Source organism: Coffea eugenioides, chromosome 10, assembly GCF_003713205.1.
Source record: "Coffea eugenioides isolate CCC68of chromosome 10, Ceug_1.0, whole genome shotgun sequence".
In the NCBI taxonomy this organism is placed as follows: domain Eukaryota; kingdom Viridiplantae; phylum Streptophyta; class Magnoliopsida; order Gentianales; family Rubiaceae; genus Coffea; species Coffea eugenioides.
The window spans coordinates 34,792,740-34,864,828 of NC_040044.1; the positions used below are offsets into that span (position 1 = coordinate 34,792,740).

Sequence of the window (72,089 nt, forward strand, 5' to 3'; positions counted from 1 at the left end):
ACTTCAACTTATTATAAAAATTATAGAAAAAATTTTTGATGTGGGTAAATTTTTGAATATTTTGAAATACATAGTTTAAAATTTTTTAAAATTTTTTTGATGTTACAATAGATAAAGTTATTAAAAAACTTGTAACAGATAAATTTGACGAAAAACTTATTTGCCAAACAGGCTCCTAATTTGTCTTATGTAAGCTGGCTATCAAAAGGAATTTAAAATCCCTCCTGTGGGTAAAATCGTGGATCGTGCATTCAAAAAGAAATTCAAAGAGTGTGTTTAAACACCTATTTGATGATAGATCTCTAATACAAAATTCAAATAGCGCGTCCAAACACTTCTTTGATCTAGATGAGTCTCTAAAGTGGCGCAGCTCAATAATGAGTTATATGTCAAGATATAGAAATGAAGCCCCAAAACATGAAACACTAGCGTTTTGATACAATTATGTATCCTGTATATAAACATTGAGTAAGGAGTTTGGAGTTAACATTGGGATTAACATCTATCTCACTTTATGAACTTTCTATTTTGTCCTTATAAAAATTACTTTTATTTTAGAGAAAATGACCTGTTTCATTCATCACATTTCGTAAAAATATTCTTTTCATCCCTCACATTTAAAATGAAGTAAATTGGTCCTTCACATTTAAAAACCCAAACTTTTACATCATAGAAATAAACTCTCAGTTGTGAATCAAACCATCTAACAACCCGGTTACAAATTTTGGGGGTAGAATTGGTAGATCACTCGCATTGTGAATCAAACCATCTAACAATCTGGTTACAAATTTTGGAGGTAAAATTGGTAGATCAGTCGCAAAAATATATTTCCAACAAATAAATTAAAGCAATTAAAAAATCTTAATTAAAACCCATTTGTTTCTTCAAAAGAACGAAATAGTGCTAAAGCTCTCAAGCACTAAACCCTTAGACGTCTAAGGGTTTAGTGCTTGAGAGCTTTAGCACTATTTCGTTCTTTTGAAGAAGCAAATGAGTTTTAGTTAAGATTTTTTAATTGTTTTAATTTATTTGTTGGAAATATGTTTTTGCGAGTGATCTATCAATTCTATCCCCAAAATTTGTAACCGGGTTGTTAGATGGTTTGATTCACAACTGAGAGTTTATTTCTATGATGTAAAAGCTTGGATTTTTAAATGTGAAGGACCAATTTGCCTCTTTTTAAATGTGAGGGATGAAAAGAATATTTTTACGAAATATGAGGGATAAAATATGTCATTTTCTCTTTATTTTAACTGCTTATAACTATCCATGACTACTTTTACTTTTAAATATATGTTTTCAATGTAACTACCTCTAAACATTATAACTATCAATATAAAATTTGCTTTGAAAAATATTTAAAAGATTAAAGTTTGCTTTAGTAATAAAAATTTTATTTAAAATATATGACCATAAACATTATGTATTTTTTGATTGCACGCACATATAGAGTGTGCATTGAGCACTAGTCCAAATAGACCAGTAGAATGAGTTGTATAAGTGGGACGGTGTCGTTTGATGGATGAATTAACAAAATCAGTTGCAATTAGTTGTTAGTCAGTTATTCATTCTATATGTAAGAATGCCATTGGCAGGAAGGGAATTTAACGAATAACAAGAATCGTTCTCTCTTTTCTCATCTCTTTTTCCATCTTTTCTTTCTTTCTCTTCTCCTGCTTCCCTCGTCCTGCCAATTCTGAATCTCCCAATCTGAAGTAATTCTTTCTTCAATCTGAAAATATAATCTGGAGTAATTTTTTTTTTAACGACATGATAGATTCTGTGTTACAACTACTTTTACTTTAGGTATCTGTTGGCAAAACATTATTAGAAAAACTTGGATATTAGAATATAGATCAAGAGATTCCCAAGTAGAACTTTAAATCTTTTCTTGACGGGCAATTACTCTTGCTACTCTAGGAGTAATTGGTTTTATAGTTGTGGTGATTGACATCTTCCAAACTATACAGTGGTTTGTTGCGCTGTAAAAGGAAAAAAAAAAAAAAAGAAAGAAAGAACTCTTGCATGAGTGGAGTCAAAAAAAAAAAAAAAAAAACTCTTGCATGTATGGAATCACTGGTTAAATCTAAGAACCATCGTACTTTGCTTTTGGTTCAATAGAGTTTCACACACTTATGGTTCTCGTGATCATTATGCGGTATAGATGTTGCTGATAGAGTAAAAAGAAATTTATGTTGTTTGGGGGTTTTGTAAGAGAAAAAAAAATCCATATGCATTAATTTTTTTTTTCTAAATTGGCACTATGGATTTTTTTAAATCAACAAACTTTAGATGGATGTTACATGCGTAGGAAGAGAATTTAAAGTATAAAATAAAGTTTTTGTGTCTTGATAAAAAAAAATCCACGGGTTGAATGCTGAACATGAAGAAAATCATGTCAATTATGTATGACATAGCCAACAAGTATTTTGACTGAGCTGGCTTCAATAATCAATTATGTATGGCATAGCCAAGTTTTTGTTTCGATTGTGATTTTTTGGAATTTTTTTTTTATGTTTTCTGTGAATATTCTTTTTATATCTTATCACGTTTTTACTTTACATGCATCATATTTTAAAAAATCGCTACAATAATTTTTCCTCCAAAACTCTTCAAAAAATACAATCCAATCAGGAGTTTTTTTAAAATTTTCAAAAGAATGAAATTTAGTGTGAATTAGATGCTGGAGCTGGACTCTGCTCAATTGCCCCATTAATAAATTCCGGCAATAAAACAGTTGCTCCAAGACTACTGGTGAGTAAACCAGCACTAAGTATATTGCGAAACTGCGCTGCAATACCATTGTTAATTGAAGTGCTTGCATATTAACCTGTGCATTATCCATAATACAACTTGTTATGCCAATAAGCAAAATTTAGATCATTAATCTCATATTAGGCTCTATTAAGAACTGCTTCATTTACATAAAACTTGAGTTTCTGCGATTCACATCGTATTACACACACAATCTCACAGCTGGTGTTAGATTTCCTAGCCCCCAGAGCTATGGATGACTCAAAATTAGACAGCACAGTATACTATACTCATATGACTAAACTTGGTAATGCATAACCATATCTATTGTACACAGATGGTGATGGCACCTGATAAGAGGGAAACTACTGTTGTTTTTTATGCTGGTTTCCATGCTGTAAGCACTTCCTGAAACATCTCTACCATTAATTCTCTATCTGCCTGCCTGAAGAAGTTACTTATCTCATCTTTGATGTCGTAAATTTTGCCAAAATCAAACAGGTACATTAAACACCCTTTCTTCAACTTGTTGAGTTGGTAAAGCCAAGCCTCTTGCAACCTCTCGAGAACGTTACCGGTATTGATATCTTCTAAGAGACTTTCCTCGCAAGCATCTTTTAGGTCAGCAATGTCATACTTGTTTGCCGTGCCAAGCAATGCCAACCTGTGCTTCCAAAAATCCTCTTGTTTTATGGTCCCATACAAGTAACTAAGAAGGGCTGTGCAAGATTCTGTAGACATGTCTTCTATGTCAATTGTAGAGGACTCTTTCTCCCTCAGATTATGAAGGAACATACTATGGAAAACAGGAGAACTTGCAGAAAGAATTGCCTTATGAGAACGAACAGTTCCATCAGCAGTGTTGATGATGACATCAGCATGGATACCCTCAAAAAGCATGCGAGAAAGGCATCGGAGGGTGCTTTGGGTTGCCAAAGACTGCATGACACCATCACTAGGCCATATAGGATTGGCTTCTCCACCCTAAGATTTAATTGGAGTGTTAAAGAAAAAAGCAAATTCTGATGCAAAGAATACTGTACGATTGAAAGCCACTTAAGAAAGATTAAGTTAAAAAATGGATTTGAAAGATCCTTTTCAGCACTTGCACTACTTGTATGAACTCTAAAATACAGTGCAAGATTAAATAGTTTATGAAAAACACCGGTAAGTAAGGTGTTTCCAGCAGAATTTTTTCATGTTTTAACACAAACTTTTTGCCCTTCCTGATACCATCACATTGCCTACAATAACTCACATTTAAGGGGTATATTTTCAGGTCCAGAAACTCAACATCAATGACGAACCGACCCTGAAACGTAGTATCAATAGGCCAGACAAAATCATCACTTGTCCGAAGCAGTCGCTCATGAACTGGCATGTAACAACCAAGTTAGTTGAAATTCATACAATTTAAAAAGGCAGACAAATTGTCATCAAACTGTATTCAGTTTTTCAACTCAAACAACAGCATTTTAGAATGCAGATGCTTTGGGAAGAGAGTTGTCAGATAAACCAAAAAAGTTAATAAAAAAAAGAAGCAACAGACTAGGAATGGCAACCAAGTGGGGGGCCTTTCCCCTGCCCCCTGCACCGTTGCCCAAACATCCCCCCGCCCCCTGTCACCCGCACCCCCCACTTAGCTTCCCCCATGGGTGCCCACGAGAGCTAATAGAATAAATGTATAATTAGTAAAAAGAGTAATTAGTAATTTAATATAAATGTATTAGTATAACTAATCAGTAATTTGTATTAGCATAAATGCCTAATTATTAGTATAATTAATAATATTAATTATATTACATATACATAATCTGATACTTATAACTAATAATATAATTATTATAACTAATAATATTAAATATATTACATATATATTTACAATATATATTTATTTTTTTAGGCGGGTGACGGGGCGGGAGTATACTCCCCCGTCCCCTGCCCCGTCAATCCCCGGTAGGCCAGGTGCCTGCCATCCTTACAACAAACAACTGGCAGATCCATGGCGCCCCTAATTACTCAAAATATAAAGTATTTTGCTTCAAATGGATCTTAATCTGTCATTGAGAAAAGGTGGCTTTGTAGCAGATCAACAGTCCAAACAAGAGGTGATACGAGCAACTCTACAGTCCAAAAGGGATGATGAGAATTTTCCTTTTAAGGGGGGATCAGAAACAAAGCATCTGTTTCGTTGTTAAACAAATCATTGGGCCAATAAATCACTCAAGTGATAAAAAAAACTGCAGAGCCCAGCATTTGAACCTTGGTATGAGCAAAACCTTATTGCTATCTTCATACAGTTTAAATTTGGAGGAAATAAATCCTTCAGCATGATGCTTGGATCAGCAATACTATAGGGCATAACACCATCTCAAAAAAATTGAAATTATGGTTATGTTTATACTTCTAAGCTTTTATCTTCTTATTTCATTAATCCTCTAAGGAACTTCCAAGTCAAAATAACATGGAAAAAAAATTCTGTCTCTGTCGGTTGAACAGCTTTATCATTCTTTATAATTTTCCAATGCATTGCTCAATTCTTATAATGCTTTCATGATATCAAATTGTTATAGATCTTTCTACAACTACGAATATTAGTCAAGAGTAACTGGTACAAGATAAAAACTTCAGTGACTGAAACATCGACGATTTGGAAACATTTTAAGGCTAAAGAAGCTACACTCCCGCAAGGGACATATGCATCCAAGTTTATCTTGCATCTAATAATTCATCTTTGCATCAATATGTGCAGCTACAGTGTAACCCAAGCCATGTGTTACGGTGATGCACCACATGTTCTCAAGGACAATGAAATGTATAATGAGCCATTGGACTCAATAAACCAAAAAGAACACAAGGGTAAGTGAGCCCAAACTCAATAGGAACTCAAACATGTCAATGGACACTAAAAGACAAAGTGGACATGTTTACTGGGGGAAGAAGAATGGCAATACAGAAGTCAAGATTCATCTTCTTTAAGGCACAACACAAACATAACTATGTAGAAGTTACAATGAAAGCATGCAGCAACATATGCCCAGTGGGTTTGCTCACACGCATACACATGGGGGGGAGAGAGAGAGAGAAACTCTAGCTTCAAGCTGAAATAGTCTAAAAAAGAAAAGGAAATGAAAGAAAAGAACTTTTCAAATTCGGCCATTTCATTTGTCCGGGGAAAAAAAGGACCACGAAATCAGAGTATAGTGTAAATCAGTATTAATTGTAGCAAAACAACTTTCTGAATGTTAGTTATAACATTGACCACAGGTAATATGATGATTTTGACATAGAATGTTTACCTAATTATTAGGAAATCTCCATAGATGGGACAGTGCAAATTGTGTTTCCACGTCAACTAAAAACACATATAATGAAACTTTTCCTAGATTGATTTATGAAAAAGCACATTTCACCAACTACTAATAAACCAAGTATAAAGGTAGATGTAAGTTGTCAATACTTGAATGGTTATGCCTCAAACTAGAGCATCCAATTGAACAGCTCTAAATTCATCTAACAGAATACAACATTCCTAAGTTGTGATTAAATTTGATTGCAATCATCCTTTTAGCAGATCAAATTCTTTCCCCACTTACGCAAATTGTTCAAACTCTAACCACAAATAAACGCTTGATCTGTGATATTTTTTGCATATAAAACTCAAATCCCCTGATTTCAGCCCACAAGAGTATCTTCCCCCTTTCAACCATGGTCACGTAAACACCTTAATACCTTATAACCTCACCTTTTAGCAATGTCTCAGATCACCCTTGACAAGTATATTGATTAACCAAAGAGAGAAGTTGGTTTTTTGCAAGCTTACTTGAGACTTAACTACCAAATTTCACCTCACAATTTTAAGACAATATACAGTTGCCATTGATACCCAACCATCGAAGATTCTTCCCTCAAGCTCTCTATAATTCAACACGAAATTACTCAATTGACATCTCTAGAATGCCCAAAATTCAAGTGAAATCGGAAAAGGCAAACAAATTAAATAAGGGAAACAAGCATAAAAACATAAATACAGTGGTACTGAAAACGTACTTGGAGAAATATATGGCTTGCGATTTGTGCCTGTAGTCGTGACCCGTAAAACAAATCGGGCTTCCGGAGGCTGCTCCTTAGACACCCGAGACAGCTCCGGGAATAAACGAAAATACATGTAACGACTCTTCTCAATGGATAAAATCCTACGATCAGCTCAAAATTAGTCACAAGCTCACAGAAAGTAAATATAAACAAATAATTCAGAAGCCAAAAGTTCGGAATTTCTGATTTTTGGGCCGAAAAGAGGCGGTTATATGAGTAGAAATTACCAGTTCCAGATACCCATTTTAAAAGGGTCTGAGCGTTTGTAGGTGGAGGGTCCGAAAGTGTCGATTCTCCATTGAGCAAGCCTGGAGATGGTCTCTACTTTGGAGTCCATGAGAGCTGTCTAATCAGCTTAAGACTTCTGAGTGAAGTTAAAGAAAGAGAAACAGAAAGTCACTACTTATAAAGACGGGAGGGAAATGGCAATTGAGTAGTTTCCACTTTTCAGTCTGACTCATTTCAGGTTTTCCGCAATATTGGAGTGGAGTACACTACAAAGTGGAAGTAAAAGCAGGGATGGCAATCGGATCCAAATCGAATTGGCGGGTCGAGTTGAGATCTGAGTATAACAAAAACCTGTTGATTCGAACCTGATTCGTCAATCCGAAACAGGTCAGGATATCTGACCCGAATCCAAAAATTTCGAGTTAATGGATTGGTGGGTCGACCTGAAATGACCTGATATTTAATTTTAATTTATTAATTTATCACTGTAATTTCTAATAAAACCAATTTCACAAGACTAATTACATAATCAAGTAATAAAATTTTAAATAAATAATCCCAAACCAAATTTAAAATAAATTAAAACATCGTAAAAGTGTTTTATCCCAAACCAAATTTAAAATAAATTAAAACATCGTAAAAGTGTTTTATCCCAAACCAAATTTAAAATAAATTAAAACAGTATAAAAGTAAAAAATAATATAATACATTATTTATCCAAATATAATAATTTCAACTTCACATAAGTTAAATAAATTCATTTAGGATTAAGTGACTAATGCCTTTGGAAAAAAAGAATAATTGTTAGTTTAGTTAGATAAAATAATTTTTATGTTTATCGGATCACCCACGGGTTGACTCGAATTCGACCCGTTTCCTTTTCGGGTTCATCGGGTTCGACCAGATTCTGAACCGAACCCGCGAAACCTTAATCCAAACCCATTAATTACGTGTTAGGTTCATGTGTGTTTTCAGATCTTGTCGAAAATTGTCATTCTAAATAAAAGACAACACTGAAATATCTAAACTAATTGTTTAAGGGTCAACAATTTTTTTTATAGCAACTATATATTAACATAGTTTTATAAATTTATACATATAAACATGAAAATGCAATAAAATTTCAACTACACTTTTAGTTTTATAACTTTGAAATATATTCGTACTATTTATATCCAAAATTTTGCTGAATTCATACTTGATATTGAATTTTCAACCATCCTTTTTGCCAAAAAAAATCATATAATATACAAACTTTTAATATTCTGTATTATACCCGTTCCATTGTACTATTGCCTTTTGTCTGAATAATCTAAAGATGAGCTAGGAAATTGGAAAAAATTTACAACAAGATACTAGATATTACTTTTTTTTTTCAAGATATCTTACTCTAAGTAACCTAATCAATGACGAAATTAAATTGATTTGAGTTTTACAAGTAATTTCACAATATGAGAGGAACTAAAATTCAAAAACAATTTTACAACCAAATATACAATAAATAGAGCAAACGATGAACTACACTAACAAATAGAGGGAGTAGCGAAATAGAACGCAAACACAATTTGATCTATAGCGGTTCAGCAGCCTACCCCCAATGTTTACTGCTAAAGATCTCGCAAGTTTGGTGTTTCTCCGCTAAGGATCCCTTCCAATGGTGAGGTAACAACATGCAAAATAAGGATCGCCTTCTCTAATGGTACTAGCTATATAAATTCAAGAAAAGCCTCACAATACTCCATAAATTGTTTGAGTATTACGAATGAAACAACAATATTGAATTGTAGATGATACAAGTGATGATTCATATATACCCTCAATGGTATACATACAAATATGAAGCCCTGAGTAATTCAATGAATGAGATTATGACTTGATGAAACTCAAATTCAAAGTAGCTAGATCTAAATCCAAGAAAGCCTCACAATACTCACAAATTATTTTGAGTTTTACAAAAGAAAAAAAAAACAATTTTCGAAGTGTAAATGATAAAATGATAGCTCTTATACACCCTCAATAGTGTAAATACAAACTTTGAAACCCCAAGTTACTCAATGAATGAGATTATGACTTGATGACACTCAAATAGTGAGAATTCTGAAGGCTTTTTATGTTTAAAATTGATGGCTCATTTAATATTTTCATATGAGAGATTTTAGAGCATTTATAGAGGAGAAAAATAAGTAGGGATGGCAATTGGAATGGGTGCCGGCAGGATATTTTTTAATGATATTATTATCTCAATAAATTTAAAAAAAATTTAGTGATATTATTATCTCAATAAGTAGTGCTAAAAAAAAAAGTCGGTTGCCCTTACGGGTCAAACCCATCAGACCAATCAACCAAAGAGCCAAGTAGGTTACTGATTTGCTGGCCAGGTTGATATCGAAAACATATTTTACAACAACTGTGATATCCTATTTTAAATGCTAAGAAATAAGTTGTATCTATACACATATATAAGAAGCAATTGGAGTTTACTCTTTGGCGCAGTTTTCGCCTTGCACTTTCATCTGCTTTGTTGGTGAGAAAAAATTGAGAATGTAGGGATAAGTTTTGTCTGCTTTCTTGGTGAGAAAAAATTGAAAATAGTTTCATTTGTTTTGTTATGCGCAGGGAAGCATCATTTGTTACTCTGCTCTAGGAAATTCACGTGGACAGACGGTGGTATCATACCATAATCCACTAATACTTGTTTGACAGCATTACAGCAATGCAGCAATGGTTTAATGTCATAAGCCATTAACATTCTTCTTCATAAGCCATTAACATTCTTCTTTTACCGGATTACAGCCACATGGTTGGAGTTTGTGCAATCAAAGGTTCATCTGCTTTGTTGGTGAGAAAAAATTTAAAATGGAGGCACATGTCTGTTAGCATGCAGAGGGAAGCATCATTTGTTCCTTTGTTCTAGAAAATTCATCATCTCATATGGATAGGCGGTGGTTTCGTGTCATAAGACATTAATATTCTTCCTTTACCGGCTTATAGACCATGCTCTTTGTACATCTGATATCTTTAAAATTGCATTTGTGTCGCCGCATTGTTTTTGTGCGTTCCAGGTGGAGTTTTAGTTTTGTGCCATCTGGCTTTTCTTTGTGTGAAAGAAGATAACCCATTGAAATCCTTATTTGACCGGCCTACAACAATACAGCAATCACAGTATTTAATGACTCTATTGTCCTTCGAGAGCTATAGTTCTTCGAGGTTCTACTGAAACACTATAAACGTTATTTGTGGTTTCTTTGTTCTCCATCTTGCATGTTCTTTTCATCATCTTCCATTTTCTTCTTTGCAGCTTTTAAACAATTTGCAGCTCTTAAACAATATGCTCTTTCTTTCTTTTGTCGACTTCTAGCTTCGTTTGCTGAGCTTCTCCTTTCCTGCTTCTTATATCTGCAACTTCATTAGCTGCTTGTTATCGGTGCAAGTTTCCTCACCAGTTACAGGTTCGATTTTATGTGCATGTTTATTTTCGTTATTCTGCTGTTTATTGAATGTCTTATTGGTTTTGAATTGCTACATGTTGCACTTTTGTTTATTGGCTATTTGATTCTTGTTGTCCAATAAAATGAGCTTCTCCAAGTTTGTTGTTGATTCTGCTGATTCAATAACTACAAAAAAGAACCAACGTAATAAAAAACTAAGAGAACAATACGCTGCACTCTCTCCTCAAGAAAAGGAAATTCGCTTGGCCAAACAAAGAGAGGCATATCAGAGAAGAAAATTAAATAATTTTTTAGCACTTCCTGCTCATGAACAATTAAAACGAGCTGAAAAATTGATTATTGGGGAAACCTTTCGCATTCACTGTGACCAAACAAAAGTTGAAGAGGAACAGGATCGTCTGGCAAAAAAAAAGGAAATCCGTCGACAGAAGCAGAGAGAGGCTTATCATAGGAAAAAGTTGCGCTTATCTTTTGGTGCTCATACATCAGAACATACTGAAGAAATTGTCCATGCTGCTCCTGCTACTGCGTTAACTACTACTATGATTACCAATTGCCTGTCGAGTGAAGATCCAGAAAATCTTTAAAAAAATCCCTTGACGCCCGAGCATCGTGCAGGGACCGCACGTAGTTTATATATATAGGAATGTAAAAATCATATGCAATAACAATTCCAATAATAAGTTTCTTCAACAAAAAGTTAAAATTTTTAATTATGTATAAGAGCATGAAAGTTCAAGTCATTATTGACTTAATTTTTTTGGATTGAAAATTAAAAAGAACTACATAAGTGGTCTACATTTACCCACTGTAAGATTTAGAACCCAAACTATCAAAACAAATCTCTTAGGGTTTGTTTGATAACATTAAAAAGTACTAAATCTGAATTTTTTCAGACATTCAGATGTTTTGAATGTTTGATAAATGAAAATATATTTGCTGAACTTGTTAAACAGTGCTGAACCTGTGTGTATTTTTTTCAACACAAGAATCCTAACTGAATGCTTAATTCTGATAAGAATCAATAAAATTACTTCAACTACCTTATCTTATCTACCAAATCTACCCTTATTTGTTAATTATGTTCAAAATTCTTATCTAATTAAACAACATAATATTTTCTATCTAACGATTTTTAGTTTCTCTTTTCTTCCTTTTTAATGACTTTCACATCTTCTCTATACTCCTTATATAATATATTTCATCTTTTATATTAATTTGATTTAAAAATAAATATTGTCATTTTTATACCTAATAATTTTAAACTAATTAAATCATAGATTCTATTTCTTTTTTGAATGAAAGGATATAAGGGGAAAATTGTCAAATTAAACTTATTAAGCATTCAGCTATAAATATTTATCAAATAATATAAATAGGTTTAGCATTAAAATTCAGACATTCATATATTTTTTTCAGTGCTTAAAATTCAGCAAATTAATTATTTCAGAATTCAGACTTCAGAATTCAGATTCAGTTTTATCAAACGGAACCTTAGTTATGATATATAGATGCAAATCAAATATCCTATTAGTTCAACTATTTACAAACAATTGCGATCCTTGTAGAATTCGGCCCTAATACTAACAAATGTTATTCTGATAGCAAGATTGTACAATCCAGATTCCAACTATATAGGCATAATAACAATATAATGTATTCAAATAACTGTAAATAGAATTAAACCTATCTCATTAACCAACTATATAACACTAAAGCACTAACAAGTTGAAAGAAATATATGCTACCTATATGTCAAATATCAAGAAATATATGCTACCTCTTTGTTAAATATCAGTCTATCTAAGAATAATATGGGTGTGTTTAGAATTGGACATTGGACTAGGACTGTCAATGGGGTCGGATCAGCCCATACTCGACTCGTTTGGCCCTAAACAAAGTCCGATGAACCCAACCTTTCAGTGAGTCAGTATGAGTCTGTATCTAAAAATTAGGCCTGAATTAAATATGAGCGAAACTCGAGCCCCATTAGACTCAAATCGATATAGGCACGCCCCTTTAATTGCCTATATATAATGATATATATAATATTTATATTTTGATATTATATATAATTATATATCTAAATATATTATTACTAAATACTAAATATATACAAATTACAAAACACAAAAAGACATCTGAAAACTCTTTTATTAGTTTTCTTGAGAGTAAGTATTGGTAATGCATAACTGAAACTCTTACTTTTCTTATTGACTGAATAAATTTTTGTGTTGGCATAATATTGGTTGATTTATTTTGAGTGTAGAAACACAAATCATCGAGTATGTTTGGATTTAAGTCACAAGGTTATGAAGAAGTTCTAACCTTTGAAGATGTATTGACTTATAACCGCATGTTTATTACTGTTTTTCATGTACTTTGAACGAATTACATATAAATATTATTGAAAAATTCTTGGTTTATGTACTTTTTAAGAACTATTACTTATTTGTGTTTAGTTTTAATGTTGTAATCATGTAAATATTAAATTAGTTTTACAACTCAATAGTTATAGTAATTATATTAAGAAAATTGAAGAACAATAAGTGAGTTGGACTAAACCTGAATAAGGCTCAAAATCCGAATATTTTGTGAGTTGAATATGATCTTCACATTTATTAACCCGAAACTCATGGCCCGAAATTCAAAAATATTACAAATTAAATGAGTTGAATCTGAACTTATGAAAGCCCGACTCATATGACCTGATTGACAGGCCTACACTGGACTCGAATTCCACCGTCTGCTTAACATATTGGTTAATGATGTAGGAACTGTATCAGTAAATCTTTATGGTCCAACTATCCGGTGCCAAACCAATAACAACATACATAAAATTGTGAATGTCACAGTATGTAAGGATATATTCTTTTCATAAACTCTTAATTCCAAATATTAAAGTACAAAAGATCTTAGTTGTTTAGTTGATGAAAGAAAACCAAAGTTACTTTTTTCTTTTTTTCTTTTGTCAAGATTAAGTAAACTAAGCGGGGAATGTTGTCTCATAATGACTTCTCAAAGATCGACTGATTGTCAATATGAAATTGCTCTCAATGTGTAGATGACTTTTTCCCTAAACAAAACCCTCGATTTAAATAGCATTTCTCCCATAACTTTTCTCTCATCCAAAAACTTAGCTCTTTTATAATGGCATAGTACTAATTCACTAGAGATTTTACCCATCTTCTGATCAACCCCCATTTAAGGATCAAACCCTTTGAATTAACACTAACCCAACTTATTTTGTCTCTTTCCCCGTTCTACTTGAGAAAGGAAGCGTAGGGAAAGAGTGGCTATGTTCTAGATACCATTAGGCGTGACAAATTGATGTAAAACCAACTGCATAATTGCAAATCACACATTCTTTGTAATTATTTTAACTACAAATCTTGCCTTAACATTCTCGTGCCAAAAATGAATTTAGTCGGCATGATGTTGATAAAATTCATTATTTTGTACTAAAAACACTTGTCAACTTTTGGACAAAAGGAAAGACTTGATAAACATAAAAAAATTAATTAAGTTAAAATTTTGAGTTAATTATATTTACCTCCCCTGAGATTTGACCAAACTACCAAACAGGCCCTAAGGTTTGGTGAAATAACAAAGACCTCCTTTCAGTAACTTTCATCAAATAGTTTGTACCGAACTAGCGTAAAGACTAGATGCCCACAACTGGATTAGTTTATTTTTAAGTTCCAAAGGAAAGAATTTGGAAATACATAAACACCATATTTTAGTTTTAAAAATCGATTTTCCTCTTTCATTCTTTTTTTTATAAATATTTTCGTCTCCTTCTTCATAAATTCCTAAAAGCTTTTTAGAGCTGCTGCCATGTCTATGGAAGCAACACTTGCAACCTAGCCTTCCCTGCCATTCTCCGTCAACCGCTACCACCTCCGGCAATTGCCAAATATGCACGATTGATTTATTTTTCCAAGTACATCATGATTTCAGCCTCAGATTTGGCCAAAAAAAAGGGTAGAATAAAGAAAAGTCCCATGTGATTAAGTGAATATATAGAAAAAACCCATGTGGTTAATTAAATTTATAAAAATCATTTAAATTAATGAGTTTGTAATAACAGTGCTGTATGGCAAGTGCTTGACTTGAAAAAATAATTTTTTAAATCAAAATTTTAGCTAATATATCTATTAGACCCATTCGAGATCATAAAAAAAAAATCAAAAACCATCGTAAACTCCCAAATACAACTCACCATATTTTTATACACAAATAAATAAATAAATATTTTCAAATACAACTCACTTTATTTTTATACATAATATAAATAAATAAAAAATTTCAAATACAACTCATCTCATTTCTATATATAAAATAAATAATAAAAATTCTCAAGTACAACTCATCTCATTTCTATATACAAAATATATAAATAAAATACCACCATCCCTACCTCTTGCCACCACCATACTTTACTTTCCACCATCACCCTTTCCTCCATCACCACCCTTTTCCCTCTCCTTCCCTATCTTCATTTCCCCTCCTTCCCCTTCATCCCACTCTCTCTCATCTCCTCACAGCTACTTCCCCGTATACTCTCTTTTCAATCACCATAGTCGGTTGTGGAAGAGAGGAAAAGGGTGAGGAGAAGGAGTCATGATCACTATGGTGATTGAAAAGAGGAAAAGGGTGAGGGGAAGGAGTCGTGATCAGATCGTCCCTTCCCCGCATCCCTTCCCCTCCCTCCCGCGATAGATCTGGTCACAGAAAGGATGTGAGGAAGTACAGAAAAGGGGCTGCAAAGAGAACGAACGTAGGTGTAGAGCAGGGAAACGAGAAGAAAGAGGGAAGGGGAAGAGAGAGTAGGAAGAAGGAAAGGAATGAGGTTTAGATGGAGTGGAGGGTGATGGTAGAAGGTGAAAAATGATGGTGGCGTCAATAGGTAACCATAGGAGGCTTTTTTTGTAGATTGATTTAACCACAGAAAGTTTTTCCGTAAGTTTGTTTAATTAGAATGGTTGTTACGGTCTTTTTTACTTATATATATTAGGGTAATTGTACGATTTCATCTGCCTCCATTAATTTTGACGATTTTCATTGCTATTTCAAATTAGCTCAAATCACGAGTAGAGTTGGAAGATGAACCAAACTATTTGCTATTCAAATAGAACTTGACTTAGTAAGAGCTCAACGGAACTTGGTTCGCCAAGTAATCAAGTCAAGATTGGACAGTGTTGGATAACATTCAAACTCGATAAAAAAATTCGTTCAAATTCAATTAGGCAAATAAATAAGTCAAATTTGAATAAAATTTCAAGTTCGTTAAAATAATCAAACAAGTTTGAACATTAGAGTGTTTGGTTTGATTAAATTCATTTACACCTCTTACCACGAGAGATCGGAATGTATGATTTGAACTATAAGAGACTTTTTTGTAGATTAATTTAACTACAAGGGACTTTTTGTATTTTGCCCCAAAACAAAATTAGAAATCTATCAAACAACCTAAAACCAGCTGGCCTTTTCTCCTTCACCACTCACTCAATTGGAGATCAAAAGCCACTATACTTTACTGGAATAATCCTCATGAAAAATACAACAGAAACCAAGCACAGTACATTCCTTGAGTATGATATGGGATTGAAAATTTGCAATTGGAACCAATCAAAGTATCAGACCAATGACTCCGTATAAAATTTTCAATTTTGGAGATGCTTTTCAAAAACTTTATTGTAGTAGTATATGTAAAAAGCTTTTGACTATAGATGATTTGTTTGAATTAGGTGCTTTTGGAGATGTTATTTGGGTGTTTTTAAAATTTTAATTTTTATTGAGATATTTTTTAAAAATTTGTTATTTTTTACCATAATCACTAACCACCATCGGTCACAATCACCATCTCCTTCCTCCTTCCCCTTACTCCCTCTCCCTCTTCCTCTTTTCCTCTTCTCCCGTCCCATCTCTCGCAATCCCCTTTGTGCCGCAAGCAGGCTAGGGGGAAAGGAGGGGAGGGGGTAGTAGGGGAGGGAAGGGAGACGAGGAAGGAGGGGGAGGGAGGAGGAAGATGTGGATGGCAACAGGAAGGGTTTGGGACTATCCCCCACCCCCTACCCTGTTGTCAAAAGACTCCCCTACCCCATCTCCCTTCCTATTCCCTCCACCCGTGCTCTACTTTTGCAGTGGGTACCCGTGGGTGAGCATTTCTTTTTCTTTTTTTTTTTTGTATTGAAGAGGAAGATTTCAATTTTAAGTAAACCTACCTTTGCAATATATATAAATTAGTAGTCCAACAAAACCTTATATTCAAATTGTTTCTTCTCAAAAGTGAGATTTATTTATTGGTGGACAAGCAAGCATTAGACAAGTGTGCTAATAGATTGCAAAGAAAAGGTTAACAAAATAGTTTTAAATTCTTCCAACTGACACAATTTCGTCAATCTGAGAGTGAGTGGCCGCTAAAAAAGAAAAAGGTATGTGGCAAAGAAAGAACGAACTAGAGAAAGAAAAGTAGAAGAGGGTTAGGTTGAATGTTAGACTTGTTTGTTTCTCTAATATTTGATATTTTATGTCTAGGATATAAACAAAACTAAAACCATTTAAACTAACATACATATAATCTTATTAAGATTGTAAATATAGAGAATTCATCAAAATTTTATCTAATTATTAATTAAGACTAGTTTATAATAATTATATAATTATATATATATTCATTTATATTTATTAATTGAAATGGTGGAATGAAGGTAGGGAGGATTCATTTAAAGCGAGGGGAGAAAAATCTTTCTCGCCCCTACCCCTGCCCCTTCCCCTCTCCCCCCCCCCCCCAACCTCTGTCCCCATTACTTCTTCTGTGGGGTGGACAGAGGAGGGAGGAGAGGGGAGAGGCGGCAGTGGAGGTAGAGGAGGCAGGAGGGGAAAGGTGGTAGTGAGTGGTGGGTGAAAAAGATGGTAAGATTCATTATTTTTTTTAATTTTTTTATAAGTTATATTTGAAATTATGTGTTTTTGAAATTATTTTGGAGTTTATTACTGAAGATGCACAGACAAAAATAGTTTGTGAAAAAACTCCTAATCCAAACAGAGCAATCTTGCAAAATTGGTCACAACACAAGCTCCCACTAGGCATTGCCATATGCTCAACCAATGGGCCAAAAACCTTCGACAGAGAAGTTTATTTAGCCTCAGCATCTTCTCAACAGTTGCCTTCTTTTATATACTAGAAGAATGAACGAGAAGAAGTCACACATACTTCAACCTATTGTAGATAATTTTTTTAAAATAAATTTTCTATATACTGACAGTGTATATATTATTATCGTTGGATCGAATATGCAAAAGTTAAATTTTAAATTTAAATTGTTTATAGTTGTCATTCATCTAAAGGAAAATTAATCCTTTATTTTATTGACAAGTTCGTAGGAACATCAAAATAATGCTAATTGGAGAAAATCCGGCTAGTCATCAGAATGTGCTTGTCAAAATAATGCTAATTGGAAAGGAATTCCCCTAAAAGAGGTACTTTTAGTTGATCAAGTCATTTTTTAAGAAATTGGAGAGAAATTCCTTAAAAGAGGTACTTTTAGTTGACCAAGTCATTTTATTTAAATGACAAAGATTTTTTTGACCAAGTTAAATGACAAAAAGTGTTTGGTCATTATTGACCAGGTCAATTTTTGTGGAATTTGCAATAATGGACTAAACAGATTGATAGATATGTTAAGATTGGACTTTGTTCTTGTCATTGACCTTTATAATAAATGGTATACATAACATGGACTCTAAAAAGGGCAGTCCTCAATGAAGTTGAGATTAATGAACTCATGGAAGGGCAAGGACATCCAGGAAGGTGGATAGACGGTTCAAGTCAAGAAATTAATGAAAGTATGAACCAATAATCAAACCTATAGCTCAAACTCCAGTTCCAAAGCTAGAAATGCAACAAAATTTTGAATAAATTTATGAGAAAGGTGAAGTTGTTTGCAACATATATTCAAAGAATAAATGAAATCTATGCAAAAGTTCGTATTCCAAAAAGGATATATGAACTTTCTTTGCTTAAGTTCTTGTATTATATTCCTTGAGTTGGCCGAGATGGTAAAGCCGATATTATAGTTTCCCGTCAATCCGAATTCCAACCTCTCCTAAAACATTTGTCCGTCGCATAGGGTTTATTTAGTGCAGTTTACCCCTCCGTGTGGTTGACGGGCTATTGCATGGGACTAGATTTACTCAGTGCATACTTTCGAATAGCGACTGTGGATTCCCTTGTTAACAAAAAAAATCTTGTATTATAGATATTATTCAAGTCCCTAACAAAAATTAACAATTTGGGTGTGTGTGTGTATAAATATAATTTTTGGTTTTAAACCAAAATGTTTAGCAATTGGAACCTTATTGGATGTTTGGATTGCATTTTTTTGAACTTTTTATAGAAAAATTACTATAATGATTTGATAGATGTGAGGTAAAAGATGATTGGAAAATGTGTTCATGAAAAATATAGCAATTTTTCTTTGAAAACTCGCAATCCAAACGTACTCTTAGTCAGCGGAGAATACTCTACTGTTCTACTTTTCTGACTAGTATATTTCCAAGTCAACTGACTTGTATATTGATAGGAGACTTTTCTAATGACATAACGAATGTGTTCTTCTCAAAGTGAACTAAATCTTTAGCAGTGAAATTTACAATTGTCATTTTAAAAGAAATTTGCTCTGAAACTATAGTAGGTGCTGTGATTATTTGTTCTAAGCCAAATTTCGAATTAGGTTAACTACACATTCTTTTTTTTGTTCAATTTTTTAAATATCACTTGCTTTAAAAAGTATACCCCCTAAACTTTAATTACTTAGGCAATGTTATAAAAGCTTTCAAATTGTTTGGACTGTACTTTTAGTAGAAATTTTTTTTTTGGATTTTTAGTAGAAAATGTCTTGGGTTTTCGTGAAATTATTCTTTTTCACATGTTTCAAACTACTTTTTTTTACCTCATATATATATCACATCTCAAAAAAAATACTCTAGTAATTTTTCTACAAAAATTTTCCAAAATTGCAATTCAAATGGGTTCATGAAGTCAATTTTAGATGGTTGACTTGAACGACCCACTGCCACCAAAAACATTAAACCCAACATATAGTCAACTGCATTGCTATTCACAATTTCACACAACTAGTTTCAAGTGTCAACCGCACTGCAATTCACACAATTAGTCAACAATAGCTGACCACAACTGCAGCAATTGACAAAGCATGATATAGGAATGTCTATTAGTACAAGGTATTTTCGTAGCTTCAATGCCATTATTGGTAATGGTTAGAAACTCAAGATTTCTGCCTTTTGGGCACTAAACCTGTGTTTGGATAGAGTATTATTTGAAATAATTACTGTAGCACTTTTTTGTGATTTGATGTATGTGAGATAAAAAGTAGTTGAAAATATAAAAAGATAAATTGAAAAATGTGTTTATGATGTAAGCGAAATATTATTTAAAATAATTTAGCAATCCAACTACATTTGTGTTTGGATTGCTAAAAATGATCCTTTTTTTTGTAAGATAAAAATGATCATTTTTATGAGTAAATCTTATGTATACTGATAGTATATACATTATTACCGTTGAATCCATGACACATGTGCAATAATTGAATTTTAAATTCAAGTTTTATATAATTATCGTTCATTCAAAATTGACAATATATACGCTACCAAAAAATTGTTAGACCAAAACTCCCGTTGCCTATTTACAAGTCATTCATGAGTTAAATTTCTACCAACGCATGTGTTACGGGTTCAATGGATAAGCAAGACTCTTTATTTTGTTGTTTCTATATTACAATAAAAAGTTTCAAGCAAAAGTCATTTCCTATAATCGTGGAATCTTTTCCTTCTTCTACTTCTTCTTCTTTTCTTCTTCTTCTCGATATCTACATTTACTTATTTCTTAAACCAATTTGAAGTAATCAAAGTGTGGATATCAAATACATGTGTCAATGCCATTTCAATATTTAATATATGATTGATTGCAAACATTTCACATTGTCATTAATTTACTATCAACATTTAAATACTTTCTTGTTCTGGTTGGTTATTTTAACTAATTGTAACTTTTGTTTTTATATAAGGGATAATTTCATTGACCTCCCTTGAGGTTTCGAAAATAACACTGACCTCCCCTCAACTGATTTTGGGACCCATTGCTAATGTAACCTGGAATGAATTTGCTACTTTGCCCTTATGCATAAAAGGGTGATGAGAAACCAATTTCTGGAAAAATATATTAGGTCATTAAATAAATGAACTAATTAAATGATATTAACTGTAGTTCTATCTCTAATAAGCCAATGTAACTACACTTAAGAAATGACACTAATTGATGCACCAATATGGAGCCATTTTTTGTGATTGGACATGACTTTAGAGAGCAACACAAGGACAGTATTATACGAAAACTTGGCGAAGATGGAAAAATGGAGGGAAAAGAAGGAAAAAAGCATAGCTCCCCTCAGGTTAAAATATGCTGATTTGCATTAAGATTATTGACATGCTACCCACTCATGCTTTTGTATATGGTTGGCATTAGTGACAAACAATCAATGGTCATGAAATTTGGCTTTGCAATCCTCACCATCTGCCTCATTCATCTGGGGCAGATGGTGTTTGAAACTATATTGGATTGCATCGATAGTTATGTAATACTATATCTGCTACAATTATAGCAATTTTGAACTAATGTCAAGTGACTTTTGTTGCCTTACTAACTAGTTCAACTAATAAGTTGTTGCTTATTATCTCTTAGTAAAGTTACAGTAGTAGTCATCAAACAATAGTCATACATTTCTTCCAAATACAATCCAACTAACAAGTACTACTGGTTTACTTCTTACATAATCAGAAAAGATTTAAAATGGTTGGTACAATGTCGTGACACTTTTATATTTGTTACGAGAGTTTATCCAATTGATTTTATATTTTGGATGAATATAGATACAACACCTAGTATGATATTTATGATGAGTATCATGTTAACTATGGCCTTTGGTTGGTCTAGTCTTGCCACTTTTTATTACCTCAAAATTAGATAATCACACTAAAAATAAATTATTTCTTGAGTTGCTTGAGCCGTTTATATGCTTTTGAAAGAAACTTAAAATATGGCCATTGCACTAGCCATTTGTGCAAACTGAAGCTTCAAGTTGTTGTTACTGCACTTTTCCTAATTGCTATTACACCTACTAGAATTTACTAATTATGTATGTCTTTTAATAGTTTTCATTATTTACTAATACAAGTTGTGGATAAGCAAAAAGGGCATATGTGGAACACAAATATCATCTCACTCCTCAAAATATTTTTTTAATGCTCATTTTCCTGACATGGGCTGATCATGTTACTACAACTATAAGTTCAGGAGAGGTTTATGTCATTTTCAAAACCTTAGGGGAGGTCAATGAAATTGTTGGAAACCTCAGGGGATGTTTCTGAAATTATCCCTTTATATAATCAGTCTCTTTTGATGTTTTCGTTTGTTTGATTTTGTATTTCGATTATGGAGTTTTTAATAGACAAAAAAAGTTAAAATCTAAAATCTATCAAAAAGTAGCTTTTGGTGATTCTTGTTATTCTCTATTTATTTTCCATAATCACACATTTTTTAAAATCTAAAGTAAAATGCTAAAAACATCACTCACCAGAGGCCACTTATTTCATAATAAATAAAATAATACTTAGTATGTTGGTTTCATTTGCATGTGTTTCTCAATTATTTTTTTAATTCATGTTTTTATTTTACAAACAGCACATTCTAAAAAAAATGCTATAATATTATAGCAAAAAAATTAAATACTTTTTAATCCAAATAGACCCACTAGTTTCACTATCTTCACATCAAAATAGAACAGAAAAAAAAAAGAAAATATATTTCCTTTTGAAAATCTAAAGTAAAATGCTAAAAACATCACTCACCAGAGGCCATTTATTTCATAATAAATAAAATAATACTCACTATGTTGGTATTCATTGCACGTGTTTCTCAGTTATTTTTTAAATTTTTCTAATCATGTTTTTATCTTATAAACAGTACATTCTAAAAAATGCTATAGTATTATCGCAGAAAAAATTAAATAATTTTTAATCCAAATGAACCCACTATTATCACAATCTTCACATCAAAATAGAAAGAGAAAAAAAGAAAATATATTTCCTTTTCCATTTCGATTATATTTACCTCCTAAGTTTGTTTTCTATAAATACTGGAGTCCTAGAACAGGGAGACAGCCACAGCATCAAAACTTACAAAGACAGAGTAAAGCAGAGACAGGGAGAGGATTGAGGAGGATGGCAGCAACAACAACAAGAGCAAAGCCTGAGGCACCAAAGATAGTGTGGAATGAGAAAGACCGAAAATTTGAGACAGAGGATAAAGAAGCATACTTGCAGTACCAGCTCAGAAATGGGGGAAAAGTTATGGACATCATCCATACTTATGTTCCTTCTAGCAAGAGGGGTTTAGGCCTTGCTGGCCACCTCTGTGTGGCTGCTTTCTCTCACGCTCAATCCAATTCTCTTTCAGTCATTCCCACCTGCTCTTATGTCTCCGTAAGCCCACCTCTTTTATTTTATTTTTGGCCACCGCTTCTGTCCTCCAATTTGTGCATGTTTTCTTTAGTTTTAATGGGATTTTTTTTTGGAAAAATTTTTTGTGGAATTTGGGATGAATTTCTGTGGCTGTATTGAAATTTAGGCAAAGTTCTGATGATTCTTTTCTGGGTTTTTCTAATTTTTCTTGTATGTGCTGTTGATTTTTTTTTTTATCGACTTCTTTTTGGGTTTTGCATATTGCTGCTGTTTGAGATTTTTATCAAGATAGGTTTTTTATTCGTCGTTATTCTTTGGGAATGGGGGTGAGGGTCAAGAAATGCTATGTCATATTAACTGATAATTTTGTTAATCTTTTTCCCTGTAGAATTCTCAATATTTGGTAATTTTTGTTTATTTTGAATAGGTGTTTTCCATTCTCTCTTAAGTTATTCATATCCGGATATTTGCAACAATGTTTTCCCCTTCTCATCCCAGTATTTATTTCATGGCTGGAATCTGGAATTATTGGTTTTGTGTGGATACATGGTGTTTGTTCTTGACTGGTGAATGATAAGCACAATGGTATATGAGTATGTGTATTAGCTGTGAACTTTAAGGTTTTCACATGTAAAGTTCAAAAGTGTTTAAAAGTGTGGGTAAATGCATGGTTTAAATAAGAAATTCTGAACTGAGATTAAACGAAGATGACAGAAAGATTGAGAAGATGAATTGAATTGTGATTAATAAGAAAGTTCAATGGAAAGAGAAAATTCTTGATTGTCTTCAGCAAAATCTTTCAGATATCTAGCCGCTATTACACTTTCTTTTTATTACTCAGTACCTATTGCAAATGCCTAATGTAGAGATATTGCACTTGACAAGTTAGATGTGCTTCTGGAATTATGAACTTAGATGAGGTAAAAAATGGAAATAAAATAATGCCTTGTAGGAATCAAAACATGGCATGACTCTGGTAAACTCTTTTGAAGTGAAGGATTTGGACACATTTTTAATCTATCATTTTTTGATGGCTATAAAGATGCACAATGAAAAACCTTTTGAACTATTGTTGCTTCTGATGCACAAGTAGATGTAGAATGTGAATGAATTAGATGCAGAACTTTTCTAAATAACAAAATTGAAAATATGGAGAAGATGTAGGTCTTTTTTCTAAAGTAGCAATGAGAAACATGAGTATAGAAACATGGAATGGAGGCCATTTTTTCTGAAGTCGCTTATGCAGAAATGAGGGATGGAGGTTTTTTTTTTTTTTTTTTTTGTCTGAAGTAGCAATGAGAAACAGGTGTAGAGAAAGAGGCACTCAAGGGAAGACTACAAAAGAAATTGTAGTTTCATGTCTTGACACCAGCTAACAGATAAAACTTGTATGAAATATTTCAACTTTAAAGACCAGGTCAAAGTTGATGGTCCTTTAGAGAATAAAACATGTTTGATGACACTGGAGGGAATAAATCAATCACTCACATGTAGAAGAATCTGTTATTCTGCAAAATTTTCACTTAATGATCTTTTACCACTAGAGAAAATCTTAATGATAAGTTATTTTTTAATAACTGCGTGCATTTTTGCTTACTGCTATCCAGTGTAAATTTTGCAAGATATGCTTTGGCTGGTATCCCATGAGGAATACATGTCAACCAGTCTTCACACTGTTTTGGAACTGCAACTCTATAGCTGCTATTATCTTCAAACCAAAAGGAAATTATGTCTTGTGAATTGAACTATATTTTTTGCGGGTGGGGGGCGGGGGGTGTTGATAAATTGGGTGGTGATCATAAATACTTGTGGTTGTTGTTTAGAAGTCATCTCAAATAGATTTACTCTCACATATAAAAGTTGTATACTACTGTTGCACTGTCATAAGGAATTTAAGAAGCAAGCAGAAACAATTTTGGATCATTTTGGGGCTTACTTAATAGTTATAAACCATGGCACAGGTCAGTTGCTTTGTTTCAAGTTTTAGAATGGGAAGTAGCATTGTAAAGGGACATTGTGATGATGTGTATTACTAAAGGAGCATGCCCTACTGATTCATTGCCATGAGAATTGCTTCATCAGCTTAGTTCTTGGACCTTCAACAGAGAGGGTATAAAGACTTGTATAGTCTATTTGACATCCGGTTGGATAGATAGTAGTCTTCTACAGTAATCTGGTCTGACTGTTCTATCTTTGCAATTTCCTGGAGTGAATTTGTCATTTGCTCTTCTGATCTTGATTTCTGCTTCTTCCAGACTGAAATGTACTTCGGGCCTCAGCGTTTTTCATTTTTCCGGAAAACAGCCAGATTTTCTTTCTTTCATGATATATGCCAACCTTTTAGTTACTTGCTGGGATACTCACTACTCTATCCTGGTTTTACCTGGCAGGATACTTTCCTTCCCCGAAACTCATCATGGGATTCTGTTGTGTACAAAGAAGAGCTCAAGTCTTCTATATGAAGTTGATGGTACGGTGAAAAATCACCTATTTGATCTTTCAAAGAAAACTTGAAATAAAATTGTCCTGAGTTTTATTTTGTTTCCGCTGATAGATACTTCTATCAGCTTATAGCTCTTTTTCCCGGCATACAGTCAACGTCCAATATATTGAATGTTATACTGCTTTACCTCTTTTCAGCAGAAGTTCTTCAGCAGTTTCTTCAGTCATACTGTTCTTGCTGTGATGATTGTTTCACCTTTCCATTCCCACGACAGAACAAGTTCACTCCTTCAGTTGCAGTGAGCAGTTTTAGATGTTAGTGCAGCAACTGAATTATGGAATCTCTCTCTCTCTCTAAACTGTTTAATTTCTTCTTTTCTTTTTGAAAACTGTTTTAAATTACAGAAAGTTGAGATGTCTAATCAGGTAAAGAGTAAAATTGTGCAAAACATCTTAATCTCTGGAATAATCTGTGAATGTTGTATAACACCTGAGTTTTGCTGTTTGATACAAGTTCATAAGGTTATTAAGAGTTGAAACTCGAAAGAGAACTTTTGAACTATGCATTAGTAGTGTTAATCGTAACTTAATGAAGCTTAAGGTATTGTTTGATAGCTCAATTCGGCACTTAAACTTAATGGATTTAGATCTTAACATATTCAAACGCGTTTGATAACCAAAAATTAAATATCTGAATTAATTAACTGGCACTGAATTTCCTAAGCAAAATTTGCTCCCAAAATTAAGTGATAAGCTATTTACTTATCAATGAATGTGATATACACTTAAATATATTAGATTTAATATTTAACAATTCAGTAACTTAATGGATTCAAATTTTATATTTCAAATATCAAACTTCAGTTCTATCAAACGCATCCTAAGACTTCTATACAATTATGTGATAAATGTAAGTCTACCGAATATTGCACAGTAATGTTTATTTGATTAAAACAGTAAGAAGGGGGAAAAAATCAACGAGGAAAATCGACGAAGAATCGGGATTGATTTGAATGGGCTATTTTCACCTTTATTTTGGAATCATCATTGCCCCCTGTAACTGTAAGGGATGCTTGGACCGAATGTCTAAGGTTGTTATCTTGAGCTTACTACTTTTGAGTTCAAGTTTTACTCTCGGGACGGTGGATTTGAACCGGAGTTCAACTCTACTATTTTTACCTTCTTTTTGAAGCAAAGTTTCGCCTCTCCGTAGGAATAGTTTTCTTTCTCTACTACTTACTATTACTGCAACTATTACTCGTACTGCTGCTACTCCAACTTCTACCAGAAGAGGAAATAGTGAGTTAAAAGAAAATTGCACCACTACAACTACTTGAAAAAATGCCGCAAGAAAGCAAAGAAAATGAGTCCTGCTAGTTGAAGAAATTCATGAGATAGTTTTACTACCTTGAACATTCAAGAAAGAAACTGTTCTTACAACTAGAATATCCATGCAGATTCAAGAAGATAGGAACTCAAGAAAGAATCTCAAGACTGGAACAAGGTGGAACTTAGCTCACTTATTAGAGATGGGAGTTTAAAAAAGAATTCAAGAAGAGAAAGAAGTTGAAGAAGCCCAAGTTCTCTTCCAAGAACTCGAGGGTGGTTCACCTTTGGAAATCCCAAGTCAGCTACTACTACATCATCAAGGGAGGAAGTCCAAATTCTTAAAGAAACAAAAAATATCACCTTAATTAAACAAAAGGTACATCCTACTCAATAGAAAGAAAAAAAAATGAAGTTACCTTATTAACAATAATGCCTGATATCAAAATCTTGCTAAGTATAAACCACATCATGAGTCCCCCCACCAGATGCTAGAGGCAGACCTTTAAGTTATGAGCTAGACTCTCTCGCATAACCATCAACCAATGTGATATCTTTGATCCTCCTCCTCACATCACCAGTAATCAAAGCACCTCTTTTACGCGATGTATATTCACAAGTGCCGAGGGTAATAGTCAATCTATAACATATCTCAAAGTATATATCAAGATGTATTTCTACCAAAAACCATGTCAAATTCGTAATATCTTCTTGTTAATTATGATGTGCACAAGGCTCCTGGAGAACAATGTAAAGTACTATAGTAAAATTTCAGTGATTTCACTATCAGAACATACACTTTTTAAGGTTTCATAACCATGATGCATCAGCATCCATTGCCAGGAGTTTCACTATTGTAAACTTTAGTAATTGTTGAAAACTAGGAAATTGATCTCCTGAATCCAACAATTTCAGTTAACAAATATCCTACAGAAAGACGATAACAATATAGTAGGGCATACTTTGACAACTATTACTTCTTCATTCACAACCAGTATTGTTATTCAGTTTGTAACTACAATACAGTTCTGAAAAAAATGTAAAAGAAGACAGAGCCTTGAAGATCTTGGACTGTGTCACAAGATTATAGTGGCTTGTTTAATAAATATAAAGAGAGATTCACACCACACTCCTCTTCACTGCAGCTTATCATTACGGTTGGAAAAGAAATAATAACACTAACATATTTACATGGTCTGTTCACCGGCATTCTTCTGATGATCAGCCCGGTACATAATAGTCCATCCTTTCCACCGGCAGGTTAAGAACTGATGTTTCCACCTATCCCAGAAAGTAGACAACACACTATTATGATAGAACAACATTTGTAAGATAACCCAAAATAAAAGAAAAAAAAAACATATTAACAAGCCCAAAAAAAGGTCATGAAAATAGATACTTAAGCCGAACAAATCTCATGAAAGATCATACTCCATGCCCATTATATCTACCAATTACCAAGTGCAAACGTACCTAAGAATAAGCATTTACCTTAGAACTTCTAATATTGGAATAACAGATCCTGCCCATTCCATTTAGTGAACCAACAATGTTGTCTTGGAATTATTTAAGCGCGAGAATTCATTGCAATTCTCAGGGTAAAGGAAATTTAGCTTCTTCCACAACACCTAGAGTGCTTTTATTTTTAATGCTCCAGTTATGCATTTAACAAGATCTCAGGTAACAAATGCATCAGTTGATCACAAAGATGACCAAGATGTTATTTTGGAGACATCCAAGCAAGCAGTAAAAAACAATGTAACATGCAGAAAAGAGAAACTTATACGTCAGAATGATACAATTTGCATATAATCATGAATAGTCCACCATTGAGAATGACAAAGCATGGAAAAAAATTGTATTCTAGTTGTGACAAAAAATAATAAAAAAAGAAGCTTACCTCCTCAAATGGAATGAAGACGAAAGGTGTCAGACCTCTCTTGTGTGTAATTGCTGGAACGTCTGGGTTATGTGTCTCATCTTCCTCCCACCTTTCAACAACGCCAAGAATGTCTTCATCAGGGCCAGTAACCTCAGTATCACTTACGCCACTGGTAACAAGTGCAAGTAAATCCATCTGATTATTAGCACCTGCTATCGTTCCCCTTAACCTATTCATCAACACATAAGAATGTAAAGAAAAAATGAAACATCTGTGTTTGAGACCATCTAGGTTACCCCAAAAAAAAAAAAAGAAAACTTTCATACAAGTATATCCTTAATCTTAACCACCAGGAATTTCCGTTGCAGATGGAATTTCCATTGGAGATCTTTTTAAAGCCCTAACAATCCCTCTCACAACTCTACCAGCAGTGACTACCTTTTTGGCAATAACTCTAGGCACCTTTGTGGAAGTTAGACACACACACAGATATACAGAAAAGACACACACTTGCTAATCTCCACCATTTTCTCTCTTAGAAAATATAATAAGAAACTCTGACCTTATACCAGTTCCTTCCATTTCTCACATGACTTCGTAGAGTTACTAATCATATTCCTTATCATCAGAAAGATGACAAGTAACACCTTTCGTTCACAGAAATTGAAGTAGAGTTCAACAAGTACCTCAACCGAATTCTCCACACAGTAGGGCGCAAACCAGGATACAGAAAAGCAGCTTCAACCTGTGAATGCAGCAGTAAAGATGAACTTCAAAATCGGAATGAAATGAAATAAAACAAGCAACAAACTGTTGAACAAACAAATTCCAGTTTTGAACAGGAAGAGCAACTTGCACAGAATGAGAATGTCACATAACATAAATTAGGAAACGCATGAGATAATTAGTATTAGAACATAAAGAAACCAGCAAATTTAAGCAATTGACCTTGTCCTCCGACAATGTATAATGACCACCAAATACACAATCGCCTTTTGTAGCACGGAAGTTCATGTATTTTGCCACTTCCTTCACTTTCTGTGATGAATTCTGATAGTCCAAAAGAGAAAAAGAAACATAATCAGCCAGAATATAGGAAGAAGATTTTATAGGGTACCAAAAAGCACTAAGGTAGCAAATGAAATAACCTTGTACAGAAATCTGCCTGAAGGATAAAATCTCAAGTAACGGTAATAGCACACCTGCATTGAATAACAGAACCAGAGTTTTAGAAATGGTGGTGAATCAACCACTAAGCATAGAAATGGCAAGAGAGGGAAGCAAGGACCCAATAAATAATTGATTTAAAGCAATTCAAATAGTAAGTTCACCATGAATATAAGATGATAAGCTCATTACTCCGAAGACCCATTGCACATAGCAATTCAAATAATTGACTTAAGTTCTTGTCGAAGTAAGCGAATGGTAAGTTCACCATGAATATAAGATGATAAGCCCCTTGTGCATATGAGCAGTCAATTTGATTTGAGAGACATAATATTTAACTCCCAAAAGATAAATTCAAGGACTAGAAGCTCACGCTCCAAGTTTCAGAAAACAAAGGTCAAGACAAATAAGCCAGAGAGGCTTCAATAATCTTACTTCTAGAGTAGTCTAACTACCCAATATATAGAAATGACTTAAATTTGTCAATTCTAGAATACAAGAGGCACTTTTCAAACCTTAAAAAAATTTCATTCAAGATAAGATCCTGTAATGGACTGGTACTATAATAATCTGCAAGGGACACCATGAGTGCAATCATAATTTCTCCAGTATCACTGGAGATGTCTTGCAACAGAAACATAAAGTTCAACATAATCATCACTTGAATCATAGTACTTCAAGATCTTCTTCAAGCCCAACCATGAACTACAACATTTTTATTTATTATTTTTGTTCATTTGTTTATTTATTCTTTTATGAGGAGGAAAAAAGTTATTGAGGCTCTAAGGAACCTATATAGGAAGACATCTCTCTGCTTGGGGCAATGAATAAAAAATTAGTTAATGTCTTGGATAACATTCCTTAATCCAAAAGTAAGGAGTTTTCAAAATAACAGTTTTCAGTTCTACTATAATACTCTCAGCCACAGCAAAATCCCACTTATTCCTCTCTACAAAATGACCAAAGTGCACAACGGTGCAGCAACTCAAATTTTAGCCCTTTTTTTCTTGTTGCTGTAACACCACCATCTTAAGTGAGTCAATTTTGATAAGAGTCCAAGGTAGGCAACACCATTCACAACTTGAAAGTCATACATTTCCCACAAAGACTCCTTTCAATAAACATAAATAATATTCTGTATGCGCAAAGGAATAAACATACAATGTGAACTGGCTTGGTAATCTTCCATTCAGCAGCCCCAGCACGAATATAGGTATTTCTACTGACATACAGACCTGTAAATGTAAGTGGATCAGTAGTTGTAGCCAGGCCAAAATAAAATAAAATAAAATAAAAATTTGAATAACTAAAAGAAGAAAACCTACTGTTTGAATGCACGGAGACACAGAAAGCAGAACTGAAATAATGACAATTCAACTTCATGGAACACCATGACAAACAACCAAGGAATCATTTTAAGTTCCTCAACCATCAAGAGGAAAGTAGTCTCCAACTAGAGAGTTAAAAATCTCAGAATTTTCACTCAACGCTAGACTCTTGACAAAATTCTTGAACACCAATATGTTACTTGCATGTACTTAATCATCATCTCCTTGGTTTATTTATTTATTCTTGTGGGAAGTGAAGTTGAAGCCTTGCATGTCCATCATCAAGTCTTGGGGTCGTGTATTTATTCTTTTCATTTTGGAGGAATAGAGGTGAAGGACTGATAAGTCAACTACCATAACAATAATGTGATAAATAAATGTAACCTAGAAATTCTGATAAATAAATGACTGTAGATTCCATATTTCTTCTCTTCTCCATCTTTTAGTAACTAGTTGATAAGAAAACACACCCCACACAGTTGGGGTTATTCATGAAGGATCCTTTCAACCACCATGCGGAAGACCCTGACATATTAATAGGACATGATTACACCACAATATTGTAAAAACTGCAATGAAGCATCAGAAAAAAGCAAGTATAACTAGATACTCCAAACATGGTAGACAGAGCCCAACATTTAAAAAGCAATCTTGACTAAATTAAATCAGATATAGGACCATAAGTTAGCACCAGATTTCATCAACTCAAACATGTGAATGGAAGATTTACTGATGCAATAACGTCAATGGCTTGACAAACAGCTTGCTTGGTCTAGAACATATATTAATGGATAGGGAACAATATATTTTACTGTTAGTAAAGCCTCCAGATTAAGTCAAAGAGAGAGAAAGTGGGCGGCTCCAATCTTACAGTAATGATCACACTAAGAATATTTAATTGAATTAACAGAGATGATGTATTTTTTTCCACTTCTGAAGCATGATACAATCAGGTAACCCACTTAAAAAGTATCAGGTGCTCTGAATAGCAACTAAGATTTTATAAGAATTGTGAAGAAAGTAACTGTTATCACTTTAACATTTATCTCAGGAACTAACATTTGTGGGCTCTATGGACTAACCACCACACTAGGAAAAGGACCATCTATGTAAGTGCCCAAAAGCGGTTAAGACAGCCATAATAACCAAATGAAAACAAACACGTTCTACAAGAGTAGCAATATATACACGTCATACCATCTGTTCTGACCCTGGGTCTTGATAGCCACATTCTTCTCCACGAGCCATCATATTTTGACTGAAGAATCTTATAATTTTCAGCTACTCCAGTAACCTTTGCAAGCACAAACCAAAACAAATTTCAAAATGAAAAGCCATAATTTAGAGAACTGATATAGGATCACTCAATGTCAACATATGGAGCTTTTACCTGCCAAGCCCTAAGGCACGCATTGCGCCAAAAAACTGGGTTACGAATGGTGTATCTCCACTTTCGACAAACACAAGCTGCCCTTCCTAGGGTGTATGGAGCCATTTTTGAAAAAATCTGCAGCATTGGAGAATTATTGGCATCTCTCAACATGATACATTTCAGTAAAACTGTCCTTGCATACAGATTTGAGAAACAAATACCCATCATATTTTACTTCACCAAAACAACTTTAGAAATTGAATGTGGTTATTTTCTTTCACAACCAGCAAGAGCAATTGGAAAAGACGGAATCAAAAGGAGAAAGCAAGAGATGAGCATTCAGTGAACAGTTCTATGGAAATACGATGGTTTGGACCAAAGGTTTTGTTTAGAGGATGGAAGAACAACAGAGGTGCTGGTCTCGAGTTCATGGAATGTAGAATACCTTAAATTTCTCTGACAGTCACGAGTTCGAATCAATTTTATACGTAATAGGTGTTTTAGAAATAAACTCGTGTAGTGCTGGGAGGTATGTCTTTCTTAAAGACTCACAGAAAATTAAAACTCTTGTTGAATTAAAACTTAATTTCAAGTTTGATTGGCCATTGCAATCCATCGTACATAGAATTGCAGCTCTTGAAAGCAAAGAACAGAAATATAATATGACTTCATTCCCAGCTCATTAACTCCTCCTATCCATGAGCAAACATGTAGAAGAAACCAAGTAAATCTCTACTGTAGTTGACAGAATGGTCTTACTCAAGGAAAGTAACTCTTGGAGAGGTCCCGCAGAACAAATTACTTCTAATGACTGAATACCAATGCCAATTTGACAACTACAAAGCAATGTAAGAAAATAGTATAATCATAAATTTTTTTCATTTCCCCAACCAAGAGGTTGGGAAAGCCGAAGTTTACAAAACTGCATCAATGTTTGAGTTCTTTTTGAGCATCAAACCATTGGTAGTCATTCATAAGATAATCTAGACAGATTTACTAGAATTTTTCCTTTTTCTTTTTCCCTTTTTCTGCTTACAAGTCTTACACCACAAAGCACCTTAAAATCCATTAATTAGTTCTGCCCATATCTAGAATCAGTTTTGTTGATATCATCATGCACCACTTTAGTAAGGGAGGTAAAGAATTCACCTCAACTTAAGTCCTGTTCTTTTGACCGAATAATACAAATTCTATTCAGGTACTTGATCAAAGTTTGACACTATGCAACTTTCAGTAAGAAAATGAGGGAGAGCTGCCTTGACAATCAACATGAAACTCAAGATCTTTTTGCTTGAAATACATATCTTTTGATTCAACCTCTAATTGGAACTCAAAGAATAATCAGATCCTAATTGACTGGAGAGTAAGGGAAACGCTATACACACGGAAAAAAATGGCATTAATGAAGAACAGTTAGAGGACCCTGACCCCAAGAAAAACAAAATCTTGATTATCAAATCATTTTTAAGTTGCAACCAGTGAAGTCCTCAATCAAGACAATAATCCTAGGACTAAAAGGTATAGCCAAAACCAGTTTTCTGGATAAGAAAAGGTCAGAATAAATCTAGCCAAAAAAAATGTGATTGCCTAAAAGTTTTTTTTTTTTTTTTTTTTGGGGTATATTGCAGTACTCCAGACACCTTTAACATGTAACCAAGTGACTGAGGCAACAGGCTTTCTATTTGCCTTCTTCCTTTCAACAAGCTACAAGATCCTGGAGAGATGCCAATTATTAATCATGTGAAGAGTGAAGGTAAACGCTTTTAGATTCTTTGACTAGAAAAATCCAAAACTCAAGATACTGTTTTGTCCAACCTTGGGAAGTACTAATGCAGGGTTGCATAAAGGACCAAGAAAGAATAAAATTTAAATAATTTTGAAATCCATTTGAGCTGTGACCCAAGCTCTTAGAGATGTTCTCAGATAGATTATAATTTTCATCAGATCAATAATAGTTTAAGGTAAAGTACAGCTCCTAAGATTCTTAGATTATCATTGGACTTGTTTATTTGTTGAGAGACGGTACAGTGCACAAGTTTATTCCTAAAGGATCAAGTTCTGATCATTTGATACGTCACACACTCCTCTTGCTCTCCAGTTTTAACTGTACCCATATCTGGTGTTTGTAACAGCAGACTCACCAAAAGATTCATTATCACCTAACTTCTTGGTGTCCTTACTCCTTAGGCCCGTTCCCTTAATATCATAACAGAAATAGAAGGACAGGAAGGAAAAATCAGTTCAACTCATCAAGATTTAAAATTTCTTTGCCGGAAAGGACTGCATACAAGCTGAGAGTTTCAAGCACAATACAGGCATGTGCCCTGAAACAATAAAGAAGAAGAAGATATAACCAACTCAAGAAAATCTAATGAAATTGCATATGCAAAACAGCAACAAGAAAATGAGACATCACTAAGGATAAAAAGTCAGTGATTAATACCTCAAAAATAAGCTCATCAGGCAAGGCACGGTGAATCAGTGCTGGATCAACTACTGGTTTACTGCTTGCGCTACCAAAAGGAGCCACCGGCCGAATGTTAACCCCATAAAGATCTGATAAAACAACCCAAAAGGTCAAAAAATTGAAAACAACAAACAATCTATAACACTACAAAGTACTTTCAGAAAATGACATGAACTATATCCAGACAACAACATAATAAATTGAGCACTACAGTGTTGCAAAATTACCAAGCCACGGCCTTTGTGTCACAAAAAATTGAGCAGCCCTCATTCTTGAAGCTGCTTCAAGCTCTGCTGCTACATTTGCATAATCTGAAAGGCATCAGTCATTATTGAGAATTAGCCAACCAAAACCAAAACCATGACATAAATCATTTAACCAATCGACATTTAACTAGAATTCTGCTCAGCTTCGTTAAGACTGTGCTTGTTCCTTACAAGAATAAGGATTGGATTAAGTAAACATTACTACAGAATACCATTCCAGCGGGACCAAAACGCCGGTGGAGCCAAACAAGGGCAAAGTTTTGAACAAAGAAATTTTACACCAAAAAAACACACTGGCAATCCAGATGCAAAAATCAAATTTTAAATGCGGTTTTTCATTTCTTAATCTATCAAACACTACACCTAAACTAAAAGATTGAAACTTGACCACTTCCCAGAAATTCAAATTGCATTAAAACATAAAATTCACGAAAATTATACCAAAAAAATACTCAAAACGAAAGAAAAAAATTACCATATTTTCTACACTATTGATACTTAACTTTCCATAGCCACAAAAACCCATACGAAATTTATACCCAAAAAGAATTAAAAAAAAAATTCGAGCAGCCCATATGGCCAAGAAAAAAAGAGCCTATATCACAACTAAATCAGAAGAAAAAAAAAGTAGTAAGATACCATATGGAAAAAAATGTTGAAAATTCCTACAAAAGAACATGAGATCATACAAATTCTAAATGGAATGTTCTTTTTCATGCTTACCAGAAGTCATTTTGAGTTGTCCTGAGATGATTATGCCTGGCGGGTAATTCTCTTACTTTACCGGGGGAAATTAAGGAGAGGAAAAGGATGCATCGGATTAGAGAGGTTAATTAAACGGTTGATTTTTTCTGGTTCTTATGACCATTTGGCCAACGCCGACGGTCGGAAGATTCTACCCACCCAAGCAGATTTTTGTGGCCCCGCTGACGGTTCCTTCGTTTTCCTTTTTTTTACAGAAATGGTCCTTCACATTTTACGAAATTATTTTCAGCCTTACATTTGGAATGATACAATAGGTCCACATACACGTAGAATATACTTGTCATGGCTCAATCAGTCCTTTAACTTGTTTACTTAAACACATTTTTGTTCTTTATTTATTTTTGTGCCAATTTACATCTTAAACTTCATTATTTTCATAATGATTTGATCCTTTTCTAGTCATTTGCCTTGCTTTTTACAGTAATGGTCCTTTACATTTTATGAAATTGTTTTCAACCTTATGTTTGGAATGATACAGATAGGTCCATATGTATGTAGAATGTACTTGAAATGGTTTATCCAGTCCTTCAACTTGTATACTTTAATATTTTTTGTTCATTATATTTATTTTTGTGTCAATTTAGGTCTTATGCTTCAATATTTTCAAACCGATTTTATCCTTATCTAACTGAGTTGTGTGATTGATCAATCTTATTAATTTTTTTTAATGAACTTAAGGCCCATTTCTTAAATTAACTAATAACTATCACGATTCTAAATCATCAATTCATCAATTTAGGGAATCAAAATAGGGGAATAGTGAACAATACATAGAAGAGTTAATTTAGGGCTACTTTTATTAGATAAGTGGAAGATGAAATTGATAAATGCACAAAAGTTCTCAGCAAAGTTGAATGGGATCTAAATTAAGTTTGCATTTGTAGGACAATCTTAATAGTGGAGTTAACAAATGACCCTTCTTGTAATTACAAAATAGAAACATGAGTAAAATTCTCAAAGATTACTTGGTAAAGCCAATTCTAGTTCCCTGAAGGTGTCAAGAATCATAGTTAGTCAAGGTGGATTCTTTATTGTAGATATCTCACTCATGTATAGTGTGAGTTACTGTAGCTGCTCTTTTTCACTTGACCAATGGTTGACATTAGCTGTTTTTGAGGAGTGTTTTTGAAAACTTTGCTGTAGCAGAATTTTTAGAGTATATTTTGGAATATTTTTAGAAAATATTTTGGGATAATTAAGAGTAGAAGAGTTTCTAGAATATATTTTGAGATATTTTTTAAAATTTTAAAAAAATTTAAACTAATTTTTAGATTACCTTTTAGAGTACTTTTTAAAAATTTTTATTGTATTTGAAAAACTAATTTTTGAAAAACACTCCAAAAACAGGGGATCCAAACATTAATGTTTTGAAGAATTTTTACCCCTTCTTTCCTTTCCTTTGCTTCAGCTTTGCTTTAATGGGGTAGACTAATCATGCTAAAATTTTCTTAAAATGGCCCTTTTGGAGTTGACAAACATGGGCTTTACCTCTTTTTTGTAAATCCAACGAGTTAAAACTATTCTACTAACATGGTTTGTTAATGTGTTGTCTGATGTATAGCTATTCAATTAGGATTTTACAAACCAAAGTTGGTTTTCAGCCTTTGGATGATAATTAAAGAAATTTTAATCTAGATTAACTAATGAGTTAATTGATTGGATATTTTCTTTGGTCGCTTTTTGAGTAAGTAAATAATTTTATTTCTCTCTACCTAATTGTACTTGCCCAATGCTTAATTATTGATTAACCTTGAGATCAACGATGGATTTGATGCTTGCTTTCTACCTTTTTTTCAATGATCATGATGATTTCTTGTGTTTGAGACAAAGAAGAGAATAGAATTGGACTTATGCTGCTACTCTCATCTTTTCTCTCTCCAGTATTCCTTCTTATTTTTCCTCTCCTAATTTTTTATTTTTTCTATTGAAAACCATCAAATTAGTAGTCTTTGTTGCTTATTTGGATTGTGTTAAGAGAATATAAGTACTCTTGTAGATAATAAATTAGTAAAAGTATTCTTGTAAATAGTTTATTAGATTTGTACTACTATAAATACTAGTTCGTCACTCATAATACGATGGCTAGATGTTTTTCTCTCAAAATACATGTTATTATGTTACATGGAGATTTGGAAGAAGAGGTGTATATGGAACAACCTCCTGGATTTGTTGTTCAGGGGGAGAATTCGTGGTTAGTTTGTCGTCTGAAAAAATCCTTATATAGATTGAAACAGTCTCTTAAGGCTTGATTTGACCGGTTTAGTAGTGTTGTCATGGAGTTCGGTCTAACAAAATGTGGAGTAGATGATCACTCTGTATCTTATCGGCATTTTAATGCTGCTAAAATTTTATTACTTGTTTATGTGGATGATATTGTGATTATAAGTGATGATATTGTGCGGATCTAGAAGTTTAAGTCCAATCTGCAGGTAAGCTTTTAGACAAAAAATTTAGGCCATTTACAATATTTTTTGAGTATTGAGGTAGCTCGGTCTAAATATGAAATTTATTTATGTCAAAGAAAATATGTACTCGATATGCTGAGTAAAGTTGAAATGTTAGGTTGCCGACCTGTGGATACTTCTATGGATTCTAATGTGAAATTAGTAAGAGATCAAGGTGCATTACTAGATAATCATGGGCATTATCGAAAACTTGTGGATAAATTAAATTATCTCATTATAACGAGACCTAACATTTTATTTACAGTAAGTGTCGTGAGTCAATTTCTTGAGACCCCTTGTACCAGTCATTAGAATGCTGTTATATGAATTTTTAGATATATTAAGAGTGCTCCTGGAAAAGGATTGCTGTATCAAAATCATGGATACACTGATATTGAAGGATACAGTATTGCAGATTGGGTTGGTTCTACCTCAGATCGAAAATCGACCACAAGATATTATGTAATTGTTTGTGATAATTTAGTATTATGGAAGAATAAGAAATAAACAGTTGCCTCCAGGTCAAGTGAAGAATCTGAATATCACACTATGGCTCACATTGTGTGTGAGTTGATTTGATTAAAGAGCATGTTATTTAAAATTGAGTTTGGGCATAAACAGCCTATAAATTTAGTGTGTGATAATCAAGCGGCTATTCATATTGCGTCTAACCCAGTGTTTTATGAAAGGATAAAACATATTAAAATTGATCATCATTTCATTCGAGAGAAATTGTTTAATAGAGTCATCAAGACATCTCATGTACCATCTGTGGATCAATTAGCTGATTTGTTTACTATGAATTTAGGGGGTTCTAGGGTGAAATACATTTGTAACAAGTTGGGCGCCTATGATATATATACTCCAACTTAAGAGGGAGTGTTAAGAGAATATAAGTACTCTTGTAGATAATAAATTAGTAAGGGTATTCTTGTAAATAATTTGTTAGGTTTGTACTATTATAAATATTTAGTTGGTCACTCATAATATGATGGCTAGACGTTTTTCTCCCAAAATACATGGTATCAAATTGGTTTATTGGTATTTCTTTTACATTTTAACTTTGTTCCTCTTTACCTGTACCAATTTCTTCTTCTTCTTCTTCTTTTGCCTTGTGGTTGCAAAATGTCCATGTTTTCTTTAAATTGAAGTTTCCTCCGCTGTTCGTTGTGTATGTATTCCTCCCAAAAGTTAGCATCTGCTGTTGCAAGGTTTGTCTAAAACTCAATATTAGATTGTTTTTGTACTCCTAGCTTAAGTTTTTTTCCTATGCTTGGAATCTTCAATTTGTTATCTTCATAATTAAATTAGAACCTTTATGTTATCTTCATAAATTGCTATGTCTTTGCTTTTGGATTTTACTATTATTAGTTAGTTTATCTTGGGTCTATTGAAAAGGGAAAGAATAGATAAAATAAGAAAAAAAATTGGTTAACAGAATAAGTGATACATGAAGCGATTAGTAGGTTTTCCTATGCTAAAAAAATAAGAACTCTCAAATGATCATCATGCAAGTGAGTGGTTAGAAACCTCTGAATGTTAGCTTTTCTAATTGGTCATGGATTTTGTGATATCAAAAATTTGTGATAGCTATTCTAATGTGATTCCTTAATAGATGTAACTGAGATCATGAGGAATAAATTATGAAAAAAAAAGTGACTCTCAGATGGAAAACGAAGTGCTTGAATACAGTAGTACAGTCTTACTGCCTAGGAATCTCAAGTGCTGCTATTGTATCTTCTTTAGCACCTGTGAACCTAAATAGTTTGCATTCTAGTATAGATTCATTTTCTAGATTTATAGGGAGCCAAACTCCCACCTCAAGAGATCATACCATAAAGAGGAGTTTGACATTGCAAACCAAAAGATGTCAAAGAAACCAAACTATAGAGCCAACATGTCCAGAATCTCAAATCATAGAGTCTGTTACAATTCTGATCGAGCCATTTGTCACTTACTTTGTTACTATATCTCCTTTGCCTGTAAATTCAAAGAGCACAAACTTTTATGAATGCATTGTTTCAGTTTATGGGCAAGCAAAACATCAATGCGAGGCATTATTGGAGAGATAGAGCTTAAATTGAAGGCTCAATGATCTCAAAAAAAAAAAAGAAACACTTGCCTCAAGCAGAATGTGTAAGATCTCAAAATTCAAAGACTTTTGCAAATGTCTCTAAGAATATTCAGCCTACTGTGCTATAGTCTATTGTTGCATCTCATCTGCTAAGTATGAACTCGAATAGCATGCTGCCATATATGACTATGACATCTGAGTTTTCAAGAGGTGAATCTTCCACATGTGGAAATTGCAGGAAAGAGAGAGCTCGTAGATTGAGAGCCAAAAAATCTTAGAGGGAGTTAGTTACCTGAGCTAGTGGCTATAGAATGTGAGAATCTATAAACTCATATAATTGCAACTAAAGACTATAACTTTGCCACTCTAAACATTTCAAATGAGTTTGTCCAAGCTACTTCGCAATTACAATTGACTAGTGTCAATCCTAAGCTATTTTGCTTAGATTTATCGATGAATATGCTACTTCTTATTGACCGAATGCTTCAATCCGACCTTGGACATATTTAAAGTTAGTTAAATTGATCTAGCTTTTGTATGTATTATAATGAACCTATTGTTTTATGTAATACAGATCGACATTTTTCAAGGATGAAAATTAAACTTGGTTTAAGAATCATGTAACATGATACATTTAGTCTCTAGCTTTTATTTGTCCTTTTTTTTTTCTATTTCTAAACCAGTTGATTCCTTCGCCTTAATATACAGAACCTTGTTTATCAAATTTGGGCCATGAACTTTCTCAAAGAAAATTAATATGCTTTCTACATGTTTGAAAATATGAATTCCTAGTTTTATGTTCAATACTCAAGTCCAATTCATGTTGTCTTTCACACAACTTACCCTTTTTAGTCTTTGGGCGATGAAGTATTTGGAAAGTTATGCAATTATGTTTTTTGTTTCGACTTTATCTTTATGATACATTCTTGTTTCAGTAATTAATATTATAGTAGATTATACAGGCACATATCAATCAAAATGAGGGAAAAATAAGAGAGCATGAAAGGGTTTTATGATCATGTGGTCAATAAACCATGCATTTTAATTTGTTTCATTGCCTTTTTTAATTAGTATTGTTTACTGCCACTATATGTTAGTCATATTGAAATCATCATTAATTATGAAACAAGCTCAATCAATGAGATTGTCTTTGGTATGGATGTTAAAAAACTGATATCATTCATAACACGGCATCTTAAGAAAGTTGATGAACATGTAAGCCTGAATTCCATTGATTACATGATTAGTTAGAAATATAGGTAATTATCTAATTTAGATTGCTATGATATGTATTTATGCATCATGTTAAATTTTTATTGTTAGAAACATATAACCACTCCTTACAATACATGCTCTTATAAATAATGCCTTGCAAATAGAAAAATATTTCATTGACAGTAGAAAGACTTTTAGATAATAAAATATTGCATGTCTCAAATTTTTGATAAGAACCTTAACTTTCACCCATATTGTTTGCACCTATTATATACTTTCAAATGATACAAAAATCTTAATTAACAAGGACAATGTATTGATTAGATTTAGGATAATAGATTACATTCACATTGCATTTACTATCAAAATATGGTGTGTTGAACTCTTTTTTGAACTAACAAATGCTTCTTTACTTTGTCATTTCGACACAAGCTATCATGGTTAGAAGGATGACAAATACAGCATTGTCAAAGCATATCAAACTTAGGAATTGATTAAAATTTGCCTTATGATCACTGATGAAGTCATTCCTGGTGTTAATGCACAACCTATTTTAATTGTTGGAATCACAAATGAGGACCCAACTAAGCTTGCTCAAAAACTAGATTCAGTTCCTCAATGCACCCAACAACCTACCAGCAAAAATGAGTGCTTCAGCCTAACAATAAAAATGGTCCTTGAGTTAATTGCTCAATTATCTAGTATTGCACAAAAACCATGCTCATAAAAGTTGCAGGAAAGAGGACTTTGACATTTGAACCCACAAACTCTGAAAGTATTTCAATCTTTGCTAAGAAAATAGCTACTAGATTCCCTCCACTGACTGCTGAGTAGTGTTTTGAAAGGTGTATTTAGGGCGAGTCCTAGGGCAAGTCTCGAGACGAGGCATTCCCGATTTGCCCTTGGGCGGTCAAATGTGGCGTTAGTGTCATGAGGTGTTCGCTCCGACCTTTGGGGTGAACGCTTGGGCGCTTGGGTGAGTTTTTTCTTTGAGGCGTAAAAGACATATGCCTTCAAAATTTCAGTTTTTTTTTTCCTTTTTTTAAGCTCCAAAAGAATATCTAAACTAGAATTTCTCTTCACTTGTTTAAGGAAGTTGAGACCCTCAAGGTGAACTTGCAATTTCTGAAAAACTTTTCTTATGTTAGCTTTACAAATTTAAGTTGATGAATATAGATGTTAGTTTGGAATTTAATGATACAAAGGAGGTGAAATTTTAAAATTTTGTACGTAACATTGAGGATACTTTAAAGAAATAGGGGAAAGACACTCGTTTTGATAGTCAAAACTCACAAATATCATTTGCCAGTGCCCTGAAAAAGAGTTTTCGCAATTGTGATCATTAGTTTGTGGGATGACGTCAAGTTTTTTATAATTGGATTTCACACAAGCAGTTTTTGCTTTTAGTTATACAAATAGGTTTTACTTTTCTTATGCAGGCATAAGGTTATATATATTTTTTAAATTTTATCTAATCCTTTTTTTGGAATTTTTAATATTATACATATACACACACATGCATATATATATATATATATATATATATTGTACTTTTATATTTTTTAAATATTTAAAAATAGAAATTTGTGGGGTATGCCCTGGGGCTTTCATCTCGACTATGTGAACACAAAATGCTCTGCTCAATGCCTTCGCCTTTTAAAACATTGCTACTGAGAAAGATTGTATTGAAAACAAAAAACCAGTCTTTCACAAATCTGTTGTAATAAGCTCTCTAAAGAAAAAATGTGATGCTGTGATATGAAATTAGCTCCATAGCTTCATATCTTCGTTTATTAAAACTATGTATTGCTGAATTGTTAGACCACTATCTTTTACCATTATATTAGGATCCATTAAAATTTCATCTATCACAAGAACTCAATGTATCCTAATATATGATATTGTGTTACTATATTGAACTTTAAATTAGGCAATCAGTATATTGGCCTATCTTGTACAGGGCAAGATTCCATTGGAAGATATGTAGTCACTACGACATTCATTCTGTTAATTTAGGTTTATGGTCATTGTGTATTTGTTATACTATTAAGATTGTTATGTGTGCTTATTCATACAGGTTTTGCAGCATATGATGTGAAACTTGAATTAGCAGCAACATAATTTCTTAGGAATGCCTAATCATTATCTAGAAAGTATGAGCTTTTTGGAGGGTCAAGGTTGGGTCTTGCACAATCTAATTCCTCTAGTACCCTTTAGATAAAGGAACGAGGGTCTCCTTTTACTGTAGCATGCCTCATCGCTTGACACATGGCAACTAGAATGGAGAGACTTAAAATTTTCTTCTCCTACCTTCAAATATGAGTGCAAATGGAATCCTTCTCAAGCAAAATCACTTAATGTTTGAGCTATCAAATAACACACGATCAATTCTTTATTGGGCGCCAAATTTTTAACAAAGAATCCCAATCAATTATTGAAAAAGAAAATCAAAAGAGTCAGATAATTCTTCTGACGCTGATAGCAAACAGCCATGCCTCTTCTCTAATTCTTGTCTTTCTCCAGCTTTTAGATGCACTTTAAGTCCATCGAAATCACGCATTACCTTTCAGATTTGACATGTTTGTGCCCAAAATCAGTAACTTTTGTGCTATTTATTGACCATGATTCAATACTTTTCTGCTAGATTTCTCCCAATCTTTAGATTTTTGGCTTGTGTACCTTCACTTTGTGCTAATCATTGGATGACACTTAATTCCCAAATTTTCAGCAAGTTATTTTCTATCCTTTTTACCCAAACTTTGCAAGCCTTTCTCTTATTTCTCTTTACTGAAGACTCTCAATTCTTGACTCCCATTGCTTTCCTTTTTTCATTTGTTTTGTTTTGTCTTTTTTCCCTGATTTGGTGAGTTATCCTCCTTTATCCACTAATTGGATGCATATAAGAGCTATTTCTACATTTGATTTCACTTTTGTTTTAACAATTTCCTTACTTTATTTTAGGAATTTTGTTTTAGGGTTTGACAAGAGACTAGAATTTCATACGAAGGTTTATAGACATAAAAAATCATAAGACATCTTACATTCACTCTCATTTAGATTTTTATGATAAATGATGTCCTATTATTTCATATTTCAGACTTTGAGCTAATGTTTTTGAGATCATATTTTGGCAAGGTAACCTTGATGGAGTTGTAGGTGATTTCTTCTTGAATTGCAATCTTGTATCTAGCCATAGCATTGTTATTATCTTCTTGCCGATTTTTGTGAGAAATTTGATACTAATTTTAATTGAGAAATCCACTTCTTCGTTTGTTTCAATAATTTCAGTTTGAATAAATTTTTTTATGTTGTGATGCTAATTTAAATTTGTATTTGTGAATTGTATGATTTACACATTTTCTTGCCATGTAAATATCTGCACACCTTATTTAATGGAAAAAATGTCATTCTTCTTCTCTTTTATTGTATCAAAACTCCTAAGTATATCAAATTTTCGAGGAGCAATGAGAGTCATCAAATTAAAAAATGAAAGATAATAGTGTATAATGCTTTGGCCTGGTCCCACATACTAAATCAAGTCTTATATGTGGATGAAAATTTTATTTTAATGAAGAATCAATAGTTTGTCAAAGCACACTACACAATTAAGTATTGATATTCTCCCACTTGGATCAGTTATCCGTAACATCAGTGGATTTTATAATGAGATGATCTCTATATCCTTGTCTCATGAACTATATCTCGACATTAGCAACCCAAATAGAGTAGTTATTGCCTTTTAATTTTTTAGCAGTGATAATTGTAAAACTCGTAATAAATTTTTCAGTTGTGATAATTGTAAAACCTGTAATAGTTGGATCGGTAATAAAAACAGTTATAGTGAATTTGGATGTGATACATATATCATATGCATTTGTAGATATGATGATATTGGATAAAAAAATCAAGTAAAATTATCAAAAACATTTATTTTCAAAGCAATTGAGACATAGTTTGTTAATTCAAATAACAACTTGTATATTTTCTCACTAAATCACTCAAAAGTCCTCAAATAAAATATACAAGTAGCAAGTTTAGAGCATATCATTTATTTGTTGCAACTTAATGGGAAGTGTTAAATATGTCTAGATACATTTACTAATATATTCTTTGTAATCATTTTTCAAGAAAGGTTAACAATAGAGTTGAAGTTCTATTTTTTTTAGTCTATTCTAATGTTTGGGGACCAAGTCATATTACTTCCACTTTAGTGTATCAATGTTTTGTTACTGTTATTGATAACATTTACATTATACATGGTTGTTTCTTATGAAATTTATATATGAAGTGATTTATGCTTTCTTATAAAATTCAATGTTTTGATGTAGTAGATATATTGGATGCATTTGTAGATATGATGATATTGGATTGAAAAAAAGTCATCAAGTAAAATAAATCAAAAACATTTATTGTCAAAGTAATTGAGACATAGTTTGTTAATTCAAATAATAACTTACAGATTTTCTCACTAAATCACTCAGAAGTTCTCAAATAAAATATACATGTAGCAAGCTTAGAGCATATCATTTATTTGCTCCAACTTAATGGAAAGTGTTAAATATGTCTAGATACATTTACTAATATGTTATTCATAATCATTTTTCAAGAAAGGTTAATAATAGAGTTGAATTTCTATTTTCTTTAGTCCATTTTAATGTTTGGGGACCAAGTCATATTATTTCCACTTTAATGTGTCAATGTTTTGTTACCTTTATTAATAATGTTCATGTTCTACATGGTTGTTTCTTATGAAATTTATATATGAAGTGATTTATACTTTCTAAAATTTTGTTTGTGAAAATCAAACAATTTGGTGTTCCCATAAGAACTTGTGAAATAATAATGCACATGAGTATCTTTCTATTTTTTTTTGTTATTTACGAATTTCAAGGGAATTATTCACCAATTATCATGCACCAGCACAATAAAATTGGTTTGGTGAAAGGAAAAATAGACATTTAGTAGAAATAGTATGTACTTTTTCATACAAATGTTCTATTTCATTTTTAGGGCATGTTATTCCCATGGCATGCTATCTAATTAATTCATACCATCATCTATTCTTAATGATTAATTTCCTTACTCTCTTATATGTCCATGCCAACATCTATTCTCTATTTCCTTTAGTACGATTGGTTATGCATGTTTTATTCATGACTTAATTCTATGGAACGACAAGCTGTCTTCTGGTGCTCTCAAATATGTATTTTTGGAGTACTCTTGAACACAAAAAGTATTGGAGATTTGTTGGATGATTGAACTATATTGTAGTAATAGGCTAATATAGCTTTCCCTATCTCAATTAAGTCAATTTTTGGACTCTCCATGTGATGATCGTTAGATCCCAAAGAGTATCGGACCAAGGATTGCTTATGTTGATTAAAAGAGTATGCAAATAATTGGCTACACTGATGTAGATTGGACAAGATCACTTATTAATCGTTATTCTTTTTTTTTTTGAAGGATAACATTTTTATAATTTAATCTATTCTATTCTATAGGTATCCAAGGATTGCTATATGTAGACTAAAAGAATATGTAAATAATTGCCTACATTGGATCGTCATTCTTTTTCTTTCTTTTGGTCATAACGATATACAAACTCGACTAGATCAAAGAGGTGTTTTGTCACCTTTTTGAAATTTTTCATTGCAAGTGAGATTTGAACCCCAAACCTACATGCCAAAGAGGGATTTAATGCCTTTTCAATGGCCACTGAGCCAAAGTTCAGTGATTTATTGATTGTCATTCCACTTTAGACTATTTTGATCTTGTCAGTAGAAACTTAATATCCTAGAAGGCTAAAAATTTTGTCCTTTTCGGGATATCAATCTACATTTTTAAATAAAATAGGGCAAATTACATTTTACTCCCTTGTGATTTAGTGTTTTTTTACATAATCCCCCTATGGTTTCAAAAACTATACATAACCCTCTCATGGTTTAGATTAAAGTGTCAAAGTGACAGAAATGGTCATTCGTAACGGAACTTTTGAAAATGTCAAAATTACCCTTATAAATACATGACGCACTAACCCCGTATGATTTTGTGTTTTACTATATAATTCCCTTATGGTTTAATACTTTACCATATAATCCTTTTATGATTTTCAAAATATACATATAATCCTTTTGGTTAATAAATAATTTTCAACTTTACATAAGGGTATTTTTGATATTTTAGGTAACTCCATTACAAATTATTTTTTCCGTCACTTTGACACTTTAATCAAAATTATGAGGGGGTTATGTATAACTTTTGAAACTATAGAAGGTTTATGTAAAAAAAAATACTAAACCACAGTAGAGTAAAGTGTAATTTGCCCAATAAAATATTACTGTTGAACAATAACACAGGGTGAAAATTTTGAATTTGGACTAACTTTTTGGTTTTGTTCCAGAAGCCCAAGTTAATATACTGGGCTTAGCTTGCCAAGCCTAGGCTCTTCCATATGTTTTTTTTTTGTGTCAGCTTGGGCTCTGGGTTAGCAACACTTGAGCCCAAAAGTCTCATTTGATGAGCCTATTAAGACTTTGGGGGCATTGCAGTTTTAATGTGTGGAATTTGGAGTGCATTAGTTGGAATTTTACAGCCATTGTTCTTTGGAAGGCAAAAAACCTGTAAAACACGTTCAACGATTTGCAGCGTTACTAGCTCAGATAAAAGTAGAATTTTAGCTAATAAAACAATTCAAGCTCTAAGTACAATCTCAACGCAGTGCACCCACTCATACTTAGTGGACTCTAAAACTATTGTGAGCAATAAAAAATCACTAAACATTTTCATTTCCGTTGCAAAGGTGAGCCTTATCCTAAAGCAAGGTTCTTAGTGATTTAATGCATTTACTTCCCTATTTAAAGAACGCTATAAAGTTTTTCATAATCATCTTGATTTGGGCAATCACTCATCACCATATAGACCATTTATATATATCCTTATACTATATAAGATTGAGTTTTGGTCAAAGAATAGGTTGAATTTCAACCACATAGGTGGGGCTTTCTGGAAATGTAAAATATTATGTATTAGTTTAAAAGCTTTAGGTACAAGTTAAGGAAGCATGTATTTGGATATGTTTACTGAAATGACCTCATTTTAATACATTTAAAGTTGTCATTGATGACCCATCGGGTATTGATGGAATGTTTAATTAGTGTGCAACCGTTTTTGCATTTTGTACAACTCATATATGCTTTGTGTGTTGGTGTAATTACTGGAATATCCCTTAACTACCAATAATTCCCCTTTTCAGCCGCAGATAACCGCTTGAGATGTTACTTTGTCTGAAGCGTTTGAATGGCAATCGGATTTAGGAAATGAGCCAATGATTTCTCTATCAATGGTAGGAACCCATTTCTCTATCATTTATAATCTGCATTTATGAGCCACAAACGTTAGTCAGTTTATCCCCTTTCAGTTTTAGGAGTTAAGTTTTCCTTTTTTGCCTTTGTCAACAACGATTTGCCTCATCGTTTTCTCTTCCATCCGAGATCAACTCTGAAATTACCTATTATTTCGTCATTAATTACACCCAATTCAATTGCTCAACCGTTGGTATGTTAATTAGGGGTGGCAATCGGGTCCGTTTCGGGTTGGCAGGTCGGGTTGAGACCCGGGTATAATAGAAAACCTGCTGATCTGAACCTAACCCACCAACCCGAAACGGGTCAGAATACCTAACACGAATCCGAAAATTTCGGATTGGCGGGTTGGCGGGTCGACCCAAAATGACCCGGAATTTAATTTTAATTTATTAATTTATCACTATAATTTCTAATAAAATCAATTTTGTACAAGACTAATTACATAATCAAGTAATACAAATTTAAATAAATAATCTCAAACCAAATCTAAAATAAATTAAAACACTGTAAAAGTGTTTTATCGCAAACCAAATATAAAATAAATTAAAACAGTATAAAAGTTAAAAATAATATAATACATTATTTGTCCAAATATAATAATTTCAACTTTACACAAGTTAAATAAATTCATTTAGGACTAAGTGATTAATGCCTTTGGAAAAAAGAATAACTTAGTTTAGTTAGATAAAATAATTTTTATGTTTATTAAATTATTTTTAATTCATAAAACTGGTTATCGGGTCATATCAGGTCACTCACGGGTTGACCCGAATTCGACCCATTTTCTTTTCGGGTCCATCAGGTTCGACCTGATTCTGACCCGAACCCGCGAAATCTCAACCCAAATCCATTAATTTCGTGTTAGGTTCGTGTCATGTTTTCAGGTTGTGTCGGAAATTACCACCCCTAATGTTAATACCTAAATGGTTGATTATCAGTTTCTCTCTGTTCGCATTCTAAAATTGGAATAATTCTACCTGGCTTCATACTAATCAGCTCAGAATGCTCTTCAGTCCCAACTACTCCTGGTGGTTCAGCGTGAGGTTAGATTTCATCCTCCCCCCCCAATTTTTCAGTTCCTCCCTTAATTTTGTCAATGTGTTCTTAGTACCTACAATTAGCGACTCTTATCGCGTTGCCTAACCCCAATTGGTTTGGGTTGGTTATAATCTTATAGGTTTGCAGCAATAGCAAGTAAGAGCTCTCGGTGGAGATTTTGGAATAAGGTTAGCTTTCTGTGTTGCTCTGCCTTTCTGCATTATCAACGACCTTCAATTTGACACAGTTTTATTGTAACGTTGTGTGAATTGATTGATTATATCGTTTATCTTTTTATACTATGTTTTATTTCTTCTCACAATGTACTATTGTTTATTTAACAAAAAAACCTCCTTCCCCACAAGGACCAAACACTCGCGCGATGCGCGGGCACTCCCCCTTAGTATATATATATATTATAGACAGTATACCTTCACTTATACCATCTAACCAAGAAGGGAAAAAAGATCCTACGACCGATTAAGGAATTGGGGTCATCTGCTATTTTCCTTCGTTTTGTTACCCAAACAATAAAAATTGGGGAAGTAAGTGTAATGGTATTTAAATTAAGAGGGGCTCTAGGTGAAGTGTCATAAACCTAGGAGAAGTTTATGAATTTATTCTTATTTTTCAGGGTGGTCAAAGTTAAAAAAGGTTTATTTGCCCAAAATGGCCCTCAGGGAGTTGGAGGATTTTTTTTTTTGTCTAAAAAAAAATACCTTTAACGTTTTCATTGGGCCTTCTGGGGATAATGGTAAGTTGGTAACACATGACTTTTTTTTTTCTTTGGTGTTAAAAAGGAATAATTGTTAGTGTTTGCAGAAAAATTTTGTTAGAATGTGGGATACGTTTAAGAAGAGAAGCTTTGTACGGACATGAGATTATGACATTTGATGTTAAAATATGGGTGACAAACACCAACAAATTGGGCTGACCTGACTTTGGGTACCATAAGTTTTGTAAGCTTCTCATTTCGTAATCCGATGTTTGGTTCTAGGAAACTACTGAGGAAAGGAAAGTGAGCAAATGGAAAATGAATTCCTAGAAAAATCCAAGTCTATCTCTTCTTTGATTGACAAAGGAAAGTACTAGGAAAATGCAAAAGGATTCTAGAGAAAGAATTTTCTTTGTTTGAATCATGGATTTTCTTAAAAGGAAATAAAAAAAACATAAAACAAAACAGAAAGAAAAATATTTTTTAAATTAAGAATAATTAATTTGTAAAAAAAAAACATTGTAAAAATGTAATTTAAGAAGAAAACGTTTTGTTAAAAAGAAATAAGTTTTCCTTGTTTACTTGTTAGTCTAGTTTTGCCAATGGCTCAATCAATTGCTTGGTTTTCATGCCCTTTCTTAAACAGAAATTCCCAAGCTTCAAACTGGGACGGCTGCCTTCCTTTGAATTTTTTTTTTTAACCTAGTGCAAAATTCACAGAGTTGTTAAACTTTCTTTTCCACTAATCTAGATACAGGAAACTGTTGTATGTCCATTAATCTCTTTGGAGATTGCACAAAATTAACATATAAGTAAAGGAAGCCAGCCTAAAGTATAAATACTCCACAATTACGTGCAATACTCACACGAACTATACAATGTGTAAAAGTTGATTACTTCGACACAAAAGATTAAACAGGAATTAATGGACTAGATTTGGGGATAATCTTGCAAAAGCAAAAATATGCCAATTGATATTTCTAGCGATCACGTAACCAATTAGTTTATGAAACAAAAGTAGAGACTTTATCTACCAATTAATTTTCTTACTCAAAATTTTTATCTACCAATTAATTGGACGAAAAGAAAACCTTATTTTTTTTTAGTGTAAGTGGAATGGTTCGAACTCAAAATCTTTTACTTACACTTTCTCCACCAAATCATCCAATTCATCTTTCCCCCGGCAAAAAGAGAACCTTAATCTTAAGCTAAAGATGGCTCTTAGTCCTGTCGATTATTGTCAAATGTTTGAAAATTACACAGATTACATGACCTGAGTTTGGCAATAGAATGTCTCATCAAAAAAATCGTTTACAACATGGTTCAAACAATTTAGGCAAATGTCAATAGCAAACCTATTTTCTGACTGCCCTAGTACTACTTAAATGCATCTTAATTACCTTCATATCCTTTCATCATCTTCTCATTTACCAGATACGGACCAAACTGTCTCCTGACGTTACGAACATATGAATCAAAATTGTTTGTAAAGTGTGCTCCAATTGATTTCTATTTTGTGCATGTTTTCACTAGTTCAAATCTTTACAAAAATCATCAGTAGCTCAGTCTTAAATAATGGGAATGCGTTCAATATTGCGAACAAGAGCTACGCCAACTTAGTGACATGCCAAATTTTCAGGTTTCAACTTAGTGATATTTGCTCTCCGAGAACAGCTCCTCGCAATTTACTATACTATACTACGTGAAGGAATATGGAGTGCCAGAGAAGTATTTTGGAGCGCAAATTTCATTTGGTTAATTGTATGCTGATATCGATGTAATCAGGTGCAAATTTAAGATATAACCGGGAGAATTTAACAACTTGTACCTATATTCTTTAAAAGAGGTAACTTAGAAGAAAGAAAACAGGATAAGCTCAAGAGCCAAGGTGGACCAGTCTCCAGAAAATTTATTGATCACCAACAGCAAGAAAAACATATTATACTACACGTCCATAATTTCTGCTCTGAAAATGGGGACATCCATTGCCCTAAATTCATCATTCATACATGGCCCAGATTCCACTGTTTCCAAGTAAGGAAAGCAGACAAAGAACAAAATGTACAAGCAGTGGATAACAACAAAACAAGTGATGATACTCCATGTGCTATTACATTGATTGGTGAAGTGTTCGCTCATGTCTTGATTAGGACGAAGAACACATGGATATGGTGGTTGTGGCTGGAGATCATTTTTATTGTTGTGTGGGTCTGCCTAAAGTAGTAAATTTTAATGCATAAATAGACCACGTAAAGCCAAAGATTTTCCCAAAGAAAAAAGGAAATAAAAAATTGAATGGCTTTGTTTGTTGAAGATGAGCATTCTGGGGGAGAGATGGGTTGGGAAATACGGGAGAGAGATTGTTGGTGAGAGATTTCGGTTCGAGACCTTCCACTTATATTAAAAAAAGGGATGAATATCCTGGCAAGTCCCACAAAAGTAGTAAATATTAGGTTCGGGAGTAAAAAATTACATCCCATATTGATTTGAGAGATGGAGAAGAGCGTTTAATATATAAGTGAGAGTCCCAAACCTATCAACTTAAGTTTTTGGATTAATATTGAGTTCCTGACTTACATATTGAACATCTTTGATGCACTCTTTCGAGTATTTCTCCCTAATACTAAATACTTTTTCCTAACACTAAATGCTAAATACTTAGTTGTAAGACGGACAACCTTCTGTTTATGGATTAATGTTAATGGACTCTTTCAAGTGTTTCTCCCTAACACTAAAACTTAAATCCCTTTTCCTAACACGAAATGCTAAATACTTAGTTGTAGGAAGGACAACCTTCAGTTTATGGATTAATATTATATACACCGTCAGACAAAATTTTTTACACTAACAAGTATAAATACATGACACATAAATAAAAGGTGAACAAGAGAGAAGCCTGTAAGACGGCCAGAATATTGGTAGTCTTTGTCTAAATTAGAGACGACAAGCCTTTAAAATTTTCTAGGAGCTGAAATGAAAAGATTCAAAACTTATTCTCTCTAAATTAGAGAAGAAAGTGTCATCATAATGCTTTTAGAGTTGATGGATTTTTGGATTCATGAAACAGCAAACAAATTGACAATAAAAATTGGATCACATTAAAAGTTCTAAAAAAAAAGTCACTGGTTTAACATTTAGAGTTGTTGTTTATAGTTCCATAAGATTACTAGCAAAAAATATTTAAAAAAATGAGGAATAAAAAGAGAAAAGAAAAAGAAAAAATAATTATAAATTCCATTCTTTATATATGTATACCTAATAAGGGAGTTCTATTAAAATGTTAAGGCTAACATTGTCATTTCAAGTGGACAAGGGAGGTAAGTATAATTTTGAAAACTTCGAGGGAGCTCATTGAAATTATTAGAGACCTTAGGAGAAGCTTTTGAAATTATTACATTAAAAAAATATTTTGAGGAGTGAGAAGATAATTGTATTCCATATATGCCCTTTTTTGATTGTCCACAAGTTGTATTAGTGAACAATGAAACAAATAGTAAAAATCAAGGGTTATAAGTAAAATTCGAAAAGATGCAGCAACAACCTGAGGTAACAGTAATTTTTTATAGCTAATGCAAATTGCAATGGCCATTTTTTTTTTTTGTCCTTTACAACATCATATAAAAGTCACAACTAGCTCTACAAAACTATCAAATTATCAGTGCAAGTATCTAAATTTAGGGTAAAAAAAAAATTGATCTTTTTGTTGAGGTTGGCATAGTAAAAGTAAAGTATTAGTGCAAAAAGCATAAGGATCTTAATCAATAAATCAACAATAAAGGCATGAATCAGTCTTTTCTTAACACAAGATTTAACAAAACAAACGGGTCATCTTTTAAAAAATATATATATATTACCTATCTCTTAACCTAAATAAGTTCACAAAATTTCATAGATCATGAAAACATATAACAAACAGTACATCAAGTGCAATTTTTTGAAATTTCAGGGGAGTAATGGCACACTTAATATAAAGCATAATGTAATAAAGCATAATGTAAGTAATGGAGTCCAAATTTCTACAAAAGAGAACAGTGCAATTTTTGAAATTTCAGGAGAGTTCGGTGAAAATGTCAGAAACCTCAAGGCAGGTTTCTGAAATTATCCCTTGTTAATATGATGGCACACTTAATAAAAGTCTATGTATCAATAAAAGATTGGGTGCCTAAAGATGGAAAACTTAATAAAGTCTACATGTCAATAAGAAATTGGATGCTTGAAAATATCCTCTTAATTATAAGGGATAATTTTAGAAACCTCCTTTGAGATTTGTTATAATATCACTTAGCACCCTTGAGATTTTTTTAAATCTCACCTACCTCCCTTGTCAAATTTACAATACCACATATGGAATCAATGGCTACAAAATTGATAATATTACCCTTACAATCTTAATAGCTTGTTAACCAAACTGATAAAACTTTTCTTAGCCAAAAAATCTAGACAAAAGATAATCAAATTGTCATTCCAGTTTGTTGATATTTTTCCATTTCTACATGGTAAAAGGGTAATCCACAGAAATATTTAATCAGCCTTTTTATTTCATAATTTTGATAATGTTTAACAATTTGAGGAATTTTGGTGAGTCGTCAATACCGTGGAGAATTCTACAAGACAGATTTAAGAAAGCTAGGCAAGCCGTGTTCTTTTCTTAGATTTAGACCCTAGTTGAAATTTCTTAAGTAGTAATACTAGTACATTTTTTCGAGCTAAGATGTGATTAAGGGCCCATTACGACCATTTGTTCATTAGATCAAAAGATGATAAAATTAGTGAAAGATTGATTAAGTATTTTTTGGATTTTCAAAATTTTCACCTAAATCTCTTTGGCCAGGAAAAGAGAAAAAGTGTCCTCTCATCTAAATCTAAGAGGGTGTTTCTCACATGCTCTGCGAAAACAATTACATAGATGATTACCTATAAATATTAGACACGTAATATAGACCGACATACATGGAGTTGAAAAAGTTTATTTTCTTGGAAGAACAGCAATCCTAAAGAATAGAAATATATTTAAATTTAAGTTATTGCTGAATATTCATATTATTTGGAATTAGAATAATATTACTCAATTTGCAATGTTTAGATAATTGAATTAAACACTCTTATCATACTCTAACAATTATAGTAAATATATTTAGATACTTTTATCATACTATAAAAACTTTAAAATAATACATTTCAACACTCATTTTGTATACTGGTCAATTTGAAAATAAAAAATTAGTGTTTTAATATATAATGTTAAGTAAGTTGTATTCAAACTAAAAATAATCTTTTTATACATGTGGTTTGCATGTAAAGCACGCATATAAAAAAAATTATAACTTATTCATTATTAAAAATATCAATCTAAAAATGATCTCACAAAAAAATCTAGAAATTGCCTCTTTTTTTTTCAAAACGGCTTCTACCATGTAGGGCTGCAAACGAGCCGAGCCGAGTCGAGTTTTGAGCTAATCGAGCCGAGCCTCGACTAAATTTTACCAAGCTCGAGCTCGACGAGCTGGCAAATTTCGAGCTCGAGCTCGACTCGAATCAAGTCGAGCCGAGCTCGAGAAAAAATAAAAAATAATTATTTTATTTTTAAAAAAATAAATAAAATAATATTTTTTTCTTAATAAATTATAAAATATTAAGGATATATACGTAATTTTACTATGAAAATAAAAAAATAAAAAAAATATATATATAATATACGTAATTTTATTATTAAATAAAAATAAAAATAAAAAATATATATATATACCCAAGCTCGCGAGCCGGCTCGCGAGCTAACGAGCTTAATATTCTGAGCTCGAGCTCGAGCTCGAGTTTGACTCGAACCGACTCGAGCTTGACTCGAGCCGCTCGCGAGCGGCTCGATTCGTTTGCAGCCCTACTACCATGCTAGGGTAATAGCTAATCCATTGTTACAACTTTACTCTCTATTGTACTTATACTCCTTAGGGGAAGGGTTGGGTTGGATTGGGTTAGGTTGGGTGGTACTAGGAGAGGGAGTGTAAGCAAGAGGTATCGGGTTCGAGTCCTCCCGCTTACACTGAAAAAAAAAAATACTTATACTCCTTAACATTTTTACTATTTTTTTAGCCTTGTTTTTATATAAGCTTTATCAATAGGACAGGGGTAGTAATGGAACAAAAATATTGTCTCTCTTATTATATGCATTTTCTAATGATACTTTTCGCTGAAGGGACTAAAATGTCACACAAAATGTCAATTCAAGAGAAGTTAATGAAATTTTAAAAACTTCAAATGTGCTAAGTGAAATTAAGAAAAAACTCAAGGAAACTCCTAAAATTGTACCTAATTATAACTGCTACCCACTCTTCTTTATCCCGTGGGATAGTTATTGCCTGACTTGATTTCTATCACAAAGACAAAGAAAAACGTGCCCTTCATTTTCATAGACCAGGGTTGTCAGTGACAACGTACTGAATGACGTAACTTTTTTTGAACGAAGTGTAATTTTATATGAATTATTAGTAAAAATTCACAATAAAAACATAATAATTATGCATGGATCTTACATAAATAGTAATAGAAAATTGTACTTCTATTGCAAGAATATACAAATAATTTATTTAAAATTACAAAATATTCAAAAAATATTACACAATCCTAAAATGATTAATCTAACAACCCTCCCTGCCCCATGCCCGATTTTTACTCGGTTGAATTAACATCCTTCCACAGGTTACCAATTGGCTGGATAGGTAAGTTTCGTGGATCCCTTTAGGTGACCTTTTAGATTCTCTTAGCTTTAACCCTCAGTCATATTTAATTCATATTTAATTAGTTGGATGTATGTGTCTTATATCGTATTCGATAAAAAGAAAAAGAATTGACATCTTTCCTTTCGGAGAACCACACTCTAACTGGTTGACGTGGTGGGATATTGTTGATGCGTCGTGCCATGGACGACTTTATAATGGAGTACGGAAAAAGCAACTCTGATTTAAGCTGGGCAGAGGAAGGCAGCCAAAAGATGTGTTATTTTGGACGGAGAAGCAACCGTTCTTAAAAGTTCTGTGCTTAATGCACGGCGTGTAATTCTATATACATAAAACCACTAAACTTAGCTCAGTGGCCATCAGGAAGGGATTTAAGTCCCTCATTAGATTGTAGATGAGAGTTCAAGTCACACCTGTAGTAAAAAAAATCTAATGATAGTGTCATAACATTCTTTTGATTTAGTTTGGTCTATATACCCACTAGTCCCTAACACACAAGCCTCCTTAGATTCCCCTCCCCCTAGATTATAATAGAATAGGTTATACAATGTATCGTTGCTGGCAACAAAAAATAATTCTGTATACATATGATGTAATTTACTTTCAATAATATGTAATTATAAAACAAAAATTTGTAAACTTCACACATAATGTGAAAAACGATGTACAAGATGCAATTTGAATTATATATATATATATATATATATATTTTAATTAAATCTTGGACATAAACTTTGAGGAATGGATACCCTTCCTGCCCCTCCTTCTTGTTATGAACGGTTAAGGCTAGTTCCTTGTGGGACCAAACAATAAGAATGCAATTCACGTGTTAGGTAAAATAAAAAAAAAAACTTTTGAAATTACAGGGGAAGCTCTTTTTGCAAATTTGATTATCATGAAATGGTCCGATGATTGGAGATATATTGGCCCCAACAAAAATAAAAATAAAAAAGCAAATGGTGCCAAAGAAACATGAAAGAAAAAAAAAGATCAGGAAGAAAGAAAATGGTGGACTCTTCAAGCATAGTGCCGCAATTTTGTACTTGAAACAAAAAAAAAAAGAAATAATGACTCATAAGTATTGTAGAAGGATAAGTTAATTGAGTGTAAAGATAAACGGAAAAATTAGGAATTTAAATGTGATTACATTATATGACAATTAACGAAAGTGGTAAATGTTAGTATTGTGAACAAAAAATTAATTAGAAATTGGATCAAAATTAGATTTTTGCATATGCGCATGTGGGAGTTGAAGTTCCCTGCATATTGTTTAAACATAAGTAATAATATTTTATTGTAATAAAAAATAAAACATATTACATTAACAAATAAATTTTTTATTCAAGTAAAAAGAAAAGTAAAAGAACCAAAGAAAATTTGTACCATGACACAAATGGTGATTGTGACAAGTGTCAACTAATGAAATATTACTAGAGTTAAAAAAAGATTTATGTATTAACACTAGAGGTACTTGAGCTGTGCAAAGCACAGCTTGGGCCCCCTAGAAATTTAGTCAAACACATAACATCAAATTATTTTGGCACATGATAAATCAATAGAAATATAGGAGAAAATTGGGCCTCAAAACAATTGAAATTAACAAATGTTATTTGAACTCTCATTTTTGTTAATCACATTTTCACTATTATTTTTATCATATAGTTTTTATTTATTGTAGGAATACAATTAATAAAATATGGAGTATAAATAAAATTTCCCTCAAAATTTGTTGTGAAGAGAAATTCCATCTATGAAGTTAATACCTCTATTTATTGTGATTTGAATAAAGATTTTTGAACTATTATTATGATAATATCCAAAAAAGAGAGAAAATCAATACACTACAAGTGCATTGCTGTATTAATTAGCAGCATAGTCTTAGTTGTAACTAAATCACAAGCAGTCATAATGCTTCTAGTATTTTAATAATGAGAACAAATTTAGAAAGCCACTAAGACATGTCACAATCTTCAACATCAATATACCTTACTCTAAAGTTTCACATTTTTCTTTCTTTATTTATTTAAATCCCTTTTAAAGGTGACAACATTATCCTGCAGCTCCAGAATATAAATAGCAAGGTTAGATAAAAAAATATGAATTGCTACGTTTCCAGATCTACATATACAAATTAGAATTGAACCATTTTTTTTATTGCAAAAACATCTTCCTAATTAAAATTGAATTTTCTAACAATTTTTAATTGTGACTTCTATCACCAACTACAATTTTCATATGCCAACCCAATTGATACTACAGAACCTGAATAATTAAAAAACAAACAAAAATTAACGTTAGTTTAAATATATACAAAATCTTATAGAACACAGAGGTAGAAGAATGCCTAACTAGATTTATCTTGGTGGAAACAACACATGATATATCTTTTCTCTTTTAAAAATACACAAAATTGTAGATAATTACAAAATGTAACCAAAAAACAAAGAAAAAGAAAAAAAATGTGAAGTAAGAAATCAAATCGTGGGAGGAGAAAAGAAAAGAAAGAATTATTGTTCTATTCTTCATAGAAAATGATCATTGGTATAAAATGAATTCTAAGATCTTTTTACATATTTTAATATTTCACCTTTTATCCATGAAAAATACCAAATAATAGCATCATCCTATAAATTTAACAAACAAATGCCAGTTGACTATAACATTATGATCGAAGAATAGAGCAAATATGAGAGATTAGACATGAAGAAAAAAAAGGAAGAAAAGAAAATGTAAAATGGGATAAAAAAAATAATAAAAACTTTTCTTTGTTAAGTAGCTAATCATCTCGACGAAAAAAAAAGAACATCGCAACAATTTTAGTTAGATTAGTTTTAAAAAATAAAAAATAACAGCACTTGCCGCAAGAAGAAGAAGAAGCGACACAGTTGATTTTCTGAAGGAGAAAAAATATTTTAATTATTTTGGCCCAATTAAATCAAAAAAGGGAAGGAAAAGTTTAGCTAAAATGACCAAGAATCCACTTGTCAAAAATATGTGCAATACATGTGTAAAAAGGATGGGATGCTATAGTAACTTGGCTCAGAGAAAAAATATTTTAATTATTTTGGCCCAATTGAATCAAAAAAGGAAGGAAAAGTTTAGCTAAAATAATCAAGAATCCACTTGTCAAAAATTTGTGCAATACATGTGTCAAAAAGATGGGGTGCTATAGTAACTTGGCTTTTTTCTTATATAATAGGTAGATGAGAAGAAAAATAAAAGAACCAAAGAAAATTTGTACCATGACACAAATGGTGATTGTGACAAGTGTCAACTAATGAAATATTACTAGAGTTAAAAAAAGATTTATGTATTAACATGAGAATCAGTTAGGCAACAATTGAAAAGTTTGTTTGAATTTTCGGAATAATAAGAAAGAAAGAGAATGACAAAAAAAAAAAGTAAAAGAAAGTTAGTGAATTCACTTAAGGATTAATATTCTATATACTGATAGTATATACACCAACAGTTTTTTATGAATGACAACTATCCAAAATTTAAATTTAAAATTTAACTTTTATATATATGTCATAGAACTAATAGCGATAGTGTATACATTGTTGATGTATATAGTATTTACTCTTCAATTAACCCCACAAATAGTTTAGTTTCAATGTGCATTTAAATTTAAATGAGTCATTTGAATCCATCAACTCAAAACTCGCTAAATAACTAAGTCTAAGTAACGGGATATAAGCATAACAAATAATTCAAAATTGAATTTAACTTAAAATCTTATACATGTGACATCCATTCATGAGACTAGTATATCTACTTTCAATAAAGAAAAGAATAAACTTTTCTATAAGTCAAAGATTAGAAGCATTACCATGTAATGCTTACACATGTTTAATGTGGTCTAAACTTTCAGTTATACCCTTATTATTAAGAGTATTTAATTTTTCCTCATATAAAAAATTATGATTTCAATGGTAGTTTTGTCAATTAATTAATTATACTCCTTCCTATTTTAAAATATGAACTTAAATTATGTTAGTAATTAGCCAATTGAAATTAATTACCAAATAACTAATCACAACATCTTAAATAACCTTTACAAAAACTAATTTTCATGAATAATATTTCCACAAAAGACCATAATTTTGATTACTTGCACACACCTAGAAGGTGTCTTATGCACTAATATAATATTAAGTACCAATCATTTATTGACTTTTGCTTTTCTTTACTTACAATTGATTATTGATTCATTTTGCATGCTCTCAAAACATTAAGTTTAAAAAAAAATTACTCATAGTTTGGGGATTGCATCGCATATTTCATGAATTCTCACAAAAAATTTATCTACACAAATTGTAGCATGAATCAAGTTTAGCATAAAGTCGATTTGTTTCATGTACTTAGAAGGCATTGGATAAGTTGGTTCCTTAAGGAATGGATTTCAAAGTTATTCATAGTGATACTTATTGTTTAATTAAGGTTAATTGGAATGAGTTAATGAATATCGTAGGCTCATTTTTTGATTAACTATTATTTAATAAGGAATCAATATTTACTCACCAATGTAATTGATATTTTTAATTAAAAATAAAATGTTAACAAATACTAGAAGAAATTGAGGAGGTGAAGAAAATTTAGAAAAAAAGAATAGTAAAAAGGGAAAAAAATGTAAACCTATATCTATATTTTTAGTTATAAAACAATCCATGGGTTTCAACCCAAAAAAAAAAAAACCATTACTATTAATTATTAAATAATAATGATAGTGATAGTGATTACAAACGACTAATTTAATTTGCATGGTCAACAATCGATGATGATTAATTTATGAACTCAGTCTAATGTATATCTATATTTACTGTTTAGTCCCTTAGAAAGTCTCATATTTTTTTATTTTTTTGCTACATAGTTCGCTTACTGTTGCCTGTCGGAGTCGGTTGGCGTAACTTAATTGGACCCATAAAGTTTGGACAATGGTCCCACACTGAGTTATTGTGATTGTAGGATGGGAAGTTCCCACTTTCCAGTTCCCACCACAGACGCAACCTCTGATGTAACACTTTTGTCTCGGTATCTATTTTCGTAATCCTGACTCATGCATGACGCAACCCTTAATATTCGTAGGATTGGTCTGTTTTATTTTTGAAATCTACAGCAACACATTTTGAAAACATTCCAAAAAAAAAAAAAATCTAATTTATATAAGCTCCAATACACCTCATAAAAATAAAAATATATATATTTTCCACCAATCTTTCTTCTTCCACCTGCCACCATCATCCAACACCGCTACTTCTTACCCTCCTTCATCCTCCGTCACTTCTTCCATCCCTCTTCCCCCCTTCTTCTCCACACCCCATTCCCATCCCACCAGTCTCACACGATTAGATCTTGTCGTAGCCAAATCCAGATCTAGATAGATCTAGTTGCGACCAAATCTGGTCACGAGAGACCTGTGAGAGGGGAACATGGTGTAGGGCAGAGGAGGGGAATGAAAGGAGGAGAAGGAGGAAAAAAGAGGGAGGGGATAGAGGAGGGAAGGGGAGGAGGGTGGTGATGGCAATAGTGGTGGCAGATGGGGGTGGTGGGTGGTTCTAGCAGGGGCACCAAACAAAATTTGTAAACTATTCCAATAAAATTTTAAAAATATCTCTCAAAATGCATTTAGAATGAAAGTTTTTCATATACAATGCTATAGTATTAGTTTTTAAAAAACATCACTAAAAATATCTAAACCATACAAATCCCGCGAATATAGAGGGTTTATTCAAATTTAAGGTAAGTTTAGAATAACTATTCCTGAAAAATCTTGAATTCTTCATTTTTAAGTTTTCATTCATTCAAAATTAATCTATAGAAGGCAATCTTGATTTGCATCATCAGCATATACTCAAAGCAATGCAAAAAGTTATTGCTTTCTTCATCATTGTTCGCGTTTTCCTTAACTTGATATTACAAATTCTTATGTTGTTAATGTACTAAAAACTAAAACCTGTGTATATTTACAACCAGATTTTGCTATGAGCTATTTGCATGACCTCTTAAGAGCATAATTTTTTTCTTCCTTCAGAAATTTTATAGACACATATAAAATTTACTTAAGCTGAATTATCAAAGGGCATTGTGTTTTTAGAGTTTAAATGCATTAATTTTTCTTTTGAAGAAAACAGATTTATCTTCCATCAAAATCTCAACACTAAACTCTCTAGTAATAAATCCTGACATATGCTATCAGCACAAGGCCAATGTGGGAAATGCTCACTAGAAATTGTTTGGATATCCCATTTTTACAAATAATATTTTGCTTGTATCATAAACACATTTTCCAACTCATCTTTTTATATTTCCAATCACCTTTTTATCTCACATACATCACATCACAAAAAGTGCTACAGTAATTATTCCAAATAATATTTCAAATAACACTAAGTTCCCCTAATATATCTCGAGTCGTTAAAGGTAGGGTTAAATACACTAAGTTCCCCTAACGTTTGGTCAAATTTGCACTTCCCCCTCTATCGTTCTTTTTGTTGCACATTGCCCCATCTATTAAGGTACAGTAGTTTGACTGTTAAAAAGTATCAAAATTTTAAATTCTGTGCTTATTTCCAATTTTTTCCAATTCTTCTTCCATGGCCCAAGCTTCTTCTATCACCCATATATAGTGCTGCAAATTTTCCTTTCTTTTTTTCTTCTTGGAAAAATCAACAACTAAGCATTCAAAATATTCACTTCTCTTTGAAAAAAAAAAGTCACATAAGTTAATGAATTCAACATCTTGCTACTATTCAAGGTATTACTTCTCAAATTGTGAACATCAACAATAGGAGATGAGATCCAAATGTGGTGAAGAATCTCCTATATGTATATTGAGGCCAATTGAAAATTCCAGGAGGAAATAGATTTATTGGTAAACTTACTTGGTATTCTTTTTTGGTAACTATTCATGAGTTCTTTTTTAGCATAGGAAATGATTTAGTTTTAGATTTTGCGATAGGTTCCAGGGGCATGTGGTTTCTTGAAGTCATTGGAATCTATTTCTAAGGACATTTTCCTTTAAAAAAAATTCTCCTCTTCATGTATTTTTCCTGCTAATTGTTAATTAAGGATATTAATGTCTTTTACCAAACCGTTACTACTAACCTTTACTCAAGTGGAGAAAGCACAATAAAAATAATGCTAGGGTTTTTTTTTTTTTAAAGCGAAATAACGCTAGGGTAGAAAGTGCAAATCGCACCATACTTTAACTGGGGCTTAACGCATTTAACTTTAAAAGCACTAATAAACCGTTGGGTGCAGAAAAATGGGTCCAATAACCTTATCTGCTAATGGCATAAAAATGCCACATTCTCCTCGCTTTAATGTTTAAAATGCAACGTTCAGCAACTATTTTGGCTGGTACAAGGGATAACTTTAACACTCATCGAAATTTTCCAAAAGATTCTTTTCAAATGTTAATAGTTTATATCACATCTGAGGTAAAAAATGAGGACCAAGTGTCACTCCCCAAATACGGGACCTTCCACCGGATTTGCAATGTGACATGCCATACACATACGACTTTACACCCACAAATATAAAGTATCACGATCATAGTTTATAAAAAAAGAATTCACTAAAATTTAAAATTTACAAATACTAAACGAATACTTACTATATTTGAATCCATACATTTGCTAAACATCTTACACCATATTTCCAGAGTGAAAACGTCTATTTTTCTATCTCTCTCTTATCTTCTAAGCGGGCACGGTTTTGCTTTCTTGATCTGCAAGAAAATAAAGAAATGTGGACTGAGCAACGAATACCCAGTAGATAATACTTACTCCTCTGTCGGATCATGTAATTATATACATATTGTATACATTTGCAAATTCGATCATGTAATACCACATGCAGACAATAAATAAAACCTTTGATATTTTTTCTATATGTTAGATATACATATTTCATTAAGAGTGAATGGCATATATATAAATGGCCTCCGTCCAATGTGGCATTTAGTTCTGCAGGTTCTAGAAGTGACCCCCGCCGAACATGGCATGGAAACTTATAACATGACATGATTACATTCATAGAAATTTCTTGTAAATTATAAAACATATCAATCATACCATCTCATTTCATAGAATACATCTCATAATACGTACCATAGCAAAACCTTTCAAATAGGCATACAATGATCCAATTTGCATATAACAAAATAGACTTGCATTTAAAATAAATTCATATTTGACATTTTGAAAACACAGAGGGGTAAGTACGACCTACCTAAACTTACTCGCTTGAAGATATCTTAGTGTGCCTCAATTTTGTTTCAAATCTATTGTCAATAACATGTATACTGTAATTAGCTCATCTATACTATTCTTAAATTACCTATTTTTGTCCTCAGTTAGCCCTATATTATATGTCTGGACTTTTTATGAAAGTATTTAATAATTTCCAAAAATAAAAAGTTCCTCCTCTTTAGAAAGTTTCCTGATTTGGAGAGTTTCCATTTTTTTTGGAAGGTTTCCCCATTTTAGAAAGTATCTTAATTCAGTTATCTATACAAATTCATTCATTCATTTGTTTGTTTATTTTTGTAGAAAATGGCCCACATTAACTTGGATTTATTTGTCGGGTTCTAGAATTTATTAGATATTATTTAGTTAACATAATGAAATTGGGCTTTATAAAAGTTATCTTGAGTTAGACCAATTAAAATATAAGCCTTGGTAATAAAGCTTGAATTTTTTTCTAACTAAAAGTTGTATTGGGCCTTATGATTAATAATTATATATTAAGTCCACAGTAGAATATTTAAACCATAGCTATTAGGCTTAGTAAAATAAGTATATTCATTTATTTGGAAACTTAGTAGGCCCAAAATTTATTTTTAGCGCAAGTTATCATTATTTTTATTATATTGAGTTCTAAGAATAACAAAAGTTGGTCCACTAGTAATTTGGCCTGAATAGCCTCTGTTATTTAATTCCAACCATGACTATCATAGAGGAGAGCACTAGCTCACATGTATTCGGCTAAAGACATTAGGTCATTATTAAACCTGGCTCGAAACTTAATCTGAAAAGGTGATCGGGTCACCGGTTCAACTGTAAGTTGAGCGATTTAATCATGGATTGCACAATAGTTATGTTATATAATATAATAATATATTTTAAATTATAAAAATAGTAAAAATTTTTAGTTTGTGGTTCAACTGTCGATTTTTTTTTTCACCGGTTGAATCATCGAATCGTTAATTGGTTAACGAATTTGTTGCTTAACTGGCCGGTTTAATTAGCAACCCAGTCCGGTCTTATTGCCTGTTCATCGAGTTGACTGATTCGACCGCTAAATCAGACCAGGTTTTATAACCACGCATTAGGTAGACAACTAAAAAAAATAAAAGGTTTTCTCTTTTTTTTGGGACCTTAGCAGAATTATCTTCAATCAAGGGCCAATACTAAATTTTCAGAAAAAAAAAAAAAAGTTTCAAAGCCATCATCTTCAATTGCCTCGACCTGCGTTTTTCCCTCTGCTCCTAACATCACCGACAACTCTTCATCATTTATTTTGTTCTCAACTGGGACTTAATTCCGGTGCATGTTAGGCATTCAAATTTCATGTCTTCCAATTAAGTAGTACAAGGTAAAACTCCAATAACCGAACTCATCAGAACTCCGACGAACCTGAATTTGAGAGCCTTAATGGCATAAGAAATCTAGATACAAACTCTGAGGAAAGTTGTATACATTTATCTAGTCTTAAGTAAATTGTAAAATAAAAATAGTCATAAAATTATAGGCTTTCTATCTTACTTGTACCGGTGGAGACGACGATGACTTGAAGTCTTTCGCTATAAATTGCTTCCATTGTCAATTCCTCTTCTTAATTGCACATCCTTTTCCTCTCTAGACTTTCTCTAGTTTTGTTCCTCATATATTCTCTCTCCTCCCCTCTATTTATTTGATGTTTGACAGATATAGAACTCTAGATTAGTCCGTTAAGTAGTACAGCGTTATTAATGCTGGTGAGTGAATTACCGGTGGAGACGACGATGACTTGAAGTCTTTCGCTATAAATTTCTTCCATAGTCAATTCCTCTTCTTAACTGCACATCCGTTTCCTCTCTAGACTTTCTCAAGTTTTGTTTCTCATATATTCTCTCTCCTCCCCTCTATTTATTTGATGTTTGACAGATATGGAACTCTAGATTAGTCCGTTAAGTAGTACAGCGTTATTAATGCTGGTGAGTGAGTTAGTCTTTATAATCTATATCTATATCTATATCTATATGTATTGCAGAAGGGATTTTTAGCAGAGACCCTCTCAGTGGCTTCCAAACTTCTCATTCTTTTTTCTAAATTTTTATATTTATTTTAATACATAAAAAGTAGTGGGTTATAACCAACCCTATTACCAATCAAATTTAAAATTTAAAACATTCCCACTATCTACTTCATAAACCGTTTATAGTTTGTTATTTATACTTTAAATCATTTTTACTCCTTAATTAAAGACAAATGTTCATCCGTATGCTATTTTAATACAATGTTATATTTTTATAATTAAGAAATATTTGTCACCACACTAACCCTATAACCACCCCTACAAATGAGCTTTGCAAATTACAATTACGTTTCAAAAAAATCACAAATGTGCAACTAAATGTAAATTTGAGGGGGTAAAGTGCAGCTAAATGTAAAGTTAAGGGGTTTACTATATTTAACCCTAAAAAAAATCTCAAAAACGGAACAAGTAGTGGGTTATAGATTTTTGTCTAGATTTTTGTATTTATTTTAATACATAAAAAGTAGTGAGTTATAACCAACCCTATCACCAGTCAAATTTAAAATTTAAAACTTTCTCATAGTCTACTTTATAAACCGTGTATAGTTTGTTATTTATATTTTAAATCCTTTTTACTCCTTAATTAAAGACAAATGCTCATTCACATGCTATTTTAATACAATTTTAATTCGGAAGCATACAACATGATCAAGAAACAGCAGAACCAATTAGGACTAGATTTTAACCCAAAAAAAAATTAGGCCTAGATGCCACTGGCACGTTGCGGTAACTTGCGATGCCAATTAGGACTATTTAGCGCTTTTTTTTTTGCAAGGAGTTAGGACACTGTAAAGCTTATTTAGGCAAATTTTGCCTCATCAGTGATTTGAGTATCAAGTTATTGAATATACTACAAATCCTATAATATCAATCTACTACAAAAAATAATATTTTACTAGCATGTGGTATTTGCGTACGAAATTTCAGAAGTAAATCAAATGCTTTTACTTATACTCTTTATAATTTGAATAGTTTTTTAGCGAATATAACCATACTATGCAGAACCATCACTTTGTACAATTGGAGCTAACAAATTGCATATCAATCACAATTTAGATTTTGCTCAATACCTGCGCAGTTGGTGAGTTCTATCAGTAACACTACATCAAACTTTTAATGTTGTTTTATACCCTTATCAATATGTATTTCAAAAAATTGTAGGTTTGAAAATGATACATATGCTCGAAAGTTAGTTACGTGGTTGAAGTCAAGCAATTTTACAACATCACAAGCATTGTTGATAGCAAATTCAAAGAGAGTATGGATATCCAAATATACAATCATGCATACGGTAAACTTACTCTATTTAATTTAATTACTGCACAAATTTTTTAAATTTATAATCATAACCTATACCTTCTTTCATTCTTACTAGGTTAAATATTTTTGAATACTTGCTTACATTCAAAGCATTAACATAGAAAATACGTTCTATGAATTATGCAAAAATTGTGGACAACTACGTGAAAGTCATTTTTCAAAAATAGTGTGTATGCATTGTAATGACGTAGTAGACACTGTTGTTAGATAATTAATTTCATGTACCTTTAATTTCAACAAATTTTTCTGTATTGTATATAACATTTTATTTGTCAAACAAGTACAATGTTAACATACAAATCAAAGATTCCAGTAGTAACATGCATCTTAATCTACAGGACAGACATGCACGATTCGTATTTGGTTGTGATACTTTTTATCTCAGAGAATTACAAAGGAAGATAAAATTTCTTAATATATGTTTATTTTTTATAAATCTATTTATAAACTATGGAAAAAAATACACTAATTTTAAATTTCGCACGTACTTAATTCTCAGGACAATGGTGATAGGTTGTTCAACCAACGAATCAATTCATGCAAAGATCGTGCATTTTCATTTGTAGTACGCATTCCACAAAATTCAACAGAATTAATTAAATCACCAATTTTGACTTTCGTACTAAAAGTTGATTAGTGTGAAGAGTGTTCGCACCTTCATGTAAGAATATTAAATCGAATGCATAATATTTGTAAGTATTTCATTTTAACAACATTTAATTACATGCATTTTTATTCATATATCATTCATTTTCTAATATAATTTCTATTATTTTTTCAGGATCTATCTTCCAAAAAAAGGTAATTTTTGAATAATATACACATTCTATCATATTTCAAACTATTGTTAGACATATATTATATTTTAATTGTGTTGGTATAATTTTTTAACCTTTTTTAATTCACCCTTTTATTTTCATTTTTTCAATAATATCAGCACCGTGCATAGCACGAGTATTCACACTAGTGTGAAATAATAATCGACCCCCACTACTCAAGTAACTGTTGCTTCCTACTTTTTCTCCCATAATATCTACATGATAATTTGCATAATTGGTGTTTGTCTAGGAAAACAAATAAAACTAGTGCTTAATGCACACCTAATGTGTGTGTAATCAAAAAGTACATAATATTTATGATCATATATTTTAAATCAAGTTTTATTACTGAAGCAAACTTTAATCTTTTAAATATTTTTTATAAAATAATTTTATATTGGTAGTTATAATATTTAAGGGTAGTTATATTGAAAACATATACTTAAATAGTTAAAAAGTTAAATAGTCATAGATAGTTAAAGTCAAAATAGTTTTTATAAGGGTAAAAATAAAAGCCCATAAAGTGATGATAAATATTAACTCCATTGTTAATCTCAAACCCCTTCCTCAAATCTTATATAGTGTATAGATAAGAATATGTTAGGTTGGTTACTTAAGTCACATAGATTGTGATTTAGTTATCAACCCCACTATCCCTTAGTAATTGAGATAAGGTAGGGTATTTAATATAAAATCCTAAAGAGATAAATGAAGTATTTACACTATTAGTAAAACAATATTAATTAATAATATTGATTAATTAATTGCTCTTACCAAAGAGGGGGATATAAAAAATGTTCGGGGTTTTACACCAAGTATGTTTATTAGTTTAATTATCGGAAACTTGAAACCTCAATGGTTATTTTCTTTAAATTCAATGCTGCATTACTTCTTCTGCTACGTGTGAGCAATTATACAGAATCGTACGATAGGAAAAAAAAAAAGGAAGAAAACGAAAAGTATATGGAAGTTAGAAAGTGATAGACAGAAAGAATCTACTCTTTTTTTCCGAAAGGAAAATAAACACACACAAACAACTTATTAAACCACACACAGAAGTAAACGTAAAATCGGTCCAAAAGCAATTTAAGGAGAACCCATAAAGAATCATTTTTTAATCAATTGGTGACAGAACAAGATCCTTGTAGACTTTAAATCCAGAGTGAAGACTCGACGATGTTTCGACATGGGATAGAAAGTGCCTAACCCCTCCCGTGCACACCCTCACCAGCGAATGGGTTTGTCAGAAGGAATCTACTCACATTTGCGTAAAGTAGTCTAAAACAGTTAAATGTCATATTTACTGAATGTGTGCAGGCACTAATTAACTAGATTATTTGAGATTGACTTTTCATTTTCGCCGACAAAAACAAATTACCTCGGTTCTCACATCGTTCAGGAAGGAAACAAAAAGCAATCACATGTTTCAAGAACTAGAGATATTGGATCTATCTGAACAGGAGATTATTTTTTTAAAAAAATTTATTTGAAATAATACTGTTGTACTCTTTATGACATGATCTACATGAAATAAAGAGATGATTCAAATTTGTATTTATGATACAAGCAGAACAAAATTTAAAATTTTTTTACAAATCTTGATAACCAAACAAACCCTATATTCTTGTAAATGTGACATGTGGGAGGTTCTTTTTTTTTTTTTTTGGGGAGGGTAATGTAATCTTGTCTACTCTAAAGTAAGATTTATGTATGACTTTTAGTGAATGCAATGCAATGTTGATGTAATGTTGATGTAATCTTGTCTACCGTAAAGTAAGATTCATATATGACGTTAGCAAGTACCACTATTTGAGAATTTACTAAATATTTTATATATAGATTCTGTTTTCTCGATTTGTGAGTTGTCATCCCTGTGTTGGGGCCACAGTAATGTTCTTCGTATTGGTTCAATCATTTTTGTAAACTAGGGAGTTGAAAAACCGTGCAACCCATGGTTTTGCATATATTATAGTGCCCAGGATTA

General features: G+C 32.3%; 3 protein-coding genes across 5 annotated transcripts; 1 reads left to right on the forward strand and 2 right to left on the reverse strand.

Moving 5' to 3' along the window:
* Positions 1–2,889: 2,889 nt before the first annotated feature.
* LOC113749065 (BTB/POZ domain-containing protein At1g21780) lies at positions 2,890–7,248 on the reverse strand. Its single transcript, XM_027292712.1, has 4 exons — positions 7,077–7,248; positions 6,805–6,950; positions 4,013–4,128; positions 2,890–3,738 (listed from the first exon to the last, which is right to left on the reverse strand). The coding sequence occupies exons 1-4, from the start codon at positions 7,184–7,186 to the stop codon at positions 3,133–3,135; spliced, it is 978 nt and encodes a 325-aa protein (XP_027148513.1). The 5' UTR covers positions 7,187–7,248; the 3' UTR covers positions 2,890–3,132.
* Positions 7,249–22,764: 15,516 nt separating this feature from the next.
* On the forward strand, positions 22,765–26,022 carry LOC113749405 (acetyltransferase At1g77540-like). Of its 3 annotated transcripts, none has more exons than XM_027293134.1 (3): positions 22,765–23,093; positions 25,463–25,542; positions 25,713–26,022. In XM_027293134.1, exons 1-2 carry the CDS (start codon positions 22,833–22,835, stop codon positions 25,532–25,534), a joined length of 333 nt encoding a protein of 110 aa, XP_027148935.1. In that variant the 5' UTR covers positions 22,765–22,832; the 3' UTR covers positions 25,535–25,542; positions 25,713–26,022. The 3 variants fall into 3 exon arrangements, with proteins under 3 accessions (XP_027148935.1, XP_027148936.1, XP_027148934.1); XM_027293135.1 differs by having other exon boundaries at positions 25,716–26,022; XM_027293133.1 differs by having other exon boundaries at positions 25,463–26,022.
* Positions 26,023–27,776: 1,754 nt separating this feature from the next.
* On the reverse strand, positions 27,777–36,234 carry LOC113749640 (F-box protein 7). The gene is made up of 11 exons (XM_027293454.1): positions 36,046–36,234; positions 35,284–35,367; positions 35,033–35,145; positions 32,608–32,724; positions 32,415–32,511; positions 31,051–31,124; positions 29,871–29,924; positions 29,671–29,772; positions 29,409–29,467; positions 28,741–28,951; positions 27,777–28,121 (listed from the first exon to the last, which is right to left on the reverse strand). The coding sequence occupies exons 1-11, from the start codon at positions 36,053–36,055 to the stop codon at positions 28,062–28,064; spliced, it is 981 nt and encodes a 326-aa protein (XP_027149255.1). The 5' UTR covers positions 36,056–36,234; the 3' UTR covers positions 27,777–28,061.
* Between the last annotated feature and the right edge of the window lie 35,855 nt (positions 36,235–72,089).

Excerpts from the sequence above, each read along its gene's own strand:
- LOC113749065 (XM_027292712.1), bottom strand. The coding sequence starts at position 7,186 with ATGGACTCCAAAGTAGAGACCATCTCCAGGCTTGCTCAATGGAGAATC. Across the intron at positions 6,951-7,076 it reads AAAATGGGTATCTGGAACTG|GATTTTATCCATTGAGAAGA; the intron begins GTAATTTCTACT and ends AGCTGATCGTAG. Across the intron at positions 4,129-6,804 it reads CAAGCCATATATTTCTCCAA|TTCATGAGCGACTGCTTCGG; the intron begins GTACGTTTTCAG and ends GTTACATGCCAG.
- LOC113749405 (XM_027293133.1), top strand. The coding sequence starts at position 22,833 with ATGGCAGCAACAACAACAAGAGCAAAGCCTGAGGCACCAAAGATAGTG. Across the intron at positions 23,094-25,462 it reads CCACCTGCTCTTATGTCTCC|GATACTTTCCTTCCCCGAAA; the intron begins GTAAGCCCACCT and ends TTTACCTGGCAG.
- LOC113749640 (XM_027293454.1), bottom strand. Across the intron at positions 29,468-29,670 it reads ATACATTGTCGGAGGACAAG|GTTGAAGCTGCTTTTCTGTA; the intron begins GTCAATTGCTTA and ends CTGCATTCACAG. Across the intron at positions 28,122-28,740 it reads TCTTCATTCCATTTGAGGAG|GTGGAAACATCAGTTCTTAA; the intron begins GTAAGCTTCTTT and ends TTTCTGGGATAG.